This window comes from Lonchura striata, chromosome 4 (assembly GCF_050655825.1).
Source record: "Lonchura striata isolate lonStrDom1 chromosome 4, ASM5065582v1, whole genome shotgun sequence".
NCBI lineage: Eukaryota > Metazoa > Chordata > Aves > Passeriformes > Estrildidae > Lonchura > Lonchura striata.
Window position 1 is genome coordinate 5721261 of NC_140706.1, and position 70870 is coordinate 5792130.

At 48.7% G+C, this 70870-nt stretch overlaps 2 protein-coding genes across 2 annotated transcripts; one reads left to right on the top strand and one right to left on the bottom strand.

Annotated features, from left to right (window-relative positions):
• Positions 1–432: 432 nt before the first annotated feature.
• LOC116183541 (uncharacterized) lies at positions 433–19102 on the bottom strand. The gene is made up of 7 exons (XM_085577485.1): positions 8315–19102; positions 7107–7199; positions 4927–5098; positions 3533–3670; positions 2346–2475; positions 1056–1217; positions 433–588 (listed from the first exon to the last, which is right to left on the bottom strand). Exons 1-6 carry the CDS (start codon positions 8342–8344, stop codon positions 1076–1078), a joined length of 705 nt encoding a protein of 234 aa, XP_085433611.1. The 5' UTR covers positions 8345–19102; the 3' UTR covers positions 433–588; positions 1056–1075.
• A 6147-nt stretch (positions 19103–25249) lies between these two features.
• Positions 25250–29848, top strand: FOXI3 (forkhead box I3). The gene is made up of 2 exons (XM_021535637.4): positions 25250–26327; positions 27496–29848. Exons 1-2 carry the CDS (start codon positions 25628–25630, stop codon positions 28083–28085), a joined length of 1290 nt encoding a protein of 429 aa, XP_021391312.4. The 5' UTR covers positions 25250–25627; the 3' UTR covers positions 28086–29848.
• The last annotated feature ends 41022 nt before the right edge of the window (positions 29849–70870 follow it).

The window sequence follows — 70870 nt, forward strand, 5'->3', positions numbered from 1 at the left end:
GTCTGGGTTCGGCGGCTCTCCATTGCCATCTTCAGGCTGGGAGCAGCCTTGAGCCTTCCAGAAACCCAAAAATCCCGAACGGACGCGGCAAACTCAATTCCCGTTTGCCCAGCATCAGCTGAAATTGATGGTCAAAACCTGGAATAAGCTGTTGAATGTAAAGGAGGGGAAGGAGCTCGGCAAGGCTGGTACTCAGCTGCCGTGGATAACACAGGTATTTCCCTCCCTGTAAGTGGACAGGGTTTTACAGAGTAAATCAACACCAACAATGCTGTTTAACACACACTACCTCTTGCTGAGAGTCAAAGTTTTCGCATCAAGTTTTCTTTAAAGTACATAAATTAAAACTGCCCTAGAGATTTTAGCTCTGTAACCTCCATTTCCACCCTCAAAAAAAAAAAAAAAAAAACATTTTCTGACAATGATAAAAGCTGAGGTTCTTGGGAGATTTTAATCATAATTTGCACTTAAAGATGTCTTTGCCGAACGTTTCACATCTGACAGACATGGTGGTGGGTTTGGAGGTTTCCAAGGCTTTCGGGGTTTCTGATGAGCAATATCACACAGGCAGCTTGGAGGGCCAAAGAGCTGTAATCACAGAATCACATTAACACATCCCAAAAGAAATCAGAAAAATGTGGAATAATGTAGGTGCCCTGGCCCAACAGGGCCAGCCTAGAAGAGGCTCCTCAGACCCAGTGTTGTCACCCAGTGGACATCATGGCACTCCCTCACCTCTCCAATCTCCAGACAGTGTCTGACCACCCTCACAGTGAAAAATATTCTCCAAATTAGATCTGGTTGGAAAATCACTTTCTAGGAGCCCAGAAAATCATAGAATGGTTTTGGTTGGAAAGGACATTTGAAGGTCATCTCACCCAACCCTCCTGCACCGAGCTGGGACAAATGCTGCTACTCTGCAGAACATTCCAGCAGCCGAACTCTCAGGTCTCATGGTAGTTTGGGCCAGGTCTCACGACTGTTCATACTTCTTCCCACTGCCTCAGTCCCTGAAATCCCAGCCCAGGGCCAAAATGGGTGATCCTGGTGCTTACCTCAGCCCCCTCGGTACCGCTCAGTTACCGACCAGTTTCCATCGCGGCGTCCATCGCGCGTCCTTCCCAAAGGGCAGCCACTGTGCAGAGATGGGGGAGGACCAGTCCAGCTGCTTCAGGAAGATGCTGTAGCTGTCTGCATACTCAGAAACCCAGCGGCTCCTGCAGAGAACGTGGGGAAGGGCATTAGGAGAGGGACTCCACCCTGTGCTTCGTGCACCGGGACAAGGGACCTGCCTCCCCTTCTGCGGTGCTCAACCAGCCAGCCAGGAACCTGTGAGGAGCAATCACAAACAGCTCAGTGGGGTGATGATGCCACTGAGGCAGGACGGTATGAAATTACTCCAGATCAGAAGGCAAGAGAGAACTCTTATTTATTTCAAGTACATCTCTCTTTTATAGAGACTATAGTGCAGACCAATTCTATTGGTCCTGAAATAAAAACATCTCAACCCATTGGTGTGCAATGAATGACACACAGTGGCAGAACTTATCTATAAACAATGTGAACAAGAGAGATAAAGAATTATTTACATTCTTTTCCAACAGTTTCCCAGGCTTCTGCCTGGTTAGAAACCTTCGTTTTTCTCCCTGACTGAACTGAGAATACCCACAGGATGGGGAGAGGGGGAACAGCCCATGTCCACCAGGAATGGGGCAGATGCTGTGGCATACACAGCTGCCATCGGGGCCATCTCCCACCTGGACCAACCATTACACAGGCACAGTCTCCACCCCACATATAAGTCCAGGATCACAGATTAAAATCTGCAATGCAGAGCTGAAATACATCTGTGTGTTCAGGGAAGGTCGGGGGCATGAGGCAGCAGGGAGGAATTGCCTTTCCGGTGAGAAATGAGAGCTCAGGAGCAGTTTATGCCTGTTTGGTTCACAGTGTGCAGATGAGTCACGTTGCAAACAGCTCCTGCCCTGTTTGATTTGAGAGAGCCCTTTCCCAGGGGAAGCCTGGGCATGGAAATGATGAGACATGCCTCCTGCCCCAGCCCCATGGGGATCTTCTTTCTGCAGGGATGAGGCTGTCCCAGGAGTTGTCCCCACACTCCTATAAGCCCCACTGCAAAACTTTTCAATTAAAGGCTGATAAGTCTTTAGGAGTGGATTTGTCCTCGAGGGAATTTCCTTGGGCTCGTTGCATAACATGGACAAGGAGAAATATGCCTGAGAAACACCTTCCAATTCCAAGAAGCTCCAAAACCTCTCTGGCTTACTCCTAGCCTGTTCCCCACTCCCAGCAGCCACCCTCTCCTCCCCATCCCGCTGCTCCCTTACTCATTGTAGCGGTTGTCTTCAGGGAAAACGGGAGAAGGCCTTATCTCCTCTGTGTACAGCCCAGCACGGATTCCTCTCTGCGGCTCGAAATCTTGCTGGTAGATACTTTTCCACTCAAGGTCAGAGTCGTCTAGTGAAAGAGAGTCCAAATAATTTAAAGACTTTCTTTGTACCTCTGTCTCCTCTATTGCACAGTCTGAGTGTTCCCCCTTCCCCTGAGCTCCACTGGCTGTTTGTGCTTCCAGCTCTCCTGTTGGAGTTACCACGATGAAGGGATTAACCAAGGGGAAATGGAGGAATTGATTACTTGGTGTAGACAAGGTTGTTTAGATGAGATTATTCAGCCCTTATTTTCTATAGCCTGTGTGAGGGAAGCCACAAAAGGCAGACCTGGAAATGACATCTTGTGATCTTCCTGTCTGGATATTGACTTGTCACCTGGTATAAATTTTCCCATACTGTCTATTTTCTTTACCATCCTGCCACCCATCAGGGACCAAACCAAGGAAGAGATTCATGGCTCACTAATTGAGGACCATCACATCTGCTGTAATATCTTCCCCAAAAATCCCTGTGGGAGCTGGTTTGAAGAGGTACCATCCCCCATCTGACTCTCCAGAGATGTCTTATCTGTGTGTGAAGAGCTCGGTGTGTGTCCTTCTGATCAAGCAGACCTAACTGGGGATAAACATGCAGGGAGGACACACAAAGAAGAGCTGCCCATTGCAGACATATTTTCTGGGCATTTTTAAAATAACAGATTGCTACAGTGAGCAATTAGTAGAGTATTTTTGTTGTTTTCACTGAGGCTGAGGTTACAAGTGTCTCACACATGCATTAACAGCATGCCAGGCTGTTCATGCAACCCAGCAGCAGCTCCTGTCTCCTGACATTATTTCCAGGGAGACCACATCGAGCAGGGCTGTGGTCCATGGGATGGCCAGTCTGGAAATCGGGGTGAAAGAAACACCATTTACAACACCTCAACCTCTTCTAGAAGATAACTTTTTCTCTGCCCTGCTTTCTCCCCACTGATGGTTACAGCAGATCTGTCAACCCTTCCTGTGTCACTCATTTTCCCTTCACCCTCCTCAGTCTCTTCTGCAATTATATTAAAAGACATAAAACCAGGCTGAAGGCCACCAGTTATTCTCATGGGGCAGCTTCCACAGCCTCCATCCACTGACCTTGCAATAAAACAGAAGAGTTCCGGTTCTTGGTTTTGTATTTATCAGCATTGAGCAGCACTTCATTGTACAGATCCTGGGCAAACTGCTGGTAGGTGACCAAGTTAGGAGATGGCAGTTCCCTTGGCACCAATGCCTCTGAGACATGGGAGGAAGGTGAATTAGTCAGGAATCACCATCAATTGTCACCCAAATCCTACCCTTTGGATAGGGTGAGCTGGAGTCCCAGCTGGCAAAAATCACGGCAGCCCCAGTCACTTCAGCAGAGCTTTGCAATTAAGGTGCATCAGCTTTGCTGATTTGCATTAATTTTAATGGTCCATGGCTCAAGTAAGGGAAGGATTTATGATGGTGCAAAGCAAGGGGAAGGAGCCCACTGTCTCCACATTGCCCTGGAGTGCTAAAAGGAGACCCTCTGCAGCAGGTCTGTGTGTGAGTGCACTGCTGGGATACACTGGGGAGAGCAGGAAGGGAAAAGCCCACAGGAGTTTCAGCACAAGACAGCTTCAGATGGGCTTGGCAAGGTGGTCTTTGCAGCCCTCAGAGGTAAGTGGAGTCCATATGGAGACACATCTGTCTGAGCTGCTTGTCCAGACTCTCCTTCTATTGAGTGGAAGGGAAATCCCACCAGGGCTTCCTGCACCTCATTGTCAGGGTGGCATTTAAGCTACAGGAGATGGCTGTGTCTTTGCTCCCCTCCGATCACTAAAGGATCCAGACACGGCATCCCACACTCAGGGAACAGAGAGGACATCCCTGGCCATGTCTCCTGCTTGCTTATGGAGCACTGCTGAGCAATGACACCCTCTTCCCTCTCAAGCAGAAAAAAATCTTTGCTCTTTTCTTTGGGATGGCTGGGCATGTCAGAATGATGCTTGGTGACCACTCCTTTTGTTTTCCTGACTTCCACAAGTATTTTAATCCATGCAAGCAAGCTGTTAAATGGTGTGGCTGTGGGCTGGCTGCCAGCACATTTGCTGTCAGACAGGCACTCTTAGCAGAAGGATTTTTTGAACCACCCAAACCCTTCACACCCAACCAGAGCCCTTTTTCCTCCCTGTGCTTCTGCAATGTGGGGTTGACTGCCTCTCTGTCTATCCCAGCAGAGCTGTAAAAGATAAAACCCTTAGAGACCCTTGCTAGGAGTGGTTCTTCATGCACCAAGATGTTTCTAAAACCCCAGCTCCCTCCACCCATGCTTTGGGCTGGCCTGGGAGCTGCATATTCATGGTGACAGGGCTGTGTCAGGCTCAGCCCAGCACCGAGGCACCATCAGGATGCTGCCATCCATCCCCGTGGGTCCAGCCAGCACGGGCCAGGGGCTGGGGGGCTGGCAGAGGCCCTCGGGCAGCTGGCCACAGCCTGTTCAGCAGCAGTCAAGCTTCAGGGGTTACCCTCAGTTCCACATGTCAGGGCAGGAGCTGGAAGGGGCGAGCAGCAGCACAGGTCGTGCATCGGCTCCGCGAGAATCTCCAGTTTCCCTGCCCGCCCCGGGGTCAGGTCAGAGGGCTGGAACTCTGGCAGGTAGCACTTGGGAAGGTCTTCCAGAGGAGGGTACGAAGGTGTCTGCAGGAAAAAGTCCCGTTGAATGGAGAGGCAGCAGCTGGGGAGGGCAGCTGCTAAAGCATCATCAAATAGCCATGCCCAGCAAAGCCTGGGCTCGGGTGGGGTCAGCATCCCTGGGGACACAGGGGCCACAGAGCAGCTCTGTGCTCTCACTGAGCTACAGGAACCACCACAGCTTCCTCTGTCTGCCCATCTTACAGCTTGGGACCCTGCTGGGCCCTGCCTGGGCAGTGGGAGGGAGGGAGGGAGGCAGCCCTGGCAAAAGCAGTGGGAGAGGGAATAGCCCCAGGGCTCATGTCAGGGAAAGGCTAAAGAGAATCCTGGTGTGGCTGCTGCCTCCAGCCTCTCCAGCTGCACACTGCAGCTCCAGAAGGTTTTTAGGGGCTCTGAAAGAGATTCTCCTGCTGTGAGCAAATCCAGGCTGCTGGGCCAGCAAGAACCATCCTCACAGGGTTTGTCTATTGTTGTTTAGGATCTCTGTTTGTCCCTCATACTACAGGGTTCCCAGAGCAATCCCCTAATGTTTTTCCTTTGCCAGGCTGTGTCTGGGGGCTTCCCCCACTGAGGATGGCCAGAGCTTCTCCTGAGGTATCTCCAGAGGGACAAGAGCATCCAGGAGACCCTGGCAGGGATGGCTCACCAGCCAGTGCTTTCTTCCTTAACACAAGGGGTTCCCCTTCCCCCTGGGAGTAGGTTAGTGCCCAAAATTTCACAGATAAAAACATCACAGTTGTTTTACTCTCTTCAAAAAGAACAAATCTTATCAGGGCCAAGAGGGAGACCTGGGCCTCCCGAGTACCTCATCATCACACTGCCCAGTGGGACAGCTTCCTTTGGCAGGTCTTGGGAATTAATAAGGAGCCAAAGGGAGCTGCAACCCAAGAGAATCAGACACAGCTTCCTTCCTTCCTATCTCCCAAGCTACACCAGCACCTCCACAGGAAGTGTGCAGCCTTCCAAAAACAAAATTTAAATGAAATAAATATTAAAAAAAAGGGAAAAAAAAAAAAAAAAAAAAAAAAAAAAAAAAAAAAAGAAACACCGATGCACGGCTTGGGAACTGCAGGGGTTAAACCCTGCCCTGCCAGCCGGGCTCATGGAAGTGGAGCAGCCACCAAGGCTGGGGCTGCCCGGGAAACCCCAGGGAACAGCGGGAGCCCCGAGCAGCAGCGCTAATGAAGGATGGAGAGGAGAGGGACAGGGACAGGGAGAGGGATAGACACAGGGAGAGGGACAGGGACAGGGACAGGGAGCGCTCCCCAGGCTGCTGCCGGGCGGGGATGGCAGCGCTGTCCGCAGCCAGCCCCTCCGCCTCTCTGGGCAAACTCACACAATGATTTCTCTATCGTTGTCGCCCACTTTTTCCTCCCCAGCCTCAACTTTTTTCCCACTGTGCCGTGAGCGTAGGAGCCCTCAGCGCCGCAGCAGCCGGGCGTGCCCCCGCCACCCTCCGCAGTGTCCCCACCGCGCTGCCACAAGCAATTAAAGCCGGGCAGGCGGAGCGAGGCAAATCAGATTAAATAGCTCAGGGGGTCGCTCGCACTGCAAGGAGATTAGGGAAAAAATAAAAAGAAAAAGAAGCAGCTTCCCCAGAGAAGCCTTCTGAAGGCCGTGTCAGGGCAAGGAGCCATCTCCATCCCAAATTCCCCTCCGCAAGGCGCTCCCGGGATGGGGCTGCTGCCGACGCTCCCCGCCTGCCCCACGGGGAGCGGGCTCAGCCCAAGGCTCGGGCACCGGCTCCGCAAGCAGTCATTAGTGCCCTGCTTAATGAGCGTGATTAGCATCGCATCCCCAACAGCTTTACCCGAGGGTGCGAGGGGGATTTCCCGCAGGGGGGACGGGACACGAGCCGAGGGCATTTGGGGGTGGTGGGAGGTGCTGGGGGGTCGCAGCCGTGGGCACCGCGGTGGGAGACAGCCGCCAGCCCTGCCACCCCTCTGTCCCCAGCCTGTCCCCACTGAGCCGGGCAGCCTGGCTGGGCATCCCCGGCAGGACAAGAGCCCGGTACCGGTACGTGTGCCTGGATGGGTGAGCGATAATCGTCGTGCCAGCAGAAGTCCTTCCGATAGATGCTCTTGTACTTGTCCAGCGCGGCGGGCAGCTGGCAGGGAGGGAAGCAAACGCAAGTCACCACTAAGACTCGGGGGAAGCCTTCAAACGCGGGGCTACAAACCCAAAATGCTCCCTCAGAGCTCAGGAGAGGATGAGCTGCTCTTCTGAGCCACCTGGGGCCAGCCCAGCAGGGCGATTCCTTGCTCAGTTAAGCCCCAAGCAGGGTGGCTGGGAAGGTCCTGCGCTCTTTTGGCAATGGTTTCTGGGGCTCTTCTTGTCCCAGGACTTCCCTTGCAACAAGCTCCTTCCTCCTGCCTTCCCCAAACCTCTTCTGAGAGCCCAAATGGCCCCAGGCACAGCGCTAATACAGAGCTGCCGAAATACTTTGATCAGCTGCTGAGGTCCAGCGTCACTCAGGTTAGATCAGCAGATGCTTCCATCTTCCATTTCAGGAACATTTGCTGTGTGCTTATCACATATTTAAAGAGCTGGCTAATGTCAATACTCATTCTGCAAAACCATTGAAGGAACTATGGAGGAAAACTCTGTCAGGAGATATAAAGGCAGTGGCACCTGCACTAACACCAGAAATCCTTGCAGTGCAAATTTCGGGAGATGGGGTTGGATTTTAGGGAGAGAGCACTGTCTGTGTGCTCTGTGCCTCAGCATGCACTGCTGGAGCCAGGAAAGCTGCTGAGATGAGACTTCAGGCTGGCTCCAGAGCTGTTCCTATGCTGGAGCATTAAATGTGATAAGTCATCAATGCAAAGCAAGGGCTGGGGGAGGTGAGCTGATTGCAGGGGTCACTGTGATCTCCCCTGTGACACAAACACATCCACCACACAGGGGTGGCTTGGCTGGCCCAGGCAGGTGCTGCACTGCCATGTCCCTGTGATTTGGGACACTGCAGCAGCACCTTAGGGAGGGTTTTGTGTGCCTTGCCAATAGCCACCACCTTGGGCAAGGATATATTTTATATTCTCAGTCTTTTTTTTTCTAACATTTCACTCTTTTCCCCCTCTGGGCTTCCCAGACCAGTGTTTGCCTTTGGGCAGGATGCAGAATCCCACAGTCACCAGTTCCCATTATCTTCCCAGAGCAGCAGACCCAGCCAAACCCCTTACTGAAACACCCAAGGATGAGAGTCCTGTGTTTGTGCTTCACCTTCCATGGTTTTGTATCCATTATCTCCATGGTGAACCAAGAACCTGGAGCAGAAAAATCACTCCGTTAAAAGCCAGCAGACTGGGTCTTCTCCATCCCACCTCAAGGGATAAAGGAACTGGAGAGCTGAAGCTGGCTACTGGCAGGAGGAAGGGGATTCAGATGAAGCTGAAATGCTCAAATTGGCAGAGTATGACTGATTTCAGCCAGCCTCAGCAAAGTAAAATATACCCAACCAGGACGTAAGGAGATGGACACCTCAGGGGATGCAGTCTGATGGAACTCAGAAGGGATGAGATGGAGGCATCCCAGCACCAGCAACCCCAAAATCACCCAGAGGGTGAACAGGAGTGACCCCTCCTGCAGCATGGAACATCACTGATGGGATCCAACAATGCCTGTGGGGTCACTGTGTTTCCAGGGTCAAGGGAAAACTCCATTGTGACACCCCTGAACTTCAGAACCCTGGAGGCCTCAGTGGAGGAAGGGGAGCCTGAGGGGATTGGTGTTGTTTCTTGGAGGTAAAGGCACCCAACAATCATGCTGGGGAGCTGTTATCCCTTTTTCAGCTGCAGCCAGCCATGCTGGGCACAAGTGGCCAGGAGAGGGACAAAGCTTTTGTGAGCTCTTGAAACCTCCCCCCCAAATCCTGCTAAAGAGTTGAGCAAAAAGTGGGGAAACTGAGGAGAAAATGACATTACTTTGTGAGTGTGCTGAGCAGAAGGAAACAGCATCCTTACCTCCCTGCAAGGAAGGATGGGGAACACTCAGAATTAGGGTGGGCAGGGATCTCCATTTGGGCTCAGAGGGTGGCTGAGGACACCTGAACTGTCCCCTTCATGCTGCCATTCTCTTCCTCTGATCAAGCAGCAGGGGATGCTCCAATGGAGTTCTCTGTCCCATGAATAGAGAGGAACCCCACTGGACACACAGAGCAGTATTTAGCCTTTAAAAAACACCAAGCCTTGGATGCATTTCACCAAAAGGCTGATCTTGCCTAATTTTGTGTGTACACAAGGAGAACATCTGCCTGTGAACTGATCCTTCCTGACCTCCTGGCTCATTTAGGGCAATTCATGTGACCAGTCCAGGTGCATAGCAGGGGCTGAAATAAATCCAGAAATCCAGGTTTTGTGAGGTGAATCTCACCCAAGAGTCCAATTTCTGTAGATGCACATGAGCCTAATGCAGCCATTGGTTCAGAAACAAGATTCTCTGCCCCTACAGTAATGCAAATAGTAGTGACTGCTGGTGATGGGGCAGGGAGATGAGATCTCAGCTCCAGGAAGAGAGCCAGTCACAGAGCTGTGTTCACAGGCACCATTGGAATGAGCTGAATTCCACGGGTTTTTCTCTCTGCACACTGTTACACTGTGCAACTGGAGCCCAGGGATGCTCTGGCAAAGGTTGTGTGCTGCTGACAGCTCTGCACTGGTGTCAGGAAAGAGGAGAAGCCCTTTATCCTCACTGCATTTTATGCAAATTAATATTAGAATAAATAACACAACAAGGAAAGAAACTATTTCCAGAAATGTGAGACTCTCATGTTCTCCTGTGCTTATATTAAAGGGATTACACTCCATTTCCTTCTTAATACAGCTAATGCTCTATGGGAAGCCCTCAGGCCAGGGATTAAAGCACTTACAATTAATTAGGAACAAACTTCTGCCTTAAAGTCAAACACACAAATATCAGTAAGCTCTTGAGAGTGTCTTCCTTCCAGGGCAGAGAAAATGGATCCTATTTCTGATGTAAATGAAACCAAGCCTGCAATCTAGAATTACCAGAAATAATAAAAATTAAGAAGAATCACTTTTAAAATATCACTATTCTGTAATACAGCAGAGTAAAAAAAGGACTGTCCCATCATCTTGAATTCAGCATTGGAACCCCCATAATGGGGAGCAAAATCAGGTCCTACAAGCACAATATAAATGAGATACAATTTTAGGATGTAACATTGGTAACCAGCTCCAAGCCCAGGCACAGCAGTGTTTGGGATTATTTGAAGTTAGGGATGAAATCCTGGCCCTGATAAACACAAAAAAAGAAAATGCTTATTCAGTAGGATCCGAATTTAACCTAAGGTGTCTGATTCATTACTGAGATAGGAGACAATTTCCAAAACTTGGCTCCAAATCCTAATCTTTCTTGATGATAGCTTGATCCTTCCGTCTTCTCGCAGGCACAGCTCACATGAAATGAAAAGGCATTTTGCCAGAATACTTTATGCAGGAGCAGCCCACTGTTGCTCTTCAGTTTCCCATTTCTTCCTCCAAAATATCAAAAGATGGGGCTGATAGTTGCCAGCATAATCCCAATTAGAAGTGGATAGGAACCAAACTCGCAGCTCTCACTTTTCTCTGCCTCCAAGAGAATTTATTTGCCTCCTCTTTGCTAATGCAGATATGGAGAAAGCTGTGCCCTGCATGGCTGCTCTCTGTGTAGCTGCACATCCCTGAGACAGAAGATAGTGTTGAAGACCAAACAAACACCTGCAGGAGGAAATGACTCTTAAATAATTGGTTTATTTTCACAATACTCCAGGGAGACGATGGCTCAGATTCCCAGAGTCAGGAGCTTAAACCATTCACCTGAATGGCAGTGCCCCTCTTTCTCAAGGCAACGAGAACTCCAAACATCCAGGAAGGTATTCAGAGGGTGCTGGTGCTTTTGGCCCCTCCACATTGTGCTACACACATGCACAAAAGCAAAGTACAAATCAGCCAGGACCAGAAAATCAAAGGCAGACATTCATGTGTTTGAGTAGCACCTTGGAAGAATTTGCCAGTGAGCCCAAATGTGTGAAAGCTGAGCTCAAATCTTTTAAAATCACATAAGAGGAGTTTAGGTCAGAGTCAAGGATCTCAACTGTGATGTAAAACAATGAGATTTGTGTACCTGGCCTGTGCAGACCCCTCCTGGCATCCTGCTGGTCATTGCCCCTGTACCCAGAGGTACCTATGTCACTCTGGAAAGTCAATCTTGTAGTCTCAGTAAGACTGCAGTTGCATATAGGACATGATGCAGAGATAAATTTCACCTCAGTTTGGCCATAAATTACCATTTTCTCTGTCTTTTTCCACCTGTGAAACACAAGAGCTCTCTTTAGGTCTGTAGTGCCATGGTGCAAGGCACTGCTCTGGGCACTGCCAGGACCTGGGGGAGCCACCTCAGCTATTAACAATTCCATGCACAAAAACATGGCCAAGGAGGACATACCTCCCTGTCAACCCAGCCCCTGACAAGTGTTCCTTGGGCCAGGAATAAGATTCATTGCCCCCATGAGGATGTTGAAAGAGGGAAGTGATGGGTAAGCAGGACCCTCAGCCCCTGGAAGAGGCAGGGTTTAATCTGGGAATCTCCATTCAGGCTATCACCACCAGGAGACAAAGTGCAAAGAGGGAACTCTTCTTCAAGGGAGGAGTGTTGACAGCCCATTCTGTCAGCAGGAGGTCAGCCACCCATTTGGGTGTAAAAACATGAACTTTTGTGGCAATGCATCTGTCCAGCATGAGCACATTTCCCATGGAGTTATTTATTTCATCCTTCTCTCCTGCTTTCTTGATAAATTGGTGGGGCATTTATGACTTCTTGTGAGCAGAAACAAACAGCATTCTTCAGCCTAAATCTGAGGCCCCTGATGCTCTCTTCCAGACACCTAAAGCACTTAGAGGACTCAAAGCCAAACTCCTTGTTGCACAGACACTCCTCTGTGCAGAAGACAAGGACAGCTGGTGAATTCAGTCATGGTGTTCCAAATCTTTGGGCAATTCTGCTGTAACCTGCTAAAACAATCAATTGTTTGTCCCTGATAATCCCCCGAAAATCATCCATCAGCAGAGGATGGCTGAAATCTCATCACTGCCTATGGCATGTGCCCTGTGATATAAATCATGGCATATTTATGCACCTGTGTAAGGCAAATACATATGGGCATTGTCAGAGAGCCTAAATCTGCTCCCTAATGCCGTTGTTTAAACAGCCCTTTAACCACATCACTTTTCTCCTCGTTAGGTTAAGTTGCTGGAGGTGAAAAAGTCCTTCCAAAATGGTTTTCACTCACTCACTCAGTCCAAAGTAAACATGCCTCTGGGACCATTATGTGTATCAGGTGTCCGAGGCTTTGTTAAGAGTTTGCCTGTTAGGTAAATTCTGCTTCTCTTTCTCCTTGGGAGAAGCAGAATTAGAGACAGGCTCACAGGAGTGAAGCAGCTTTACAGAGAAATAGGAAAAAGAGAAAAAATGCAGAGCAGAGCATACAAGTGACCCAAGTCTGGGGAGTCTCTTGATCTAATGTAACTCTGGTCACAATATGGCATTGACTTGACTTATGCTTGTCACTTGTGATCATATCCATCTCATGTGATTTTCTCTGTGCTGGACATTTTCACCAGCAGCCAGCAGAGCCACACTATGGAGCTAAGAGCCTCTGCTAACAAGACATAAAGAGGAAATATGCATCTTTAGCACATCATGAAAATCTTTTATGATCTTTAGCAGATCATGGAAATCTTCCAGCTGTATGCCCACAGGCCTGGAGGAGCTCCTGGGCTTTCCCCGAGTGTCACCTCGCATTACAGCCACATCTGCTGCTTAAAGGCAAGTCTGGCAGGACAATGACAGCTCCAGATCTGCTCACCCAGACCCCATCCACAGCCAGCTGCAGTGAAGAGGAGCTTTTCCATTGACTGCTCCAAGGTTTGGGCTGGCTGTGCCACTGGGACATTCCCACCGCAGCCATCAGAGCTGTTTAGCTGATCTAAACTTGTCGGGGAGAATAAAGAACCCACCTGCTTCCAGTGACAGGAAAAGCAAAGTGAGATCAAACAGAAGCAGGAGGAGAGAATTTAAGCAATGCAAGAGGTGGCTGCATGTCATTTCAGAAGTCACCTTTGGTCTTTGATCTGTGCTGAGGAAGCGGGCACCTCCTGGATCAGATGGCCAGGGCAGAAGTCTGCCACCAAAACCATCCCACCTTGAAGTCTCAAGTGTTTGCTTTCCCCAGGGATCCTCCTTCTGCTTCCGTGTAAATCATCTGCCCTAAGATTTCCTTTAGAAAAGCCAAATAATACAGCAGGGAGCAGGACTTGTGTCCTCCCCTAACACAAGGATCATTCACTGTGATGAAGCTCAGCCTTCTCTTTTAACTCTGAATTGCACAGGAATGTTCCCTAGAGATCAGGGATTTAATATAAAAGCTGCTGTGCAAATAAAAAAGCCCTGTCCCTGAAAAGCTTACAGTCTAAACACGTGAGACACATCAAAACTTTGACTGGAAGGATTTTAAAGACGAAGCACTTTGAGACAAAATCTCAAGAGATTTTGAAGAGAAAATCTGTGGCAGAACTGTGGATAAATCCCACTTTGCTGAATCCTCACTTCTGCTCTTAACAGCTCCTTGGAGCACTGCCTGGATTTGCTAACAAAGCATTTGTTTTAGCAGCACGCTTTGGGGAAAAAAAAAACCTGTGCCATTTTCATGTGGCAAGAACATGCAGCATCTTTCTGAAGGCCAAGATTCATATCAGGTGCGAATGCAGATATTCACCAATCCTGGGCATGCAACAAAAGAAACCCTCTGCATTTAGTTTGTTGATGCCTTCAGTGAGTATTAACAAGTGGAAAAGTCACGGGGAAGAGAGAGGCTGGTCTCAGGTTACCCCATAAATTGGTTAAGGCTGCAGAGGGGATTACAGTCCCAGAGCCACCCTAAGCATGGAGATGTCATTACGGCAAAATCAAAGGTAACCATGGGGCTTGGCAGGGAACTGTCAACAGCCACGGGAAAGAGCCAGCCTGGGAAGGAGCTCCACGTCAGGATGAAATTCAGTCACCTTTATTTTCATTTCAGGTGAGGGGTCAAGCAGAAAAGCTATCCCCAGCGGCCTTTATTTACAGTTTTCAGGGGAGCGGCTGATGGAGCATTTAGAAGAAGAAGGATGAACCTGCTCTCCCTCACTCAGGGAGACCAGCCTGATGACAGACAGGGGATGCTGTAATGGCCCAGGAGCTGGGAAGGAGCCTTTTATGAATGAAATGCCCGTGCTGCTAATGAAGTTGGTCACAAAACTCCCAGTGACTCAAATGGGGATGGGACTTCATCTGTAATATTTGCAGGGAGCCCAAGGAAATTTCTGTCCCACCAGGAGCTCACTCCCAACATTGATAACAACACAGAGCCCCAGAAATAGATTTCAAGGCATTTTTTCAACGTTTTTCTTTTACATTTTTATCTCCATCATCCCTAGGCAGCCAACCTGAATTGCTAGAAAACCACTGTGTTATTTTTTTTTTCTCCTTCTAGACAGGTTTAAAATTTGCTATAAAATCCTTGCAAGGTTTTTGTATTTGTCTGGATCTCTTGCTGTTGAATGAATAGAGAAGCTAGAAATGGTTTTGTGTTGTCAAGTCAGAGTAGCTACATCCATGCTGGAAAAAATAGCAGGGACTGTTCTGAGCTCACATCCACACAGCCCAGCCAGCACTCCCAGTAACAGACTGGTCCCATGGAAACTGCCCACTGGAGAAGTTTATAGCCACTGAGCCATGCCTGGGGATGGGAGAGTTCTGTAAATCCCAAAACAAAATGCCTGGTTCCTACTTATAACTGGACAGCAGGGACTGCTGCAGGTCTCTGCCTGAGCCCATGGCATGGTCCTGCTCAATGCAGCAGGGAAATCCAGCCACTGGGTCTGTTCTGGGCATCCAGAGCTCTCCTGTGCTGCTCTCAGGGAAATGGAAGATCACTTGCAAGGGAGTTCTAAGTCCCCACAGCTTCCAGCTGATCAGCATGGGGAGGAGGGGGTGATGGCATCACACAAACACCCCACAAGGCACAGCTCCAGCTCCTCCATGGACTGTGGGCTGCAGCCAGGCCTCCTGCCATTCCCAGAAATCCCCACCCAGACAACGAAACAGACAACAAAGGGCAAAATTCCTCCTTTTCCACTCAGGCACTGGAAACCTTCCTTCACCCTCCCTCCTCTTTAAAGACCTAAACCCAGCCAGCAGCCAGTTTTGCAAGGGTTAACCAGCATGAAATGAATGTGGAGAGACAGTCCAGGACTGTAATCACTTATTATTTTCAGGTAATATGCTTTATCTCCAACTAATCTCCTCATCTGGAGAAACACTGACTGCAGACAAGAGTCACTGAGGTTATCTCTGATGATGGGGCTCCACGGGCTGCTGGCTGCCATGGACCGAGGAGAGGCCAAGGAGAGGACTTCAATTATGGCCTGAACTATGCTCTGGTAGCTGAAAGGCCATTGTTTAATCTACTAGAAATCATCTATTTTAGCAGATAAAGGGATTACTTGGGTTTTCTTTCCCCCAAGAACAGCATGTTATTCCAACTACTAATGGAACATTTGGTATTTAATTAAAGAAAAAGCACGGGGAGAAGCAGCACAGGCATCAACATCACTTCTGGGGAAATTCAAATTGATTGTCACCCTTTGATGCTGCTCAATCACCTCTATCTCACTCACCCTTCCTACAACCCAGATTAAATCATCTGGTTCTCTCCATCCTGAACATTTTTTTTTTTCCCTAAGGGAGCCCATGCAAAACTTTGGGACGATGTGATGTGAATTCACCACTCTGCAGGAATCTCCTGACTTGTAAAGAGCCAGATTACACTCTCCTTGTCAAGAGGACACTGTGGAAATTTGATTTTGCCTCTTCCACACACTTGGTGCTGGTTGCTGCCTGTCAGGGCTGTGTCTGCCTGGCCCATTAGAGTGACCTGGGGACACAGTTTGGAACTCAAAGTCACTTCACTGCTCATGGATGAACTGGAACTGCTGCGTGCAAAAATCTGATCTTTGTCCCTTCCCCCCCTCTCCAGTTCCCCTGTCTTTGCCATCTCCATTTTCAGAGATGTTTGCTCTTTATTTTTTGTCCCACAGACTAATAAAGGGCAGTTACAAGTCATTCCCAAGTGCTCAGCAAGTACAGGTTCCTTTTTTTTATGTCCTCCACCCCTTCCATCCACAGGCTGTGGGCCCAAAGGGTCTGTGGGGGAATGTTAAGAGGCAGGTGCAAATGCAGGGCATAAGGGTATATTTCTCACCTCTGTTGAGAAAATTGTAAACTAACATCAAAAAATCCAAATTAAAAGCAATGAACTCATTTCTTTTAACATCTGAATCTTAATCCTCTTCCCTTTACCAGAATAAAGAACAGGGTACGTTCAAGGAAATTATCCCTCCATGCAGCAATCAGAGCTTCCTCACAGAGAGGACTTTTTGCACATCCTCCTGCTGACTGCCCCTGTCCTGGCACACTCCTAAAATTGGTAATAATTCATTGTAAACATTATCTGTTTCTCTTCTTCACCTTCCTGACCGTTCATTCAAAGCACACAAAGCAAGGACAGGGACCAACTGAGTAGCCTGATTTTTTTCCTTCCATAATTTTTCTGTGTCTTTTCATGGCTGTTTCAGTTGATCTACGCCCACATGTGCCAGCTACATCCTCCTCCAGATCTCTGGGAGGGATCTGCTGCTGGCCTGTGTGGCAGAATGTCCCACACAAGCAGGGCTGTCCCTCTTGTCCCCCCGGCTGTTGCCTGTCTGTGCTGCTCTCATCCTTCCTCCCTTTCCTCCTTTCCTGGCCTTTGCCTGGCACATGCCAACGTTGGATCTGCCTCACCCATCACAGGAACACAGCAACCTGGCTCTGCACGTCTGAGGAACCAGCACCACCACTGGAGATGTGATGATCTTCAGCTTTTTTGATCTTCTGCCTTTGCCCAAAGTCTTTGGTGACTGTAACTCCATCCTTCTCTTTCTACAGGCAGCTCCAGAAGTTACTGTGAATTATCAAGTCACCCTGTCTGCTACCAGCCATGGTTTTGAACCAGTTGTTCAGCTTGTTCTTGACCAGCACTGCTGACCTCACCTCTTCATAATGTTCTTCAGCAGCTTCTTACACATATCATGTAGCCCTAGGACACTCCACACACCTATTGCAACACACCGGGTCAAATGACTTTTTGGAATTGTGCAACTGAAGAGATGAAGTGCTCCTTGATATCTCTGAGCTTGCCAGGCATCAGCCTCTTGCACTGGTTTTGCTGCACTGTCCCTCTTGCTTTGTGGAATGATTCCACCTTCTGACTCCTCCAGCAAGGAGCACAGTGAGGAATTTCCTTGGGTGTCAGAAAACACACAGTGTTTGGAAGGTCCCTTGTGGAAACTCACCTGCTAGGAACCCTTTTCCTCGTTTAAGGGATCTTTTCTCTCCTGGTAACATGCAGGTGCCTGGCTGGGCCAGTGGCCCATGCCACAGCCAAATCAATCCATTCTCAGCCCCTCAGAATCCTTCAGTCTCCTGACCTTTAATAGAATTACAGAATGGTTTGGGTTGGAAGAAACCTTAAAGATCATCCAATTTCAACACCCCTAGCATGGGCAAGGACATTTTCTACTAGACCTGATTGTTCTCAGTCCTGTCCAACCTGGACTTGAACACTTCCAGGGATGAAGAAGGTTCTCCAGTCAACCTGTGCCAGAGCCTCACCACCCTCACAAAGGATTTCTTCCTAATATCCAACCCAAACCTGCCTTCTGTCAGCTGAAAGCCATTCCCCCTTGTCCTGTCATGACATGCCCTTGTAAAAAGTCCCTCTCCAGCTTTCCTGTAGGCTCCTTTCAGGTACTGAAAGGCTGCAATTAGGTCACCTCAGAGCCTTCTTTTCTCCAGGCTAAACAATTCCAATTCTCTCAGTCATCTTTGCACCTCTGCTAGCAAGATCTTCTTGTCAGCCTGCTTCTGAAGCATTATAATCTCCCAAACACTGAGAGTCTCTAAATCTGGGATGGGTCATCTTTAAAAACCCTGGTAATATTTCCCCCATCTCTTCAGCCTGTCCTTCTCTCAAAGGAGGAAGATCTCTTCAACATTAATGCAGAAGACCCCAAGAGAAACCCAGATTCTGCTCTTCCTCTCCTTGCTAATTTTGGTCTTCCTAAATGCCAATCAGAGTTTTTCAGCTCTGTTGACTGTTTGGGTTTTGCACTTGCACTTCTTTTAGCTTATGTAGAGTCTCATGAGAGCCTCCAGGCCCTTGCCATACCAGTCATGGTTAGTATTGCCTTAGCTGGTTTTTGGCATGTGCCAGTCAGTGACAAATGTCAGGAACTGGGCACGTGAGTGGTTCACTCCTAAGGTCAGGCTTAGGCACGCCTTGACTGGCAGCAAAACCACCTTTTTCAAAGAAATCAAGGCAGCTCTTCCTCAGCATCAGTCGTAGGAGCCCATGGAGCTGTGAGCATCAGGGAGCCTGGTCCACAGCCCTGAACAGAAAGGCTGATTTCTGTAAGGTGACAAAGCTTGAGTTTACCAGATTTTGGGGTTTTTTTTTGTGTGATTCCTGCTGATGCCTCTCTGGTGTTTTGCATTGCTGCTTTAAAACAAGGTTTCTCCATGTGGTGTCACTCCCTTTTCTGCACACCTGATTTTCAAAGGCACACAGGATTATGCTGGAACATCTTTAACTGGCTCGTTAGCAGTGAGATTTTACCCAAGCTGATCTCAGACTCCTATTTCTGCAGGCTAAAGCTTCTATTAGCAGCAATCCTTCTGCTGGACATTTCCCCTCATCAGACACCTACCAAGTTGGAGACTCCAGATAGCCAAAACGAGTGAACAGACTTCAAAAGGTTTCTTTACAGTAGCATTTACAGTGTCACTGTGGTCAGCTACCTCTGTGTGACCAGCTGAATTGAGCCCCTTCTCTCTGTCCTGCTTCAGTTCTTGCCCCGATTCCTGCTCTGACTTTAACCTCAAGCTCCAGGTCTTACTGAGATATTTACAGACTACAAACCAGTCACCCCTAATATTCCCTACCTGTAAGTAATTAAAGAGAGTTCCCTGAGAAGCTTCAAGGCACAGCTGCACATTGTGGGGTGGTATCTGCTCACAAGCATGGTCCCAGTGTTAGTTTAAATCCCACAGCATATTTGTATTGTATTTAACTGGATAATAAACAACATTATCCCTCTTATTTTACTTTGCTACTCATGATTTTATAGGTGACATGACAATTTCATACAGCATCAATATGGAGTTACTATAATTTCTTATTCTTGTGCCTCATTCACCCCAAAAGCACAAGGAACAGCTGATTGTTCTCAAGAACCACTAAAACATTTTTAAATATAAAAAATTATTAATTTTTGATACAGACTCCATCACCTCTTCAATATCATCTTTTTTTTCCTAAATGTATCTTTTTGCTTTTCCATATCAAAAGACACCCTGCCCATTTGCCCCCATTCCAAGGCAGTGGTAGATTTGTGTCAGTGAGCTGTTCTCTTCCTTATTTTACATTCCATGCCCTCAATTTTATAGTCCTTCACAACTGGTAGATGATGATCCTTTATTTTCCCCCTAAATTGATGACAGAAACAGAATAATGAACAAATTCCCACCAAATTTCCCTGAGCAGAGACTCAGGGATTCATTTTTCACAGGGAAATTCTGAGATCTTGGTTTAACCAGCTGGATCCACTTGATTTGCACCATGGTGATTTTATTCCAGTTTGTAAAACCCACCTCCAGGACAGAACTAATCAAACACTTTCAGAAATCACTTACATCAAGAGTTGCTCCCACTTGCTGGAGAACAACAACAAATTAATTTGACAAGGTCTATTTTCTATCTACACACACTCGTTGGCATCAGTTTCATTTCCTTCTTTTAAGAAGGAAATTAATCATTAATTAAGAGATGCACCCATACATTTCTTGCCTTTAACAGTGAAGGGCTGAAAGTCTGAGCATCACTAAATCATTAGCCCAAAGCTTTTAAATAATGAGCCAATATCAGCTTTCTAAGTGCTCTAAAACCCTGCCAGTGTCCCAAAATGAAAAGCCAGCATCAACAGCCCCCACAATATATTCCTGGTTCAGAGAGTTCTGAAACCCTTGGCTGTGAATTACTGGGACTGTCCGATCATAAAATATCTCATTTATGTGGCTGCTATTTAACATAATCCCTAGTTATTAATGGAGCCCAAAATGCTCTTACATCAGCGCCTGAAACTAACACACTATCTGATTTTTTCTGCCCCAGACAAACGTGGAAAAGAAATACTAATTTACTACTCCTCCATTTTCCTGGTGGTGGTGATGGCAGCCACTGCCTTTATCTGCTAATAGTTTCGATTATTTTTACCTTAGCTGACCATAAATTTATGTTTTTCTGTTTCTATTACTCATTCCAGAGTGGAGGTGGCTTATTCAGATGAATTAGGAGCAAAAGATTTTGGCCTTTACCTTACCCTATAGGAGAGATCACTACACAATAACCAGCCCAGAGCGCCAAGCTCTATTTCAAATATCCCATTACACACACCAAAAAAAAAAAAAAAAAAAACATTTAAAAAGCACAGAGATGCTTTATTTCAGCCCAGGTCAATTTCTTGCTCTAGGCAGGAGGGAAGAAGCCCCTTGCTTAACATTCCTCCCAGAAAAGATACAACCCAATAGCACCGAGTCAGGCACGCATCATTGCCAAGTCGACTTTTTTACTGTTGCAAAAATAAAATGAGGAAGTATTAAATTCATGTGATCAGACTGAGGATTTTAAAATACTTTTTATGAATCTTAAGCCCGAGGAGAGTCTGGAGGAAAGCAGGGTGCTGAGAACTTCTGCAAACGTGTTTCCAAACTCCGTGAGCGTGTGCTTGACCCAGCCCCAAACAGGTGATTTCCTTCTGCCTCCCCACCAGGTTCCTTTTCCCCCCAAAACACAAAAGTCAGGCTTCTTTCCCACTTTTGGCAAAATCACTTCTGGTGCACAGAGTTACTGAAGCCTGGCCACATCCCTCAGTCCCTCAAAACTCTGAAATTCCCACTTGCAACTGTCTCGCTCCGGAGGTGTCTATTTAATCCCACTTTTATTGGGAGCACAGCTCCGGGTAGTTTACAGGGGTCACAAACAATGAGGCTTTTATCAAAACTTCAGCTAATCAGTCGCTAACAAGCTCTCAGGAAGGGGCTAGGCAGGCCCAGGCTAAAACTAACCTGAGGGGATAAGAAAAAGGGGGAAAGAAAAGGATTGGGAAGAGGGTGTCCTTCTCAAACCGGATTAGTGCCCCAGTCAGCCACAGAAACACTTGTGAGAGCACAGCAGCCAGAAAAACCAGCGAGAAGAGGACACAGAGCAGGCACTGCTCCTTTCTACCAGGATTTGCTCCCAGCAGCTCAAAGTGCTGCAGCATCTACAGCTTGTGATGAGCTATGATTTATTCCTTGCTTTGTGGCTCTATGGCACTGAGAAAATATTAATATAAATAATCCAGAATGTAAACCCTCAGTTTTCAGCCTGCAGAGTTCAACAGAGACTGTGAACTCAAAACCAAACCAGGCCTGCTGTTGGTAGACTGAACATGGAGGGATCCCCAGGAAACATGGTAGAGTCTGAAAAATCAAGAAAAGGTTTGAAAATCTCTCCCCTTATCATAAGGAGAGCTGGCAAAATCAGATTGCCAGAACTTCAGTCCAGTGCATGACTAGATACAGAGAGGGAGGAATGTACATCATTCTCCTTAGGTAAGGGATAAAAATTAATTTAACCTGTGTACACGTACACAGAATACCCCTCCCAAATTCACAGCAGTGAAACATCTATTGCACACCATCAGATATTCTCTGTTAGCCATTTGCAGGAAAAGTCAGGGGTTGAGTGAAAAAAAAACAGATGTTGTTATAGCATATTAATAGGGAGGAATAGGGAGAAAAATGCTTGGCTCTAAGGAAGGGAAGGATACTAGATCTTTAATTTAATTTGAGCTACTCTTAGTCAATTCCTCATTCTTCTTGAGGGTAGAGACACTGGAGTACTTCAAGAGAAAAGATAATTTTTCCATCTTGCCTCTGAGGATGAAGAACTCATTCCCAATTTCACTGATTGCTCTGGAGAAAGATAGAAAAGAATTTTTACTGAGCAGATTTTATGTGGACCTCGGAGTCACCACCTTGCTCCTCACCAGCCATGGGGGAAAAGCGAGACTCAGATTGCAAATACAGCCAAAACAAAACCTGCAGAGATCTGGAGCCATTGAAGGGATCCTGGTTTCTCTATCCTCCTGGTAAAGGCAGGAGAAGCCAATATGGGTTATTATGTTCTGTTCCCCCAACACACACCCTGTGCCCAGAGCTCAGCATCCTTGGGAAGCAGAGAGAGGCCCAGGTGGGTGCAAGTATCTGTTCCCACTGCTGGGCTGGGCGCTCAGCTCTGAAGCATTTTCAGGTTTCTGTGTTCAGCTGCACACACAGCTGAGATCCACAGCAGGAAAGTGGAGCCTGTACCTACACGTTCAGAGGAGCAGAGCCCCGGAGGCACAGCCAGTGTCTTCCTGCAGGGGGAAAAGTGTGTGCTGCGTGCACGACAAGGACAGGCACAGCACCTGCGCCAACGGTGGGGACAGCACCAGGCAAAGATGGGGAGGATCTTGCTCTCCTGCAGCACTTGGGAAGCTTTGAAACACTTTCCAAGGCAGCTGGCTGGAGAGGTTTGCACTCAACCCCAGCTGGCTGGGGATACAGCTCAGCCCAGCTCGAGGTGCCACAGGCTCCTCTACCTCACTGCCCACTCACAGAGCCAACAAAGCTGCTGAAACCCAGCCCCAGATCTGCTCCCAGTGATGGACAGTAGCCTCAGACTCCTACCTCGAAAGTGATTTCAATTTTGTGTTTCGTCATCTCTTGCCAGATCCCCAGTGCATTTCTGTAAGGCAAACGTCTCCCCGAGCTCTCCAGAAAAAAAAACAGAATTTAGAGAGCAGAGAGGCAGAGTGCTGGATCTTTTCATGCTCTCCTCATGCCTTGGCAGAAGGGAGCAGCAACAGGTCTGTACTGAGAGCTGATGATGTTTCGAGGCAACACTGCACACCACTTGCAGGATAAATACATTAAGAAAATTAAATGTTTTTACAGCCATCACAGCATCAAAGCTTTATTCTCTCCACTCTTTAAATTAAGTGTTGGTTTGCATATCCATGCCATCCCAACTGTGTAATAACCTCTCTAAAGCTATTTTTGTTTCACATTCCTTACTATTTGGTAAAGCAAGCTGGAGTTTTCTGAGGACATGCATTTTTATTAGAGCTAATTCAGCATTATTTTCGCACTCGTTTCCTTTGTTGAAGGCAGAGAAATCAGCAAAGGGAAGCTCGAAGGCAGCACCCCATGCCTGTGAGGGAAACTGCATTCCCAGCCTCGCCATAGCCGGGCTGTTCCTCTAGATGGCTCTTGCCTTTGCCCAAAAACATCAAATCCCTGGAGCAAAACCCTCAATTTCGAGCGATACGGCGAAATTGACTCTTGACTGGCTGCTCCTCTCCCTCCTGCAACGATCGCGGGGGTTTTGGCCAAACGGATAAACACAGATTTGTTGTCATTTTAGAGAATAATATTTTCGGCTTAGCTCTTCAGACTCGGAGGGAAATTGCTTTTAAAAAGTCTACCTGTTTCTTGTCCTTTAAATGTCCTTTCTAGCTGTGATTTCCACGTAAACTGCTTGGTTTGGATGCCTGTTGTCCAGCCAGACTTCAAACCGGCATTTTCCAGCGCGACCCTGCTCTAAAAAAGATGAGGAGCTGTTATAAATCTTAAAGAGAAGGAAGCTGAGAAGGGAAAAGGCACCTTATGAAACGTAGTGTAAACTTTTCTCCTGCTGTTCTGGGTATATAAATACACACGGGAAGCTCTTTTCCCAAGGGATACAAAATAAAATCAGCAAAAGCATCAGTGACGGCAACAAAATAACAACAGAAAAAGAAAAACACACGCGCACACACACAAAAAAGAAAAGGAAAAAAAAAAAAAAAAGCCCCCGAACACCTCTCTTTATGATTAAAGGAAAAAACCCCAAATCCTAATTCTTTAACCCAGACATTTTTCAGTTATTTTCTGTCTCAAAAAACCCCATTTGTTCACTGTTTTAAAACGAAATACACAGTTGAAAATCCTTCGGCTATTATATTCCTGCTCAAATCACGCAGGGGACGAAAATTTGAGATTGGAGTCAGCTCGGGAAAGCTTCACTGGTTTACACGTGCTTTTATAACTATTTTATGGAACACATAAAACGCAGAAATTTTTCCCAAACGCTGCTCTCTGCCCCAAATCCTGTTGTCAGACCAAGACACCCGGCACTTGCAGACAGCGCTTCGTGTTCACACCAGGAAAGGGCTTTTTTTTTTTTTTTCTTTTTTTTGCATTTTTACCAACAGAAAACTGAATAACAACTCCATTTAAGAACGGGGAATGAAATGTACATCTCATCTACCTGGTGTTTAGACAAAGCCTCTAAATCGTCCCGCACCATCGACCGTATTTTTGTTGTCACACGTGTGCTTTGCCCCCCGGACCAGAAGATTTGCCGGAGCTGGCCCCTGTAGATGCCGGGTGTCGGGATTGTTATGAGCACCGAGAGCTTTTTCTCTGCAAAAGGATGCGCTTTCCGTTCAGGCTGCCCCGGAGCACTAAGGCAAAAATCACTTTTATTCACTAAATCTCGCCCCGCGCCCTCCAGCCCGTTCCGCCCGCGGTACGAGCGAAGAAGCCGGTGGGGTTTGTTTGTTTGTTTGTTTAATTTCGGGAAATTTCTCATCCAAAGTTAGTGAACGGCGATCTCAGCCCCGGCTGTTGGGAGACGGGCGGCAAAACTACACTTCAAGAACAGAGTTGAAGCGAATTCCTCCCTCGGCGTTCCCGTCGGGGGAACCGCAGCGATGCTCATCGCGCATCCCCCTCCGAGCTCAGCGCGGGGCCGAAGGGATCGGGGCCGATCGCATCCGTGGGAAAGCAGGATGGCATCCCAGAGCGCCGGGACAGCTCCGGGGAGGGGGCGGCCGCTGCGGGGGCGACCGGGCAGCGCCGGGAGAGACCCGCAGGTCGGGAAGGGGAGGGACGGGCACAGCACGGGGGGTGGGTCCGGCTCGGGGATGCTGCCCCCGCGCTGCCGGCAGCCAAATCCCTGGCGCCTCCCGCAGCTCCCCCGCCGGTCCCTCCCCCATCGCCGCTCTCGGGGCCCGGCCTCGCCCCCCTCCCTCCGCCTCCCGCCCGCCACCGAGCCGCGCTACTGGCTGCTCCCGGCGCGCCGCCGCCGCCCGCCCAGCCCCGGCCCCGGCCGCGGGCGGGGAGTCGGGGCGCACGGCAGCGCCTATAAGGGCGCCGCTCCGCAGCCCCCCGGGAGTTTTTGGTCTAGGGCCACCGGGGCCGCGGGGCGGGGGGTATCGCCGGGAGAGCACGGGAGCGGGGGGGAGCGCCGGCCGCCCTGCATGGCCAGGGATTATGAGCGCCGGTGAGTTGCAGCAGGCGCAGCCCAGAGCCTCGGCGCCGGCGGCCGCCCCCGCGCCCCCGCAGCCCCGCAGCGCCCAGGAAGCCCCCGACATGGCCGTGTACTGCAGCGAGAACTTCAGCGTCTACCCCCAGCCCAGCCTTCACCCGCCCGGCGCCGCCGCCGCCGCCGCCGCGGCCGCCGCCGCCGCCGCCGCCGCCGCCGCCTCGTCGGGGCAGCGGGCGGGCGGGTACGCGCTGGGGGACTACGGGGCGCCCGCCAACGCCGGGTACCTGTGGGGCATGAACAGCCCCGCGCCCTACCTGCAGGGCCCGCCCGGCGCCGCCGCCGCCGCCGCCGCGCCCTTCCTGCCGCCCGCCTCGTACGGCTGCTCGCGGGGCGGGCAGCTCGTGGGCTCGCCCCCGGCGCCCGGCTCGCCGTCGGCGGGCGGCGCGGAGCTGAGCTGGCTCAGCCTGGCCAGCCAGGAGGAGCTGCTGAAGCTGGTGCGGCCGCCCTACTCGTACTCGGCGCTGATCGCCATGGCCATCCAGAGCGCGCCCGAGAGGAAGCTCACCCTCAGCCACATCTACCAGTACGTGGCCGAGAACTTCCCCTTCTACAAGCGCAGCAAGGCCGGGTGGCAGAACAGCATCCGCCACAACCTCAGCCTCAACGACTGCTTCCGCAAGGTGCCCCGCGACGAGGACGACCCCGGTGAGGTGCCGCGCCGGGCGGGAGGGATGGCTGGGCAGCGGGGAACGGCGGCTGCGGGCACCGGCACCGCCGTGAGAGAGGGGAGGCAGCGTCCGCGGCCGGGCGGGTCCCCCGTCCCCTTCTCGTCGGGCGCTGTCCCGACACCGCGCTCTCCGTGCCCCCAGCGCCAGCGCTATGATGAGCCCGCGTTTCTCCATCCCTTCCAGTCGGATGCTGTGATGGGACCGCGCTGCCCGTCCCCTCGGGGGCCAGCGCAGCGAGGAGACCGCGTTCCCCGTCCCCTGACCCGGGCGCTGCGGTGTGACCATCCCCATTCCCCCCGGCCCGGCCCGGCCCGGCGCTGCCCCGCGGGAGGTGTAGGCGGGGGCCGGCCGCCCCAGCCTCTCCCCCTCCCCGAGCAGCCCGGGAGCGCCGGTTGTGCAAGGCCCGGCTCCTTCGGCCCGTGATTCACGGCTCCCCTCCCTGCCCGCCGCTGCCCGGGCCGGCCCGGGGCGCAGCCGGTGCCCGGAGTGGGCGGAGGCGCGCCCGGACAGCGCTGGCCCGGCCCGGCGGTGCCGGGACCTGCCGGGCTGGAGCCGCTCGGGACCTCGTGGGGTCACTGCGCCCGTCCCGGCCGTGGGCAGGAGCTGAGAGGGGACAGCTGCTGCCACCACAGTGCCCCGCACCAAGGCTTGTGCCAGGGGCAGCTTGTCTGCAGCCCCCGCAGCTCAGTGCTGCTGGCCTGCCGTCCCTCGGAGTGCCTGAGTGTGCCAGCCCGCCTCTCCATCAGCTTTTGTATGAGCCATAGCCTGGGCACTGCCTTGCCACCACTGCTGAGATGGCTGTAAGTGGCCCAGCTTCTGTGAGGCAGCCAAAGCAAGGGGAACCCCTCTTCACATTCTCTTTAGCCAGGCTGGAGGTACAGATCTGTCTGTGCTTTAGGATGGGGAGATTCTCCTCTTCTATGTGGCCTTAAGGTTCACGTGGGCATTGGAGGGATAGAGGTGGAAATGTCTTGGAGACAAGTTTTGGATCCATGGACTGGACAACAGAGGGAGAAGGAGCAGGTGCAGGAGAGATGTGGGTTCTGTGCCAGTTGGACAAGACATGGATGCTACTTATCTGTCAGCAGCGGGGCTCGCTGTCGCAGAAGTTGACTTTCTCTCTTGTGTCTCCTGTTTTCCACCAGGGAAGGGAAACTACTGGACCTTAGATCCCAACTGCGAGAAGATGTTTGACAATGGGAACTTCCGTCGCAAACGCAAGCGGCGCTCTGAGCCCAACGCCCCCGCGGCCGCCTCTGCGGCCTCCTCTCTGGGGGGCCTGAAGGCCGAGGAAGAGCGACCCATCCCAGCCACGGGCAAACCGTGTGGAAACAGCCCACCCCCAGAGCTGGACCCCTCACCCTCTGCCAGGGACCATCCCAAAAGCTCCTCTCCCTCCAGTATCATTTCATCCACGCCCAGCTGTCTCAGCACCTTCTTCAGCGGCATGAGCTCCCTGAGCGGCGGGGGCAGCCGGCTGACGGGGGGTCTCAGCAGTGACCTGCACCACAGGAACTTCTCTGCTGGACAGCTGAGCAGTGGCACTTTCACCCCTTCCAGCAGCTCTTCTCAGGAAGTGCCTTCCCCAGACCAGCTGCAGCGGGTCGCGGGACCTTCCCCTGCCTACTACAGCTCCTTCCACCCCAGCAGCGGCAGCCAGGGAGCCCAGTACAACCACTACTACAACTTCACAGTCAACAGCCTCATCTACACACGGGATGGGACAGAGGTGTAGGGTGCTGGGGCAGCCAGCCGGCCAGCGCTGCAAAGGGAAAGGGTGTTGGACCATGCGCTTTTGCAAACAGCATTTCAACGTGGACACTTCCCAGGAGTTCTTCCAGGAAGACTGATCTTCTCACCTTTCAACATAAGAACACCCCTTAAGCACCAGCAGAATGCATTGTTTTTTTCCCCATCCAGGAAAACGTTAGGTGGTGTAGGTGGTTTGCCATCTAAATTCTGCAGGCGTGAACTGAATTAATGTTTTCAGAGGTTGCTAATCCTGAATGTAGAACAAGAAGTTTAAAAACCATAGCCATAAAGTGGTCTTGGTAAGAGCCAAGCGTAGACATCCAGTGAGTCGTAGAAGAGAGCAGGAAAAAAAATGAAGAGATTTCTTATGAAGTGCCTTGTACAATGTATTAAAAAACCTCTTCTGCCAGCAATTGCCTCTGTAAGCCCTTGCTTGTGCCCTGATCCTGCAATATGCGATGCACGGGGGGAATACCCTGTATAAACACCCACCCAAAACCTCCTCAAACTCACGGAGGCTCTTCCTGTGTCTGGCATATTGCACAGCAGGGCTGTGTCTTGTAAAACAATCTTCTTTCCCTGAGCTTAGTACCAAAGATAACTCTAGCCACGCAGCTTTAGCACAAGAATAAACACTGGGGTATTTTTATACATATTTGTACGTAATGTAACTCTTCTGTACATACGTTTCTATGTGGTTTTATATTTGTAAATTATGCTCTGGAGGTGTACTTATTTATAATGTGTTTTAAACTTTGTTAAAGTTTATTTTACTTTGTTTCCCCTCCTTTTTGTTGTTTTATTTGTTTTGAATTTTTTGTTGGTTTTGTTTTTGTTTTTAGTGTATTACTGAAACTTTTCAGGCTGAACAGCTGTCGGGAATAAAATATTAACAATTGTTAGATAGTGGCCTGGTTGATCATCAATATGTTTGAAGTATTTTAAAACTCTGTGGGAGACAGGTTTTTCTTTCACATTATTTGGGATAAAAGGTGTAAAAGCTTACAAACAATTTCATCTGCGCAGTAGGGTGGAAAAAAACCTGCTTTGCTCCCAAAGGAGACACATTTCTTGGAGTCTCACTGTGCAGCGTGGGCTCTGTGTCGGTTTTGTTTGTTTGTTTTTCTCAACGCTCTGAATCGCAACTGTCCTTTTTCAGCCCGGTTTGGAAAAAAAAAAAAATAAAAGCTTGCAACAGTAAAAGAGGCGGGACTGGTTCCAGCGCGGTGCCAGCTAGCAGGAGGCTCAGTCCGTTTTGCAAATCAGTTTTTCTAATGGGATTGCACCTGCCTACACTGTCCCAGTGAAGAGGTGGCACCAGTCAGCCAGAGGGCCAGGCAGCGCTTCTGGGAATCCTTCCTAAATTCCTGATGTTGGGAAAGGAGAATCCATCATCCAGTAGCCATTATGCTGCATCCCCTCGTTCCTGCGTGTTCATGAGCTGTTTGCTGGGGGCTGTGTGCAGTTAGAGCACAAATGTAGGTGTCTTCATGAGGAATGTAGCATCCACCATGAAGTTAAGCGTGAAATTGCAGCTGTTTAAGACCCAGGCATCTGCCGTGATTTAAGGCCATCCCTGCAGGCTATTCACAGAACAAAACAGTTGGCAGTGCCTGTGCACTGGCTACCTGCAGAACATACAGGGCAGTGATGCAAGACAAACCGCTGGCCTGATCCAAAATATAATGAAGCCATGACGAAACATCAGATGACTTCCATGTGCTCGGGGCCGGGACCAAGTGCTTGCCCCGGCACTGGCCCTTTGTGCAATCGCTGGGACCAGTGGGAGGGTGGCAACTCCTGCCTCTCCCCCTCCCCCTCGCCCCTTCCCAAAACAGATACCATCTTCCTGGCTTTAGGGGTAATTCCTCCTGGTTTTAATTCCATAATGGGAGGGAAAGGGCAGACCGACACTAGGAAAAGGACAAGGTGGTCAGTCTTGTCCTGCTTCAATCCCACCAGGTGTGGAATACCTTTATTTGGAGTTTGGGCTGCTGAGTTTGATCTAAGAGCAGTGGAGGGATTCCCAACACCTCTGAAAGATAAAGACCCAGTCCCTAAGTGAGCCAGTTACTGCATACTTACGTTTCTCAGCGACCATTGCACCCATTCTACACTCTGCCAGCCAGCTCTCAGACCTCAGCAAGCGTTGAGCCAAAGCAGCACACTCATGGGCATCCAGCTCTTGTTCTTCCACTCACATTTTTTTAAATTTACCCTCTTCCATCAGCTCTGTCTCTGCAGGCATTACCCATAAATGTTTGAGGATGCAGAACCAATGGCAAATTCACGTTGCCACTTCCATCAGCTGCGTGTTTCTGCACAGCACATAAACTTTTGCTCCTGAGGATCCCAAATCTGACAAATTTGCATTGCAGGGTGGTCTGCACCTGGCAGCATGTCCTCAGCAATATCGCATGGCTCAACAGGCTTTGTGCCACTTCAGTTGGCCGGGGCATAGCCAGAACCTGCCAGAGCAGAATCAGATAAGGATTCACCCACCACATTGCTCCAGCTCCGGTCCCCAGGGATGGTGGTGGGCTCAGGGGAGCTTTGGCAGGTCTGACTGTCCCCATGCACCTGCCCAGCCATAAGCACCAAAGCCTGCTTCTTCCAGGCAAGGTATATCCTTAGCTGGAACCGGGGATTGCTCCAGAGGAGCTGCCCCCGGTGTGCTCGAAGGACACTTGGGAGCAGATTCCAGCAAATAGGCACCCGGCCTGCAGAGGAGACAGCGAACTAGCTAATGGCAGCCTTTTAGGTTTCCTTTTGCCATTGAAAGGGACTTTTTTCAGCAAATCTTGGGAATGGGAGGGCAAGACGATTGAGTTTAATGAAAAGCACTTAAAAGCAGCAGGGCTTTTGTCATGGGTTTAGGGATTTACTGAGACTCCCCGACTGAGGTAGGGGGAAGACAAAGGCAATTAGCCTGCTGTCCCACCCTGAGAGTCCCCAGTCCCCTATAAATGCCAAGGCCATGCCTGGATCGGGCAGTTCTCCATGACAATGAGCCTCTCCCCAGCCCGGGTCAGATGATGGCCCAGAAGCCCGGAGCATGGCCCACTCCCAGGGAAATCAGCCGGGAATTGTCCTTCCTTAGGAGAAAGGCTCAAACTTCAGGCCTTCATCCTCTCTGCTCCAGCAGCTGTGGGGATCACCCCGCAATCAGCCCTTCACGGAAGGTCTGGCTTTAGGGGAGCAGTGATTTCATGCAGATTAGCTGGTAGCCCACGGATCCCAGCTGCTGGCCACTAAAGCATCACAAGAAGCCTCATCTTTGCTTCTTTTCTCCACTCTTTTTAGGCATCCGGAGAGCTGGGTACCACCCAGCTGTGGTACCCGCTGAGAAACCGTGGTTGTGCTGATGACTGCCCGCTCCCTCTGCCACACTCCCAGCACACACAGCTCCTAAAAAAGCCATTCCCCGCTGGAAAAGCAGCACAGGGCAGAGGCATTTCGAGTAACACAGATGCTTGCTGGCTCCTACGTGTGGCATTTCTCCAGCACGGGGTCGTTTAACTCTGCTCAGCGCTGGTCTTATCGGCCTGGCAGAAAGGCTGGGGCAGGCACCCAGTGCAGGTCTGCACTTGAGCTGCTCCGCTGTGCAAAGACTCTGCCAGTACAGCTGGATCAGCCCCGTCCCCTAGAGGAGACCCAGCTCCCATCAACAAAGGGAACTGCTGTGCCAGTGAAGTGAAACCCCCCACCCCCAGCAGCAGCAGCAGCAGCGTTGGGAGGGGATTCCAGAGGCAGAACAGAGCCATCCGCGTTGGGTTTCATCGCCAGCCAACTCCTTCAGAAGTGGGGCTTCAATTACTGCCACTGGCCATGGATTGTGGTTTGCTGCTCCTCTGAAGGTGGAGGCTTTGATTCGCCCTGTCGCTCACCAAGTCCGTGGAATTTGGCCGTGTACAGAAGGTTTTATTGCCTTTTTTTTTTTTTTAAATGCTGATTTGCCCAAAACTTTTTTGGAATAGTTCAAATGATACAATGCTGTTCTAGGAAACTACAAGTATCCCTGCCCTTGCCATCTCTGTATTTCTAGAGATAAAAAATATCTTCATCAGACTTCTTGAGATAAGGCCCTGCAAACCCTGCAGATGTCACCTGACTCTGAGTGTGATGTACCTAATTCTGCACAGCTCAAAAATGGAAGCTGGTCCTCTCAGTCTTGTTCTGATAGCACCACAAAACAAGAGGGACAAAGACACATTTTGTAGCTTGACCAAAGAGAGTCAAAATGAGAATCAGGCCTGGCTGATAGTCCATGGATGGCTGACACCTCAGCTAGAAAAAGCTGTGCCAGATGGAGACTGCAACAATTGGGAAATTGATATTTCTCCTTAGCTTTTGGAAAGTAAAAAAGACTAGTTTTATTGCCCTGTTAAAAAATCCCTTCAAAACTAATTTTTGTTTCAAATTTTTTTTTTCTGATTGATGAAAGAAGGAAAACATGGATTTGCCTTTTCTTTTTTGTCCTGTTTGGCAGAAATCTCCATCAATTTCCGCCCGTGTTCCCCCCACCCGCCCCTTTTTTTCTATTAAAAAGAAGGTTGATGGAACGTTTTTGACCAAATTACTGAGTGCAATATTCACCTGGGTAAGGTGACGAGAATTTGCCCCTCAAGGAATAACTGAAGTGTGATGTAAAACATCAAAGGTGTTATTTTTTTTTTTACCTTATACCTGAGCTATCTCTGAATCATATCAAATAATCTTCTGGTTTCATAACACCATACAATGCAGGCTAAAAGTGTATGTGATCTGCTTTGTGTACTGCTGAATGGATGATTAAACTGTCTAACCTGAGGGATAGTCATCCAGTGCCTGCCCCAAACACAGTGAAGTCAGGGAAAAGACTCCTACTGACTTCAGAGGGCTTTGGAGCAGACCCATAATCAGCCAGGCTCTCACACACCTCAGCTGGTGTCTATGAGACTGCCTGGGGACACGAAAAAGCAGCTAAAGGCTGCACATTTGTGAGATGGAAGTTGCAGGCCTGATCCAGGCTTTGGCTGCCCTAGGAGAGGCAAAGCTGTCTCTCTCTGCCCCAGCTCCTCGGATCATTTCCCCTTCCCTGCAGTCCTTCATGGCTGGGATTTATGGACAAAGCAAAGCTGTCGCCGTGCAGCCCATCCACGTTTGCCATAGCAGTGACAAATCAGGTCAGGACTGATGGTTAACCTGCCTTCAGACCCTTGAAGGGGTGCTGATTAATTTCTATCTAATTTATATCTAATTAAAGAGCAGAGCTGAGCTGGGTCATTTCCCTCCCAGGCCAGTCCAGAGAAGCCACACCTCACCCCACCACCCCACAGAGTGGTCCTGGAAGACACAGGGGTAGAACCTCAACTCTGAAACAGTGGAGGGAGTCAAAGTGAACACAGAGCAGAACCAAGCTTGGGCTTCCTTCAGCAGAGTGAATGATACTCAAACAGGGATGAATTCCATTCCCCATGGGTGGAAATGACATTTTCACTCATGTAGGTGTTCTTCTAGTCTAGACAATGAATATCTAATGAAGCTGTCAGGCAGCAGGTTCAAAGCAGACCAGAGGAGGAGGAGGCGCCTTACAGGTGATGGAGACACCCTGGGATCTCCTTCAGGAGACTGGGTATTGCCCTAAAAACCTGGCTAAGTAAGGGCAGATAAGTTGCTCTCTGCACCTGCCTGAAGAGGTAATTTAGGCCAAGGTTTTAGACTCCCCCAGGGCAGTAATTCATGGATATCTGCAGATATGGGACATCTGACATGTGGGGTCATGCATCTGGTTACAAATAGTAGCATGACCACCAGAGATGGAGGTTTCAAAGCGAGACACAGCCCTTATCCATGGGTGAGCATCCTTTGTCATGGGAGAAGAAAGCTCCTGCTGGGGAATTTCTTTGAGGTAGAATATGAAGTTTTGATGAGCTTTTTTACTCTACTTATTTTATTCCTGTTCATGCACTTCTGTAGTCTGTGCAAGCACCTTCCAGCAATGCAACATGATCAGTGTATTCTCTCTTGCCCACTTCTTGCCTGCTGCCACTGCTGAAGCTTCATTAGGGCCCTCATTTGGACCAGAGACCATCTTCAAGCTCAGGGAAACACATTTACATCCCAATTAAGACAATGTGAGTTTTGGAGCTTTCACAAGCAAAGTGAAAATAAACCACAATCTCTTCAGACAGATCTCTCAGCTGATGAGAAAGGTAGGGGGGACTCCTCCTGCTTGCACATAAACCCCTGTAGGATGATGGGGAGCAGCTGGGCTCTGTAGCTGACGCAGTGTGTGACTACATGTGGGCAGAGATTGTCGAAAGATAGTAAGAGCTGTCATACTTCAGTAGAGAAAAAAATATTTTTCTTCCTCCTCTCCAACATTTGTCCCTTATCCTTGGCAGCACAGTGGGGCAGCAGGCCTGACAAGAAACCAAGGAGACCCTTCAAGGAATCAGGGAATGTGTTTATTAGAATGGAACAAGGGATGGTATTTATTTTCACTGTCCCAGGCAGGGAATAAGTGAGCAGCGGCAATGAGCATGTCATGAATGTTAAGGTCATTTAGCATAACTCTGAGTGCTGTTCTATTCCAGACAGCAGCTGCCTGTCACATTGAAACCTCATTCCCTACCCTGAAAAGGTGACAATCCAAAGAGACAAGTATGACTGAGGAAGTGTTACAGGCCCTGTTTCACTGCAAGGGGTCAAGGAACACCATGGGACAGTGATTTGTGGAAGGTCACTCAGTGCTGTGGCAGAGTTAGGTGTCAAATCCACACTTTGCAATGCCTCCACCACAGATCTGTCCCTGCTGAGCCAGCCTGAAACCCTCTGGCATGGCTCCAAACTCACCCTTCCTCATGCTGTTACAGGAAAGCACAACAAATCCCAGCATTTCTTACCTAAATCTTGTCTGTAGTGGCTTTACACAGAGACATGGGTGCTGCTGGGGAAACATTGGCTCTGCCCAGGAAATCCTGCAGCATTTCATCTTCCTCCCTCCAAACCCCACAAGTGGTCTACACATTCTTCACTGGCTCTCTCCCAGGGGATTCTCATAGGATGTAAGACCTGGTCTTAACCACAGGACAACTGGAAATGTGCTAAACCTGCCATAAATAATACCAGCAGCTGAGAGCTGCAGTGAGCAGAAACTTGTGTTCCCTTTCCACACATTACAAATCTGCCCAGGATTTACAGATTTGTAAAACATTTAGTTTGAACATTTAGTAGAACATCTAGTTTGCACACCACAATATTAGAAGAAAGAGTTAAAATGCTTTATGAGCTGAATCCTGCTCTGGAGATCTGATAATCTAATTGCAACAGTTCAGGTCCCTTCTCTACCCCCAGTGCAAATCTCTTGGCATCCAGGAGAGATACCAATCTGATTCCACCCAGTTTGAGCTCTCTCCAAGCAGCAGCCTTGCTTGCACTTGTGCAGCTCCATGAAGACACTGCAGTGCTCTAGGAGCATTCATTTTTCCTGTTCCTGAGGGTGGAGGGATATTTTTCCTGCAGTTTTTGGTAGACAGATGAGGTCCTGGACTGGTGAAGTGCTTTGGGTGCAGGAATGCTGCATTCCTCCTTGCCACTAGCAATCTATTCCCACTTTATGTCAAAGGATGCCCAGAGTTTGTGTGAGGAGGGTGCTGGAAGAAGGAGGGAGAATGACTCCTGAACTGATCTCTTTTCCTGGCTAAGTCACTGTGACTGGATCCTCAGCTGCTAGGAGGTGTTTGCTTAATAAATCTAGGAAAATATTTCAATTTGCAGCAAAGGAATTGCCCCAGCTCCCTTCATTCAGGTGTGACTCAGTCCCTGAGCTCCCCTGACTGTGTAACAGCCCATTTCCCTGCTGCTGACAGGACCTGGGCACCCTGCTCACCTCCAGACACGTGTGATCCAGCATCTCACCTGCAAGCTGCAGCCTGCCCTCCCTGCCCACCTACATGCCTGGCTCTCAGATCCCCACCAAAACTCCCCAGCTCTTTCTAAAAGTGGGATTGGTTTCACCAGCTTCAGGTGTTTCCAGCACAGAATGTCAGATGTCTACATCTGAGCTAATCACCCTTTGAAGTGATAGAGAAATTGGAGAGATGCACCTGCTTGTATTGTTGATGGGTTTTTTGTTTTTTGGGTTTTTTTTTAGGTTTTTTTTCAGGAATGGATTAATTTGTCCTTGTATCTCTGCTGCCAATAGAGATTTTGCTGTAGGTGGCCCAGTCCCCTCTCCACAGTAAAATAAGCGTGATTAAAGTAATGAAGGGCATGAAGGGTAGGGAAAGAGTTGTACTTCACCAGGCCTGGCCTTCAGACTTCAGCCAGTGCTGCTGCAAGGTGGGAGGTGGGGAGGGAAGGAGGGCTTAAACAGGATCAGACAAACTCATCAGGAACCATTCATTCATTTCACTGCCCATGGAAGAGGTCTTTTCTTTCCTTTGCCCCAACACCTACAGGAGCCACTGTGTTTCTCGAATTGCTGAAGGAATGAGGCCAAGTCCCTCTTCTGATGCAAATCCCCTTGGATGCATCCTGCCATTCACAGTATGGACAACTTCATTTTCTCTGAAAGCAGCACAGGGAGCCACGCTGGGCCCGGGGTGGCTGAGTGACACTGAGAAATGGAATTCAATGGCCCCGATTGTGAAATGCTGCTCAAGCAGTGAGGAGGAACAGCCGCATGGACCCTCCTAACCAGTGGGATGCTCCAGTTGTCTTTCACTGGAAGGATGCAGGCAAATTTGCCCAGTGCAGGTTTTCCACTGGCATTGCTGCTTGGAGTCTGTCAACACCAGCCCAAAGTGAAGGGAAAATCTCCTTTCTTCCTTGCCAGGGGAACTCTGTGTTTTCCTCCACTCTCCTCAAGGTTTTCAATCAAGGGGAAGAAGACCCTCCCAAACTATCCTTTCACATTATGTTTTCAAAACCTGCCTGGGTGGAAAAATCAGGACTGGGCATACCAGATCACATTTGGACTTAAAACCCTTCTGGGTTTACAAAATTTTCCCAAATCTTAACTGCATTTCTAGTCCTGACACCTGTATTTAAATGTACTGTATGTGATAATTTCAAATTATTTTCTTTTTCCACAATATTTTTCAAGTCTTCCAAGTCTTCTTGCACACAGACAATAAATCCAAATAGGTCCATGGTTATTAGTAGAGAGCCAAATTTAATTTTCAGCTCCAGACATTATTTTCCTTATTTTTCTTTCCTTTATTTTTATATTTTATGTTTTTCTCCTTTCTGTTTTTTTATCTTTTTTTTTTTCATCTTCTTTCTTCTTCATATTCCTTTCCTTCCCTTCCCTCTCTACTCCTTCATAGAAGTTACACCAGTACCTGGACTCTGCTCCTCTGCACGTTCCCCTTTCTTGTGTAGGCTGAAACTGCTGGAGGTAGAGGTGTGGCAGTGATGTTTGATCTTATTTCACATTAAAAACTCTTCCATCCAGGGCTGATCCCCCCACGCACACCTTCACCTTGAAGAGCATCCTCCTCTGTCAGTGCTCTGCGGGACCCAACAGGCAGGGTAAGGTAATTCCTGTTGTAAGCAGGGCTGGCAGGATCAGTCCTGGAGCAGGCTGCCATCCCCACAGGGCATGGAATCTGCAGCCTCCTCCAAAATAAAGGTGAACGTGATGGCACTGCCTGCAGACAGTTCATGCCTCAAAGCATTTTCTGGTTCCAGCTGAGGATGAAACCTCACCAGAGCCAGGATTTTGCCTGTGAAAAAATACACAGCATGCTCCCTCTGAGGAGCACCTTGGAACTGCCTGTGCTGTCTCTATTCCTATGAGGGCAGAATTAGGCACTAAAGAGCACCTCAATCTGCAGCCTCTTGTCTTCCCGAATGCAAATGGATGGGAGTTATGCAGTGACTGATTCTATAAAGCAGAGAGGCACTTGTTGTTTGTTAGGGACTAGTGAAGATGACTCAGGTGTGAGGAGCATGGCAGGCAGGCTGCAGGATTGTCGCTGATGCAAATTGTCAGGATTGTCACTAAGCAAATCCTTCCTCTGTGTCACTGCAGCATTACAAACACTGAATAGTTTCTTCACAAGATGTTTTGAATGCCACTAGATGGAAATAGCACTTCAGACCTCTTTTCCACTGCCCATCTCTGTGCCTGCTCATTTTGATCTCGGTTCTCATCTGCAGGACTCACAGGGACACCTAGCCCAGCCAGGCAAGCTGCTCTGCTGCAGACATCTCCAGGGAAAGCACAGCCCTCTCTCAGCCAGGTCTCCCACAGGACCTCTGGGCATTTGTCCTGTCAGGAGCCAGCAGCTCAGAGGAGGAAAGGCTGGGAGCAGCAAACCTTGGAATTCTCTTTACATGGCATGTCTGTGCTGGGGACAGATCATGGAAACACAGAATGGTTTGGGTTGGAAGAGACCTTAAAAAAAATCGTCCAGTTCCAGCCCCTGCCATAGACAGGGACACCCTCTGTGGAGATTCTCAGTTCAGTCAGAGAGAAAAAGAGAAAGATTTTTCCAGGCTTAGCCTGGCAGAAATCTTTTTCTCTCTGACTGAACTCAGAATATCCACACACCTTCCACTAGCCCAGGTTGCTCAGAGCCCCATCCACCCTGGCCTTGAACACTCCCAGGGATGGGGCAGCCACAGCTTCTCTGGACAACCCATTCCCTGTGTGTCTCACACAGTCACAGTAAAGAATTTCAAATGTTAAATGAAGAGACGTGAAAGTCCCTGCCTGTGCAGGGTCACTTTATGGGCAGTATCCATAGCAAGGAAAGCAGGAAAGGTCTTGTCTGTTCCCAGGGCATGAAGAAGTCACCCAGCCCCATTTGACCACAGGTGTGGCAGCTGAAGCAGCCAGTCCTAGGTCTGGTCCCTGTAGTGCCTTCAAGGTTTCCTTTGAATAGGTTCCCAGTGGAGGCCTCCTCCGTGGTGTTTCATGGGCTTTCATTGGCCAGTGGAGGAGCCAAATTTTGGCTCCTGTGGGCACAGGTACCACCACCACCACTGGTGAATACCAGAGATCAGTGCTTCTTCAGTTCCTCCTTCACCAGCAGGTTGGATGGGGGTACTTGAACGAGGAAAAGACATGGACAGTTGTGAGAAAAAAAATCATCAAACACCATTAGAAAAGATCAGGGAGTGAGTGATACACACAGAGAGTGATTCAGTGTGCATAGATAAGCCAGAATCATGACCAATAGCTAGAGGTGTGAAGAGACAGGTATGAAATACAGAGGATTTTTTTAGTGGCTGTAAAACTAAATACAATCAGCTGAAGTCGAATGGTTGCTCCCCAGCTCCTCCATCTCCACTATTTGTGATAATTTTAAAAGCAATGCTTGTGAGAGATACAAAATGGCCCACTGGAGAACACTGAAGGTTTCTGAGGGAGAGTGGTTTCTGTACCTGCTCCTACATCTCCGAATCATTCAGCATTTGACATCGCCTCAGTCACAAACAGCCTGCCATGTTTTCTGAGGGTCTGTGGCTGTTTCATTCTCCTCTGCTGCACCCACCCTGAGCACAGGAATCCTTTCCCCAGCAAATTTTATGTCTGGTGAAGCCTGGTAATGTGCTTCATGATTATTGATCCATTTGTCTCAGCAAGTGCTTTTCTGGCCTCATCAGGGCTCTTCAGACTATGGGGAAGGACAGTATTTTCCCTCTGCATTAAAGGGGTAAATTCTCATGGAAGCAAGGACTTGCACTGAAATTACTGGTGGGGACCATGTAGGGTGGTGCCTTCATCTCCTGGAGTGGCTCCAGCCCCTCAAGGTCCTTCCTGAACTGAGGGGCCCAGGGCTGGACACAGCACTCTGAGTTTGGCCTCACCAGTGCCCAGCACAGGGGACAATCACTGCTCTGGTCCTGCCACACCACTGCTGGTCCAGGCCAGGAGCCATTGTCCCTCTTGGGACAGACTGGCCACTGCTGACCAGCACCCCTGGGTCACTTTGTGGCCAAAGTGCAGACCCAGCACCTGGCTTTGTTGAACCTCTACCCTTGGCCTTGGTCCATCCACCCAGCCTGTTCAGATTCCCTGCAGAACCTTCCTGCCCTCCTGCAGATCAACACTCCCACCCAGCTTAGTGCCATCTCCAAACTGACTGAGGGCACCTCCCTCCCCTCATCCAGGTCATCAATAAAGAGATTAAACAGAACTGGCCCCAGAAATGTTCTCCTGGAGGACAGGAGTTGTGACACTCCACCAGCTGGATGTGGCTCCATTCCTGCTCCCTGGGCCTGGCCATCCACCCAGTTTTTCACCCAGCAAACTGTGAACCCAAGTCCAGGTAGACAACATCCACAGCCTTTCCCTCATCTACTTAGAGAGATGTTCTTGTCACCTTGTCAGAGAAGGACATCAGGTTATTCAAGCAGGACCTGCCTTTCACAAGACTGACAGAGGAGTCACTGCTACCCTTAGACTCTATCTCAATTTAACTGAAATTCATTTGGACGTTTCTTTTTGGTGGGTTACCTCAGCAGTGACTCTGTCCTATCCACATTAGGCATAATCCCAACTGTGGAATATCCCAGTTAGCTGTGGCTCCGAGGTCATGGCAAGGTGGCAGTGCAGTGTCATCAGCATCCCAAATGTCCCGTGGCTGGATAACATCTGGCCACTGTCAGTTCCCACCAGGACATGTGACATAACCTGGACGTAACCTGAACGTGCCATGGTGGCTGGGTACCCACATCTTCCCCTGCTCCCGTGTCCTGCCACCACAAGCACAGATAATCCCCAGCTCATGCTCAATCAGTCCTTCTGAAACCACTTCATGAGCTTGAATTTAAGCTCTGCTTTATGACCAAGGGAGCACAATCCTTGCAAAGCCCCAGTAATCATAATACGTGGAGGCAGAATTGATACATGTGGGCTTTTTCTATCACTCAATTAAATGGTTAGTTTATGCAACATGCCGTCTTTTTGAATCAAAGCTGGGTCACTGTTAGGCTGAGGTAACATTAATTATTTTTCCGCTTGTCGGATCCCATGAAAAGGATGTGAAAATGGCCTGTTTATGAAAGAGTGCGGGCAAAGGCTGTGAGCTGATTATGTCAAACATATTCAAAGCTTCCTCTGCAAAAGGGATTGTGATCAACAAAGCATAGCCCACACCTGCACCCATTTCACAATGAAAGTTGTTAGGACCATGAAGCTATTGGGGGAAAAGAGAGGTTGCATTAACCCTTTTGGGGAATGGGGTCCTCCACTGTAGGATTTACACACATGCACAAAGTTGCTTTTCTTAATCCCTCAAGGAGGTCCCAAGAACATTACTCTGGGAGCAAAACCAGTCTTCCTCACCTAAGTTTTTCTATGCATTGGTTTTCTAAGCTGGATGGAACCATCAGATTGATGAATTTCCTCCCACTCTTTGCTGAGCTCCAAGGGAAATTGCAGAGAAGAGCTGTTTGTGCTGAAAGAACAGGAAAGCAGTGCAAGCTAAGCCCCCAGTCCCAAAAGTTCTGTTCAGGGCAACCCTGGCACCCTCAGGGTAAGTGTCTATCACAGGGACCACGCTGCTGGAGTCAGGCCAACTCCTAAATAAGAAATGTATCTGCCTGGAAGGCAGGCAGAGAGAGAGGTGTGCGCTCAGGGAAAGCTGAACTGCATCCCAATGGCAGGGGAGTTACCAGACCCCATTTTTTTTTACTTACACCATTTTCTTGCAGCCCTTTTGGTTATATTACTGCTGGATAAGATGGTCTGAATTCAGCACTGAGCCTGGCTGGAGCAGGAGGTTGGACCAGAGCTGTCCTGTGGTCCCCACCAACCCAGGAGATGCTGTGATGGGCAGGGCTGTGTCCTCATCAATGCTCATGAGTGTCACAAGACTCAGGGCAACCTTGCTGCTCTGTGGGGGAAGATGGGGCAGAGCAGTGTGCCAGCATCTCTCTATGTGCTTAGTATCTGCTCTCCCTTTTCTCATTTGGGTGGCAATACTCAAAAAAAAGAGATTTACAGCAAGTGTGACCTCCGTGACAGCCTGTGGTGAACCCTGGACAGGTCACAGTGCAAGCTCAAAAGGCAAAGTGGGTGCATTCACCTGGCATTTTCTTGCAGCACCCCAGGAATTGTCCAGGAAAGAGCTCAACATTCAGAGTCCTGATTTCTGGCCAGAAATGCCTTTTTTTTTTTTTTTTTTTTTTTTGGTCACAGTCCCACCTGTGTTGGAATTTTCAGCTCATTCTGTGTCTGGTACAGATGAGCCCTCCATGAGCAGATGAGCTCCATGACAAACTCCTCTGAAGCCATCTGAAATCAACCATGGCACACAAAATCCACCCCAGGATAAAGATGGTGCTAAAAATTCAAGTTTCTGTTCGTGCCTCCTGTGGTTCAGCAGATTTTCCTGGCTTTGTCCTCTAAATCCTTTCTGGCTCCTGTGCCAGCTCAGTATTATCTTATGGCAAGACCTGGGACAATCCTTTAATTCAGCAAAACTTCTACTGATTAATGTAAGAATTCTGCCTTAATAAGGATGCCATAGACTAATTGCATTTGTTCTAATTAATGCTCCTGAGGGGAGATCTAGAAATGTCCTGCTAAGCATCACATAATATAAAACCAGATTAAGGAAAATCTCCACCTGACTTATCAAGTTTGAAGTTTTCCCTGATTCATTGCATGATGGTAAAGAAAATATTCCTCTTGTAGATATTAAGATTTACAGAATTATTTTCCCACGTATGCTCATGTAAAATAATGCTGAAATAACTTTACCCTGATTACAGAGCAAAAGTAATTGCACAATAAACCTATAAAACTCTCATGTTTTCACATCTTCAGGCTGGGTTTTGGAATTTTTAAAGATAAAATGCTATAGAAAAAAATATGCTAAATGCTGTTTTGTTGGGCTCTAGTCTTATGTCTGGGCCATGGTAAGTGGAAATGAGTAACAAAGCAAAGCATGTTGCAAAGAGGTGTCAGTGACTTAGGTAAGAAGGTGAGGAGGTAATTTTTCATTATCAAGTGCTCTCAAAGGTTCCAACCCTTGTTTGGAAACAAACAATCAAACAAAACCTCCAAATACATAATCTAACAATCCTCATAATTAGCATGGAGCAAGGAAAAGTGAGTTTGGTAAACAAAAACTCAGCTAAGAAACTATTCTTGATTAATATGAACAGCAGTCGTTGGAATAATTGTTTTATTTTAAAATCCTTCTTTTTTTTTTTTTTTTCTTTTGACAATTTAAATCCCTTCCCTCAGGAGTTTAAAATAGGTTCAAATATTTAAAAGGAGCAGAGGGTGAGAGCAATTTAGTTTAACAAATGCTACAAGCTCTTTTGAGAGCATGATGAAAAACGTTATAAATGATGGAGAATAGTCACTATTTGATTTCAATTATGTAGAAATACACTAGATCTCTCAATAGTATTTGTGAGGGTCATTACACAAATCAGACTATGGCTTTCTGCACAATAGTTGGTTCAATTATGAACACACCTCTTTAGAAACCAGAATTTCCCACTTGCAGGATACTCACTTGTTTCAATTACTTATTGCTAAAACTAATGAAAAGCTAAAATAACATAATTTTCCTGGAAATTATGCCCTGAAAAATGTTCATTAATTGAAGTGTCAGCATGTGGACATATTTTCAATACATTTTTTTTCCAAAATCTTAGTGTTTTAATGCATTAAATGGTACTTTAAGCCAAAATGTTTGATTTTGATTTTAAAATTTTTCCCCTTAGGGGAAAAAGAAAAAATGCTTTTTAAGCTAACAGTTACTCATGAAAATTTTGTGGTGAGAAAACAGCAAGGTAGGACCAAACCAGCTTTTAAAGGAACTTAAATATTTGTGGAAAAATGCAACCATGAACCCTGTCTGAAGGAAAGTTTCTGTTTCCAGGATGTGGCATTTACAAGCAATCCTCCTCTGGCTGAGAGCAGCTGCTGATGCCAATGGCCCTTGGCAGCCCCTGCAGCCTCTGTCCCTGCAGTCTCCCCTGCAGGTGGGACTCCAGGCACTGTGAAATTGTGCTGGTGCTTTGGGCTGGCCTGGACACCAGGGCACCATGGCCAGTGAGGCTTCTTGAGCAGTCCCTGCTGCACCTGGAGTCTCATTTTGTTCCCTGCAAATTATTTCTGCTCCTGGAGCACCGACCAAATAGGTGACACTCACCTGATCACAGGCAGGTGTCTGCCCAGCCCCTTGCTCCATCTGAGCCAGCCTCGGGCTCCTCTCCTCATCAGGGATTTCTCAGGGCCTCTTTAAGTCAATATCTGCATCTGAGTGATGAAACGAGCCCTGCTTGGCAGCTCAGGAGCAGACATCTTCCACACAGACATCTGCAATTAGGCGAGGTGAGTCCTGCCTATCTATCCACAACTGATTTGGCTATTCCTCTTCCTTTCCCTTGGAAAACCACTGGAACACCTGACAACCAGTCCAGGAGCAGGAGACCTCCTCAGGCACTGCCCATAACATTTTCCCAGTGGGACATCTGGGACATCAGCACCGTGAGCTGCCACCCCTCAGTCTTTTTCTCTTTCAGCATGGAACCAAAAGGAGGACTCAAACCCTGTAATAGCACAGATATAGGAATTACAGTATGTGTATAACTCCCCTAATACAGCTTTTTATGGCTTTGGCATATGTGCTCTGAATTATTCATCCCCACGTTTGCATCACACACCCTTGTGGAACAGCAGGGAGCCCTCACAGCTGGGCCCAGGAGATCCAGTATCACTCCACAGATGATGTCCACAAACCCTGTCCTTAGTCTGGGAATGGGAATCTGGCATTCTGGCACAAGTGCAAAGCAGAAATGAGGTGTTATTGTCATCTCAGATTGTTTGGCAGCCAAGATAACACCAACATGTCAGAGGGAAGGAGACGATGGACCATTATCTGTAACCTCTCTCTTCCTCACTGATGGTGGTTTTTCATGTCATGTGGTTTGTTTTGTTTGTTTGTTTGCCATTGGAGCTGAGTTCCAAACAGGTTGTGAATGGAATCAAAAGCTGCTTGCTTACCTTTGGATTTTAACCTGGAGGTGTAGCTTCTCTACCTCTTTTTATTTCTCCTTTTCCCACATCTTTCTCCAGCATCTCCAGTGGCAGATGCAGTTTCTTCTCAAAGGAAATGCCAGCAGGACATTTAATAACTTTCCCTCTCCTCCAAAGGCTTGACTCATAATTATACATGGAAAGATACACAAGAGATTATAAGAGGAGTAGCAGGCAGCCAAAACCAAACTGATTTATGTATAGTGTGTGACACAGGGCAACATGAGACAAGATCTCTGGCTTATGGGCACTCTGGCAAGACACAAGGTGCATCCTGTGGCAATGCCTTGTGTTCGCAGAGCTTCCATTTCTGCTGCTCTGACCTGTTTTTTTTCACTTCAGACCTTCAATGAGGGGACTCCAATCTTCCTTGGGCAGTTCTGACTCAGGTATTGCCTAGACACGTGCACAGGTGAGAACCACACAGCTTCAAGGGATAAAGCATCTCATGGAAGAATTTTATCCCATTTTCACACACCATAAATGCAGGTAGTGATATCCCATTTATCTGCCACTGAAGGGAGTGTGAGGGCAAGTTAGTGATTTAAAGCACCATGTAGCTGTTGATTATTTCTTCTGTTGTCATGAAAAGTCAGAACATAAGAGCAGGCAGTCAAGTTGCCTGGCCCAGTCATGTCTCCAAGGGACCACAGGTCCAAGAGCAGGAGTTTGGGTATGGGTCATCAGGTCAAATCAAGTATTTACCTTTATGTAGCCTTCACTTGTTTCCCACTGAACTGAAATAATAGCAAAGGATTGAGTATTGCCTTACTTGCCTTTCCTTTCCTTATCCCTCTTTCCCTGGAAATGAGTCTCCATATGAGACAGGGAAGTGAGGAGGTGTCTGCTGTCAATGGGAAGAGCAGCTCTCAGTCAAAGGCAGTGGGGCAAACCTGCTTCCTACAACCAGGAAGGGAGTGGAAATTTCCATCTGGCTGGTGCTTATGGGTCCCACCAGTCTTGCCTCCAAACCCTCTCCCTTTGATTCCAAGGTCTCCTCACAATGGACTTTTTAATGCATCATTTTGCCTTTGATGACTACTGCCAGAGTATTTTTCTTATCTGACTTAGGAAAGATCTGACAGGATCAGTTAGTTAGCTGCAGGGTAGGTTCTTTGAAAAGCAATGATTTAACAGGGCTTTCTTTTACCTCCTCTTGGGGTTCTCCAAACTTTCTGGTTTATCCAGCTCTCTGATACAGAGCTCTGCCCTCAGCAATGCCTGGACAGGCTTGGTTGAGGTGCTGGCACAGCCTGACCCATGGCTGTAATTCCTCCCTCAGTGGGGCCATGAGGATGTGGAGAGCATCTCCAAATACAGCCCCAGGACAAGGGGAAGCCTCTTGGGGCAGCACAGAGGTCCAAGCTGCTTGGAGTTAGCAAGGGGGCAAGCACTGAGTTAATCTGCACTAAAAGTGGCTGCCAGAAAGCTCTGGCTGTGCATTCCTCTCCCCTTTTGGCCTCTGCACAGCCCTCGGTGAGGGTGGAGGGAGAAATGATCCCGGCTCAGCTGGAGCTGGATGCCAATAAACCCTCAGTGCTCAGCTGGCCTCGGTTGGTCTCTGTTGGATTTACTTTTCTGACCCAGAGATGAGGCAACTGAGATGAGTTTTAAAATCCTTTTATTCCATTTTCAGTCTAACATGAAGGGTGAGACAATACAGATGTTACAATCCATGCCATCACAACCAGAAGTCAACTATTCCCTGATTACAAAGCACTATGAATGTTTTGTACCTTTTGTACCACTCCTGCGAGGCTCCCAGGGCTTGCTGGGCTGGAGGGGAGCTCAGAGCCTGCCCAGGCTGTGGGAGCCTCGCAGGAGAAGCAGAGGGACACAGGGACTCAGCTAAGAGCAGGAGCTGGGACTCCATGGAAGGGCAGCCCAGGGAGGCTCCGTGCGGGAGCTGTGGCTGCAGGGGCTGTGGATGCAGGAGCTGTGGCTGCAGGAGCTGTGGATGCAGGAGCTGTGGCTGCAGGGGCTGTGGCTGCAGGGGCTGTGGCTGCAGGAGCTGCAGGGGCTGTGGCTGCAGGGGCTGTGGATGCAGGAGCTGTGGATGCAGGAGCTGTGGATGCAGGAGATGTGGCTGCAGGAGGTGTGGATGCAGGAGCTGTGGCTGCAGGGGCTGTGGATGCAGGGGCTGTGGATGCAGGAGCTGTGGATGCAGGAGATGTGGATGCAGGAGATGTGGATGCAGGAGATGTGGCTGCAGGAGGTGTGGATGCAGGAGCTGTGGATGCAGGAGCTGTGGATGCAGGAGATGTGGCTGCAGGAGCTGTGGATGCAGGAGCTGTGGCTGCAGGAGCTGCAGGGGCTGTGGCTGCAGGGGCTGTGGATGCAGGAGATGTGGATGCAGGAGATGTGGATGCAGGAGATGTGGCTGCAGGAGGTGTGGATGCAGGAGCTGTGGATGCAGGAGATGTGGCTGCAGGAGCTGTGGATGCAGGAGCTGTGGCTGCAGGGGCTGTGGATGCAGGGGCTGTGGATGCAGGGGCTGTGGCTGCAGGGGCTGTGGATGCAGGGGCTGTGGATGCAGGGGCTGTGGCTGCAGGAGCTGTGGCTGCAGGGGCTGTGGATGCAGGGGCTGTGGATGCAGGAGCTGTGGCTGCAGGAGCTGTGGATGCAGGGGCTGTGCCGTGGGACCCGTGGCACTGTCAAGCACAGAGTGGCTCACGGAGGGGTCGCATGCTTGAGCAGACCCGAGCAATTCACAGTCAGAGCTATCAAAGCAATGAGCCAGCTCCTTTAACACGCTGTCTGAAATCGCGTTCAGAAATTATAACACAACATTTTAATGCTCTGCTGTGCCATTATAGACAGGCCAACAATGATGTTTTACATCGACACGTCACCTTCCACACCAGAGAATCCCATTGGGAAGGTCTGCAGCGAGTTCAGGGAGCTCTGGGGGCTAATGGCATGATGTAAAATGTCCATACAGGCACACAGCAGCTCAGTGAAGTATAATCCTGGTCTCCTTCCAAAGCTGGAAAACTTTTAATGGGGGAAGATAATAATTTCACATGCTGCAGACACAGAGGATTTTGGATTTACCAAATTTGCTATCTGTTCCTAAGCCAATGCTCTCACTGTAACCCTGCTGGGTAAAGGGCAGGCAGAGACATCCCATCACCCAGACCAGTGGAAGGAGAAGACAAGACCAGTGTTCATCTGCAAGAAGGTGGACAGACACTCCAGGGTTAGGATGACTGGAAAGCCCTTAATGGAAAAAAGGGAGCTCAGGCAGGAGAGAGGAAAAGAAGCTCTGGGGAGAGGGAGGGGGCTGTGGGAACAGCACAGGTCTTGCAGCAATGGGGCTGCCTGTCTGCTGGGCCGTTTGCCATTTGTCCAGATTGGAGCTGGTGATACAGCAAAGCTCTTTCTCTCTTCATTTTTTGTTATTCAGACAGATAGAGCGTTTCTTTGGTTGCCCTACAGAATGAGTTTCAGATCTGATGCCAGAGGATATTCGATATGAGATCTAAACAGAGCTGTGTGTAAGTTCATAATGCTGTCTGTGCTGGAACATGTTGCAAGACTTTGAATCTTGCTCTATGTTAGTGCCATCAGATACACCTTAATGCAATCAAGTGTAACACGCCCAGCTAAAGAAAAGATGTGACATCCTTGCTGTAAAGCTAACAGAAAAATCTCCAAAAGGGAACAAAATCCCATTTGGCAAAGCCTCAATCAGCTCAGGGGAAATTCAGCACTGAGAGTGTGTAAGTGCTCACAGTGCCCAGTGCAGGGGTGTGGAGGGAATTCTCAGAGCAGAGAGGGAAAGGAGGCACTGGCAGCAAGGTACTTTAGATAACATTGCTCCTGATCTTGCCTGAGATTCACCCTCTGCTCCAAGGCTGGGAACAGCTCTCCTGGATTCACCTGTCTGGATAAAGAGTCTGCTGCCTTCAACTCTGCACTGCCTCCCTTTCTGCCCAGGGAATTGCACTGTAATCCCCATTTTTAAAATGTTTCCTTCATACAATATATTTGGGAAGGCTTGCAGATGGTGAACTCGTAATTAGGCAATATGGGCCACAAGCAGTCCTCACACCCAGTGCAAATGTATTTGGGCTGGAGTCCACATCTATGGCAATCACCACATTCTCTGCCATTCAGCCAGTGAAACCCTGAGGTGTTCCAAAATGTGTGTACCCATCTAAGTTTCTTCTCATGCAGGTGCCTGTCCCCCTCTGTGTGTTTGGCTGTTGCTGGAGGGAAAATCTTCTGTAGATTAAATAAATAAAATACTCGTTATTACTCAATAATACTCAATAAATAAATACTCATTAATACTCATAAATACTCATTAGGGTTCTCAGAACTCCCTAGATCCAGATCACTTCAGTTTTCTTCCCCTCCTTTTCCAAGCACACTATGATTTGGTTGTCCATCCCAGAATGGGAATGTAGCACATGCCCAGCAAAATCCTTGTGCTGTGCAGATGGAGCAGGATGCCTTTAGCAGATTCTTCATCAGCAAGATGGGAATAGTGTATTAAAAGGTAATTGCTTTTGCATGGTTTCCTGTAATTTTAATTTTAAAGTGTGCGAAAAATAGACTAGATACCTTTGGTATATTTTTTGTTCATACTCATCATCTTCCGAGTGATAATTCAGTATGCAAAATATGAAAAACTGGGGAACAGACTCTGAAACCTGCCCAGAGAATGTGAGCCCACAGCCAACGTTCTGCAGAGTGTGGTGATCTTCATGCAGGTCCAGCACTCTCTCAGAAGCCCATGGTCACTTTTCACAACTTACCCTATAAAATTAATTCAGGTGGTTGTGATGGTGTCAGATTTAAATAGTTTGCTTCATCCAACATTTTTTAAGTGAACCACAGAATCATTTAATCCATTATGGTGGAGAACAGGATTTCTGATCTCTGTTTTCACTTTTAGGATACTTGTCTTGCCATCAGCATGGACTCCTCCATTCAGGCTGAGCATCCTTCCTGTCACTTTTTCCCTTAGCTTTTTATGGGATTGATCCTGCAAAATGACAGCTGGCACTGAGAGGGATGGGGGACAGGAAAATGGGGGGTGTGATGAAGGATATGAGTGTCACTCTGAGTGACCAGACTGTTTGACACTTTTTACTGCAAAAGCAGCTCTCCAAGCCCCGCAGCTGCCTTCCCAACCTGCAGCCACTTCTTTTATCAGGCAAATGAGGGTTTGACCCTGTTTTTCTGATGGTTCACCATTATGGGAACTTTCACACCCAGAGCAATTTTGTGGTCGGAGCACTGGGCTAATAAGCAGAAAATTAAGTTAAGTTGTGGCTTTGCTGATGAGCCAGCTCCCCATCTAGAAAATGAACATGCTAATTCTTCCTTACTCTATTGATTGTCTTCTGTGCTTACCCCACAAGATCTCTGTCAGGATGGTGTTTGGTTGTAGAGTAATTGAGGGGAGGACTCTGAATTTGGTCAGCTCCCATGCTACAGTGCCTCTTCCCTCCCTCTGCACCAGCCCTCACAGCCCAGCAGGTAAGCTCCTCTACAATATGATTACAAAAATGAAATATTCCCTAAGACAAGGTCTGAAGGCTGGTCAGCATTTTGGTTTTGGGAGGTGACTGCCTACAGATGCTGCTTCTGCTGTGACACAGAACCTCTGACCAGCCCAGAAGTATACTTCTGTTTCATTTGTTGATTATTAAAGTATTGCTCAAAATGAAAAGACAAGTTCAGTGCAGGCATAAGGAAGGGACAAGAGGTCAGCCATGGTGGTGATCTAGAGTGTGAAAGCCCCTACATATAAAAGAGGAACTTTTTTTCTGTACAAGACAGGATCTCAGGCATACTCAATGCACACAAAAGACAATGTCAATGAGTTGAGTCAATGGCTCACCTCGAGAAATAAAAACTTCCTTTCCTCAAACTTTTCTGTGACAGTAAATGGACTCTGCCTATAATTTTATTAAACACTCTAGATACTATTTCATATGCAACTCGGCATATGTTGAGTTACTCTGCCCGTCCTGTTCCTCACAATATTATTAATGATTCAGTACAAAATGTACATGCATAGTACAATGAAAATGAACAGGAGGGTAAAGGTGAATCTAAACATAGGTAGCAATTAACTGTGGATGAAGAGCCATTATGATCACTGTTCAATGACCTGCAGACACCACACTCCATTCAATAACTGAATATTCCCCTCTTCAGCTGATCCCACTTCAGGTCCTCTGCTGTTTTTTGTAGCTTTTACAAGTAACAGAGTAAATCTCAACTCTGAGAGGTGCAATCTGAAGACACTCATGTCTTTCCTGTCTGCTGGTGGAAGCTCTAATTACAACTCTGAGTCCAAGCACAGAGGAATGAGCAGCTGATAGTAAAAAAAAAAAAAATATCAATATCAATCATAACCTACAAGGAAAGACAGAACAAACTGAGATTGCTTAGCATAAGGAGGAGAGGACAGAGTGGAAATGGGCTGTTGGCCTTTGAATATATAAAAAGCTGCAGTGGAAAAGAAGGGAATGGTCTGTTCTCCATGGAGCAGCACACACAGCAATGGTGTCTGGATTTGTTGTAACCAGGAGGAAACATTTCCAGCAGCAAGGTCAGGATGCAGTGACGTGCTTTTGCTGAGCAGATTGGGATGCTTGCAGTGCTGGACACCTTCAGAAAGTCTACCCAGTTTGCAGAACAGACTTGACATGTGGAGATAGAGTTTTTTAAGTCCTTAGCAGATGCCAAAAATTCATGCATTGGTAGATAAATGGATTTCTAATATCTCTGCACCTTTTTTCCCTGTAATTTTAAAATTGAAGGAGGCAGAATTCATATCCCTGGATTGACAACTGTAATCAGACAAGGAAATAAAAAGAGCTGTAATAGGATTACCTGATCATCACAGTTTGCCAGACCAGGATATAAAAGACAAAATTCATAAATCATGATAGAAACTCAAAAGTTACTGAATTGGAAGAGGAGCCAAAGCTTTCCATTTAGTTCTTGTTTATCAAACTGGTGAGCAAGAATGTAATCATGCAGTTCAGCAAGCCTTCAGCATGTGTGTGCTCTTGGTATGTACTCAAATATGAATATATGTGTGTGTATACACTCTAATTTTCAGACTTATTTTACTGATGGTAATTGTGTAACAGTGAATGCAGAGTGCAATCCCTGTTTTCCAAAAAAATATTTGCTTTAATTCAAAAACAAAACTTTATTTAGCCATCTTTATAATAATGGAGATTCAATTCAGAACAGATATGTAAACACACTTTAGTAGCAAAACTCATCCCTGAATTTTTAACTATACATATTTTGAGTTGTGACCATGTTAAGATTAGAGACAAAATGCTATTTCTTCTGATTTTTGAGATTCTGGCAAACGTAATCAATCATTTTCTACATTCTCTACATTTCTGATTACACGAAGTTAAAACTGCATGACCTATTCAGTTATGATAGCATTTATGGTGAACTTCATATTTTTAAAATCTTGCATAGACAGGAAGCATGGAGATCAATGATCACTAGCTACAAAAAAAAACCTCACAAATGTTTTTAAGCTGTGAGCATTAGCATGTCACGGGCTGCTGAGTGACAGTAGATGAACATTTACAGCCCCAATACACTCTTGATGAAAAATTTTAATTTAAAACATGGTAATATGGTACTGCTGTCTGTGAGTTACTTATTTTTCATGTGCACAGGTAGATTTTAGAAGTCCAGATATAACTGTAATTAGGAAGATGACATTGTTGTGTGGCTAGTACATTTATTATCACTAAAGCTACTTGAGGACATGTGGGCCAAGCAATAATGGGTTTCTGCGGTCCCCTAATAAAAGACATTTCCTGAGCAATAGGCAGAATTTGCTCCATGTCAGGAATTGTTATATATTAGATGGCAGTGGCAGCAGTAACTGCTTGTGATCATATCCCCTGAGTAGGTAACACTACACTGAGCTTTGTACAGTTAACTTGTAAACATTCCTGGGGAGGGGGATTCCTCTTGGGAGTTGGCTTTGTGATGGAGAACATTGCTAACCTTGGCTCCGTTGGGAATTTATACTATTTCCAATTCCTTCTTCCTGCACTTCCCATGCTAAAGTACGAGTTCTGCTAAAATAATTTATTATTAGTATTATTATTCTGCTAAAATAATTAAATCTATGGATTGCATTTGCTTGTAGCTACACCAGAAATTCCTCAGCATCCTTCAGATGCCAGCTGAGAGCATTCCTTGCTTCCTCTCATGGACTTGGTCAGCACCTGGTAAGGTGGACACACCTTTCCTCATCTTTCCCCCTAACACAGCCTTTGAAAGGACTTTCATGCACAGACTGTCCTTAGCACTGCATTCCCTGAAGCCTCCCAGTCCCTGGGAGCTGCTCCATGCAAGTTAAATTGATTTTGGCACACATCAGAATTAGCTCTGCTATGTAAGACCTTAAACACCAACTCCAGACTTCTTAACTTGACATCTGTGCCTTGGCTGCTCCTCTCTCCTCTGTCCCCAGGTGTGGGGCAGGCACAGCTCAGTGGATTTACACAGGTGCCATTTGCAGAGCAAAGGGGAAGCACCAGGACAGGATAATGCCCTTGGATGTGACTTTTGCAGGCTGATGGCATTCCGTGTGCCTGGGCTGTCCTGTTATCCTGGGAAGCAGAGCCTGGATGCCACATGCTGGCCCAAGTTCAGGTACACACAGGCCTGTGAGCCCTGGTCACTACCAGCACTGCCACCACAGCCCTGGGAGGGCTGTCAGAGGTCTGTGCTCTCCAGGGAAACACAGATCTCAGGGGCAATGCAGCTCCCCAGAGACCTGAAGTGAAGAACAAGTGTAAGGACTGTCTGAGTCCTGCTATTACTGTTCTTTTGGTAATGTGCTTCGCACTGTTCTCTTTATAAATTACTGAATTATCCTTAGGAACAAAAGGTATTAGGGTCCTGCAAGCTTCTCTCAGTTTGTGGTAGGACTAATTCATTAATGTGGCTCCAACAGGAATGTGTGCAATGTTCTTTCTAATTGGACATGACTGGTCAAGAATGACTTGGCCTCCATCCAGATCACACTGTCACTTATGCTGTATAATAAGCTACTACTACTGGCCCATGAATCAATTTTTAAACAATCTCCAGTAATGAACTTGGACGGCCCATTGTTGTTGACAAAGAAATGCACAGTCCTGCTATTGTCAAGGGCTCAATTATGGGTTCTTGCTGATAAAATAGAGGAGGGGGGAAAAGGGGGGGCGGTGTACGGACAGTAGTGACAGACTGAAAGAAGTGTTTCATCTCTGGGGTCCTTACAGAGGATGACAAGCCAAAAGGTCAGTTTCATAGAGGTTTAACTTGAAATGTCTGAGGACAAAAAAGGCATCTAGAATCATTAGGAAATGTGAAGTTTGACTTGCACCATTGGAAATCCTTAATATATTATTTTAACTGTAGAACTGACAAACTCTTTGCCCGCTGGGTGGGAAAGAGAGGTTAAAGAAAGTAAGAGCTTTATATTTCTCCAGTGGGGGGGAATAAAAAGGTTAATTTTAGTAACTCTGGGAAGAGTCTGTGAGGAAACTGTCAATGTTTCAGCCCATTTGCCATTGTCCTGAGCCAGCGGAGTCAACGCGGTTAGCGGGAGAGGCTGCTGCCGGCGCTGGCTGCTGGGCGCCGGGCTCCCGGTGCTTTCCCCTCAGATAACCCCACCAGTCACCGAAATGTCAGGGCTCTGCCCAGCTCCCCCTGCCTGAACCAGCCTCAGCAGACTTTGTTCAGGATTACTCGCACGTTACCGGGATTCCCGGCGGCGTGAAGGGAAGGAATATCTCTGCAGCGCTTCTTAGCAGCTGGGTTTGGCATGGAAGAAGATGTGCTTGAAATTCTCTTCCTATCTGAACAACACCTTACAAAGTAAGTTCCTTCTCATGCCCATGTGGGGCCACAGCTGCCAATTCTATTTTTTTTTAAAGTTTTAAAAGCACCATGCGAAGTCAGGGAGTTGATACCAGGTTTCTTCCAGCAGCAGAGGACACTGCTGTGATCCCGTGGAAGAGTGTCCACCCAAGTTAATAAGAAACAACAGGGTGAAGATTTCCAAGTGAATATGTCCACTGGGCCCATGAGTAGAAACTTTCTCTCTTTCCTGGTGATTTCATCACAAAAATGGAGGAGAAGGGCACAAGGGGGCCTGCACTAGGCAATTCCACTGTGTATTTCCCAGGAGCATAAGTCACTTCAGGATAAGACGCCTTGTCTCCATTCCCCAGCCATAAAGCAGGACAACTTGAGTGCTTTTGAAAGGCCAGCCTCGAGCAAGACCAGTGGGTGGGATGGGATGAGGAGGGGTCCAGCAGGGAAGGGCAGAATTAAACACATGTGGAAACTTTACTGGAGCAGGAGTGAATCTGTACGTGCAAGGCTGATGCCTGCTCAGAGGTGGAGTCTGAGCCACACCTGCTGCTGGGAAGGCTGCTGGGGCTTGTCCAGCAGACGGGCTCCTCACAGGATAGTCCTTCCAAAGCCCTTCAGCAGAAAGGGGAGGGAAGGTGCTGAGGACACCATGCTCGGCACACCCCAACTCCAGCTTGAGTCGGGGACAGATGCTCCAGGACCACACATGGCAGCACACAGGGACCTGGTGGAGCACGTTGTGCAGAGACTTCATGAAGCAGCAGGGGACAATCCCACGTGGAAACATGTAGCTTGGCATTGCTGGCGTTTTGTTATTGCTCAGACCCCCAGCACACAGGAAAAATTCATCTGGGGAGGCTGTCAGCAGAGGAAGGTGCTGGGGGTGGGCAGTAGGGCAAAGACAAGCTGCCATTGTTGGAATATGTCCTTAGGACAAGATCCTGTGTGGTGGCACTCTTTCTCTGAACTGCTGAAATAGCCAGCTTGCAGGTGACTCCCAAATTCCTCAAGGAAAGAAAGGAAAGCTTCCCATCCCCATTCTCCCAGCTGGCAAGAAACTCTCTAGAACGTGCCCTCCTGTGAATGTACCCAGACCTGTCCTGCTAATGGTTTCTGATTCACCAGGCAGGAATGCATCTCTGCATCCAAAAACTGGGCTCTGGTTTTCACATTGCTCACTGGGATAGAGAAACAAGCAAAAGGAAGGGACTTGAGCCCAAGAAGAGAGAAAAGGGCTGTGGGATGAACAGTCACAGGCACTGGGGGGATGAAGACTGGCTTTCCACCCAGCACGTTGACCCAAAGCTCATTTCAGTCAGCAGAGAGCTGAAGACAGCCCTTGTGCCTACTGATAGAATTTTGAGACACCATCATGCCCTGAGCAAGCCATGCTGCAGCAAGCCTGGTCCATGGGACAGAGCCAGATGTCCCAGCAGAGGTAATTCCCACATCAGCCAAGGTCTCTGTAGGGGCTGAGTGGAGGAGAAAGGTCTTGGGAGCTGGAGCTATTTGGGCACTGGCTGAAAACCCTCTCCTTACAGAGCCAGAGACTGCAGGGGCCGTATTCGGTGCCTGTCTCAAGTCTGGGCGACCCCGTCTGTTCCCATTAGGAGGCCCAGGCAGTAAATTGGGCCCTGAATATATAATTAAGCAAAGGGCACCATCCTGAAGCCAAGGTTCACACTGATTTGTTGTGGCTGGGGTGGGAACAGCCCTTTGCAAATCGGTCGCAGGATGTTGCTCCTAGTCAGCTGGAAACTTGGTAGCTCAGCTCCATAAAAGCTGGATCTAACGCTTCAGCTCCCCAGCTGGTTTCAGCATCCTGACCAGCACGCAATCCTGTGGCTTGCTTTTCTGCACGACAGTCTGGAAACCTTCCTTGAGAGCCTCTTGTTTGCTGGCTGCCAGGATTTGCCATGCAGATTCTTGCCAAAGGGATAATATAAACAAAGCATAATGTCAAGTTTCCCACACAAGTAAGATGATCTATTAGCACTGCACTTTGTACTAATTATTGCACAGTGGGTGGGGGCTTGTGAAAGGAGATTTATGCATTCAGCTAGCCTCACTTTTATTATTTGTAAGTACTTTTTGGCAAGGAATGAGCTAGATATGTATTTTATTGTTACGCTGTTGCAAACATCCTAATCTTCCGCACTCATTAAAACCTCATAACAAATAGTAAGAATGATATATTGCAGCCACAACGAGCATCTCATTCATCCCCAGGTTCGGGGTGGGGGGAGAGACACGGGAGAGAGAGGACAGTGCAAATGGGAATTTGGTTTTTTGGGCCATGGTCATATTTGCATCACTTGGAGAGCCCAGGTACCTGAAGGGAGGAAATAAGGGGATGGATGAGGAAAGGCTGCTGGGATACCAGATGGATGGGGAGCTCTGAGCTATCAGTGTGGAAGAACGATGCTCCTGCCTCAAAGTGTGAGTCAACACTCCCAGAAAGCAAAAGCCCATTTGTGCCCCTCCTGGCATGAAGCAGTTAAGCTGTATATCTGCTCTGAGAAGTCACATCACTATGCAGGAGCAGCCAGGCTTGCAAGACTTGTGCCCATGTGCCAGGTCCTGGCATAAGGAAGAGTCTAGGGCATCTTGGGAAGGCATCTCAGAGTATTTTTGCACTGCCTGGACCAGCAAAAAGGGCCCCAGAATTTGCACAGTGCCCCAGGTTGTCCTTGGGAAATTCACTGCTACATTACGTACCCATGGGGTTGGTGTTGGTTGAAAGCCAAATTTTGTTGTTTTAGGGGAAAAAAGTTTAGTGGAAATTGTTGTCCCAGGTTAAAGGGTTCTAATAGCACTTCCAGAGCCTCACAATGGTTTGTAGAGCATTTTTTTTTACTGCAAACCCCGAGGTAAAGATCAGAAAAGATGACCCAGACTTGTACATGCACTCTTGGCACCTTGGAAAAGATTGTGGGAAGAGATGAATGGAAAGGTGGCAGGAAATCCAGTGAGACACAGTCCCAGCTGCTCCTGCCCAGATCTGCACACCACAGCTGCCAGAGCCAGCCCCAGCCTGGCTCATGCTTACCTGGGTGAGATGAGAGCTGAGGAGCTCTGCTCAGAGCTGGTGGGGTTTCTCAGCATTTCCTACCCAATCAGAGCCATTCTTGCTCCACTGTTGAGTCATCTCTAGGGGTTGAGTTAAGAGAAGGACTTCCAGCCACTTCATCCATCATTTCTCCCACCCAGAATATTATATTTTAAATAATGGCCATGAGTCCAAGGCTGCTGCCAGCCCAGGACCTTCATCCTGGTCAAAGCCTGTTCAGGGGTCCTTTCTCTCTTCACCTGCTTCTTCCAAAAATACCACTCTTGTTCCATCTCTTTTTAGCCTCCCATAAGTTCCACCACTGAACTGACTCCTGGTGACAAGGGAGGAGACTGTGACCCAGGGGCCACCTCTGACTGTCAGCACCAGCCTGTGCAGGGTCAGTGTGGAGGACAGCCAAGCAGAAATTCTCTGACACTGTTTTCTGCACAGCTTTGGAGTGACCACATGTGCCAGGCAGACTGCTTGACCCTTCTCTAGGTACCTCCAGAAAGGGACTGAAAATAATATTCACTTTTTATCCCCCCAGTCTCAAAATGCTTGGTGTCATCTTTCTTCTTCAGTTTCAGGTAACTAAAGTTTTGGGAATGGTCAAAAACTACAACATATTTGGGGATGGCTCCTGCATTGTCCTCTTCCCCAGATTTGAGTTTTCCAGCTCTTCTTGGGCTTATCCCCAGGATGTTGCTGGGGAAAAAAAAAAAAAAAAGACAGGTAAGATGGAAAGGGAAAGAAATTGTTGAATTTAGGACATCATAGATACTAGCTGGACCTTCAGCCTATAGAAAATATTGAAGTATAGAACACAGATATCCTTTTCAGGGTTTTTGTTTGATCTTTATTTTTTTAAGATGTCTGTTCTAATCCTAATGGTTTCATCCTCCCTTCCCCTGGCTGAGCTCTGTTACTGCAATGGCACCATGCTCCCGGGGGACCAGGAGGGTGTGTCCCCATGTGGGAACAGAATAATCACACCTCCTTGGCCTTTGCCGTCACTTGGATACAGGAGGTGGAAGAGTGTCCTGCTCTGCTGCCCCATCTGGAAGCATGGGCAGATTGTTCATTACACCAGAGTCATGACATGGCTAACAAAAATGCAGGGGACTAGGTCCATATCTGTGTTGGATGCTCAACTGGAAGAGCAGCCCTGGGTGGAGAGGCTGGTTTCCAATCTTGCCATCAGCATGTCCAGTAAAGGACGTTCTGGAGACAGTTCCTGGAGAAAGCCTGGCTCCTCTCTGGGGTAGGAAGAGGAAGTAAGAGGGAGAAACCTTGTGCCTGAGACAGGAAAAATGAGGATTAAGGAAGTTGTCAGCATTAAGTGACTCATCCCTCAGGCTTAAGTTGCCAAAACAGAGATGCACCCAGCAAAGAAGGGTTTGATATTGTCTTGGAAGCCACTGGTGTGAACCCAAATTGTTCCATTAAGGATCAATTGCTCCCAAATGCAAGCACACACTACTGAACGAGGGATTGCTGAGGCTGCTGCTGCTGCTGATAGCAGGGGACCATCCACAGGTCTGCATCACCACCCCACCATGGTGTGAAACCCCAGCTGAGCAATCTCATTTCACTTCCCCCCATCACCAGCAGCCCCTCCAGCAGCTAAACCCTGCCTCATGCCTGCCCAGCCACACTTGTCCTTCCTTATTTGACTTTTTCATCTTTTCAGACCTTATTCTGATAATAAATTTGAGCCAGAACTGGGAAACTCCCTCCTTCAGCTGGTGTCTGCTGTCATCTGGTATTATTTTTGTTCTCACCTTCCTCCCCATTCATCTCCATCGCAAGGCAGACTCTTATCCCACCCCTTCTCTGTCTCCCCCAGCATCCTGTGCTCAATCTCCCTCTGCACAGGCTCACCCTGAACAAACCTCTTTTGTCGGGCCACCCCACACAACAGGAAAATTAGCATAATTTGGGCATGTTGAGGCCACCACAGCAGCTACAGGCCATGATTACAGTGCATGTGGTTAGCACAGCCTGCAACATCAAACAGCATGTTTACAACAGATGTAATCCCTAATGATACAACAGGTGTATAACAGTCAATACCAGCACTGTAGCGATCAAATAACTCCGTGGCACGTTCACATTGATCCCATATTAATCCAGCCCCCTCGAGGGTTTGGATTGTGATTTACATGACTCACTGGGAGGTTTCAGCACCTCTTTGGCACAGCACCAAACTGCAAGCAGGGATCAGTGTACAATTTACCTTTTCAGTGAGAGGTTTTTGGATCCAGGCTCTTAGCAAGCCGGGTTTGACAATGGCACTTTGAAAAGGAGGGCCTGTCGCAGCACGCTGGGGCACGTTTCTCTCAAAGGGTGATTCATGCATTGCAGCTCCAGAGACTGTCCTGGTTTTACATGCTCCACTGATGATGAATTAAAGCAGCAACAGGAGCACAGCCCACATCAGCTCTCACAGGCTCCTGCCCGCACTGTGAATTTCCTCTGCATCCCTTTATACATCAGCCCAATCCGTTTACCTTAGTGAGGAGGAATACAGGAGAGCATGGGATGAAAGCATTCCAAGGGAAGGGAGCTTCTGAACGGGAGTCAAAGGAAAATCCCAAGGCAGCACATCCAAAATCAATGGAAATACTTTTCCACCCAGTCCTGGTTAAATTATTGCATTTGAGACAAGAAAAAATTGGTGAAATTCAAGAGAATGAGGACTGTTCAGAGGGATAAAAATAACAACTGGAGCCACCTAAGATACAGGATGTTCACCTGGGGCAGGAGTAGGAGCCTGGCTCATGGCTCTGCTCCTACCTAACAGGAGTCAATACACCTTTGACTGCTAAAGCTCCTCATTTAGAAACTCATCATACACCTAATTTTAGTTTGCACCTCTACAGGCAATTTTCAAGCAAAACACCAGCAATCAAATATGCACAGATATTAAATTAGGAGCTGTCTTTTAATAACAAGGGCAAAATGCGCTGCTGAAGGAGTGTGGAAAGGAAGCTGGTGTTGTGTGTGCTGCAATCCAACAAACGAGCTTCGCTGCAGTGGTGGCAAGCTGGTAACTTTCATGAGTATTAAATGCAATTAAAGAAACAAACACTCTCCATCATTCCCCAGAGTGAGAGATATTATCAGTTGTGGCTTTGTATTTTTACATAATCACTGTTTAAAGGAACATTTTTCCATGTGTGGAAATTCCCTGTTTTCTCCTCCAAACTTGAACAAAATCCTTGCCTCTGGCTGGCCCCACTCTCTTCGTGGCTCTCTGTTATGGCACTCCTGCTTGCCCCAAGGCCCCAGGGAGAAGAGCTGGGCCCAAAACAAACGCCAGAGGTGAACGTGCTGGAGATCCAGTCCTACACCCAAACAGCACACGTTCCCTCCGCTCGGGGTGCTTTTGAAAATTCCCCTCTTCCCAGTGTTGGAAAGGCTTTTGTGATCCCACAGACCTCCTCTCTCAGGCTTCCCACTCCAGCGACGTGATCCAGCAGCACGTCCCACCATCACCACGTGCCCATCACCCAGAAACCTCCCGGGATGAGCAGCACCAAGGGCACAGCCAACCCGGGAAGCTCCACCTGAGCCTCCTTGGGACCTGGATGATGACAACAGCTTCCTCCTCTGATCCCGTTATGGCATTGAGCCCAGCCTCACTCCAATGGGTCACACACGGAGCTTTGGCTCCATGAGCTCAGCTGCTCTGCAGTAGTTTCATCCTCTTCACTCTTCAACCCAATGGCCAAATTCTTTGCTCCTTTGCTGGGAAGCATGGCCAGGTACAGCAGGCATAAGGGAGGCTCGTGCCAAGGGTGAGCTTCTCAGGATGTCCATGTCTTGCATGAAATGTTTGCATGCCCAAGCTGTCTCACACACCCAACTAGGAGCATCCACACATGGTTGTCCATGTGTCCATCTGTACCCATTTCTGTCCAGCCACTGTCACTGTTCTCCACAGGCAAGGCAGATGTGCTCCTCCCACATCTTCAAACCCCTGGCCCCAGCACCCTTTGCAGCGGGCGGTGATTTCTGGCTGGCTCACACTGCCTTTGCTGGATTTATTTGTTTGTTTGTTTGCCGTGCATGCTGTTTGTGTGCTGTTTGCCTGCTGAGCTTTTCTCTGCCTGCATTCAGGCCATGGGCTGGCCTGCTCCACTCTTGGATGGCATCTCACTCACTTGCAAGCCTGCAGAGGCTGCCTGGCTCTCCTGGCAAATCCCCAGCACAACCAGGACCATTCCTAGGTGCTGAGGTGAGAGTCTTGGGGCATCCTGAGCTCCCCCACGACCTCACTGAAGCTCCAGTAGAGTTCCTCTAAAAGCTGCAAATTTGATGACCAAACCTTGAAGCAACAAAAGTCTGCTTTTCCAGGGGCAGCAGGAAAAACTCTAAGAGCATCAGTACACTGAGTGAGTTATGGTTATGTACTTTTGGATGTGGTCTAAAGAGTCAAAGAATGGTTTGGGTTGTGAGGCACCAAAAATATCATATAATTCCAAGCCCCCTGCCATAGGCAGGGATGCACCCGCTAGACCAGGTTGCTCAGGGCCCCATCCAGCCTGGCCTTGAACACTTCCAGGGATGGGGCATCCACAGTTTCTCTGAGCAGGAGACCTAAAACCATATGGAAATCATCCAGGAAAGTCTATCAATGCTGAGTCCATCTCAGGAGACACCTGGGACCAGACTTTGGAACCTGTATCCATTGGATGATCCAAAAGGCTCATCTCGGGACATGAGACACCAGCCATGTGCACAGGATCACTTAATAAAACAGGGCAAGAGTGAGGAACAGTCCCACCATCTCTCTTCCAAGCCATGCTCTGCTGCACATGAAATTCCTTGGGGAGGGGCTAAGCTCTGTGGTTATACTGACCAGACCCACGCTGTGCTTTCACACTCTCCTGCATGCACATTCCAAATTTTGTGTGAGACAGACAAGAAGACACCAAGGCTTTGAAGTTTGTCTAAGACCAAGGCAGTTATTGCTGTTATTTTCCATCTGGCAAGACTTTGAGGATCTATGGATCTTTCCAAATATGTTTTCTGGGAATGTTATCATGTTAGAAACCATTTAGATATAAAACATCACCGCCGATGGGAAAATCTTGTTAACACAGAGCCACCAGCAGAAGCTCTTCTTAAAAATTCCTTTCTGCTTGATAAAGGCTTTCCTTATCTAAACAGTGGTTTGGTGTCCTCCCCCTGTAGGCTGGTGTTGTGTCACAGAGTCGGGGAAGCCTCTTCCTCGAAGGCAGAAGAGGAAAGTCTAGATGAGCTGCCTTTCATGCCATTGTTTTGGTGGCTGGAGCCCGTAGGGCTCATGTTCACTATCACTGCCAGGGGAGCTGCCTGGGCTGCTCTGTCTAAGCCAAGCTGCTGCTCTGGTACTGGACCCCACGGCCATGCACCCACCCATGGCCTGGAGGCAGCATCAGCCCCTCTGTGGGTATCCAAATTCTTCCCCTCCCTCCTTCCTCTTTCACTCCTCTTCTTCCTCTACCGGAATGAAACCAATCTGGATATCGATCATTTCTGGTACTCACGCTTATCCAGCCACACAGGGCTGCTCATAACAGCTGCTGTTTGATTTTATTTCTAATCTCTTGTCGTTTTTTTGCCCAAATCCCTTTAAGCCTCTTTTAAATAGCTCAGGGACTATGAAGGGTTATTCCGCTGCTTTGTTTCTCCTTGTGCTGTGCCTTTTTCAAGCACCTTTAAATCCTTGATATTTTTACCATTTCTGCTCCTGTGAAGTACTGCCTACAGCAAAAGGTTGTCTCTTCTCAACTCTTATGGACACCTTTGAAGAGCAAGGATCTCGCTGGTCACCTACATGAACCTGATGCTGCATTACCTTTAGCTGCAGGACCTCTAGCAAGGATTTTCCTGACCAGCTCCCAGCTTTGCATGTAGGATGGAAATTTCAGGCTGTGAGGTGAGCTGGTTCCTTCCTGGGAAGGGAAATGCCACTGAGGCCAGGAAGAATCACCAGAACCCGGTGGCCAAGGTTGCCTAACCCAGGTTATTCAGGATTCTAAGGGCCCATACCAGGATATCTGGATCTCAAGTCAAGCCTGGAGCTGGAGGCCTGGTGGCTTCCAAGGGAAGTGACTTTACAGGGTAGGAGAGGGAGAGTCCTATGGCTTTTAGGCTCCTGGCTTGCAGCAGAGAGGCTGAAAGCCCAGAGGTAGGTTTACCTCTCCACCCTCAGCCTACATGCCTAGGCCTCTGCTCCTGGTCCTTGACAGCTTGCTGAAGGCCAGCCCTTCCTCTCAGAGGGAGCACCTCGGGATAAGCAATTCTGCATGTTCCTGCAGTGCTCCACTTGCAGTGTCCTGTGCCTGCGGCCGCTGTGATCCTGAGCTGAGGGCTGGAGGCACCAAATTATCCTGAATTCCCAGTGCACACCCACAGTGTCCAGCCTGGCAGGGACCTGCAGGAGCTGAGTCCAAGACCCTCAGCCAACCTGCCCCGTATGAACCACTGCTGCTGGAGCCTCAGAGCCTGGACAAGGCAACTCCAGCTTGCCCATGCCTTGGGAATTCCTGCTGTATTTTCTAAGCCCTTCCCAGTCCTCATCTTCCTCGGTCTTGCCGAGCTGCAAGGTGAGTCCTTGCAAAACCTGAAGGATTCACTGCAGAGCATTGCTTGCATTTTTGATTCTGCAGTTCAGTGCCCTCAAAAGAGCCCTGCAGCCACTTAGTTCATGATGACGACTGATACCAAACACTGTTTCCTCTTACTGCAAGCAAGTAAAAATAAACAACATCCTACTGTACCCATCTCTATCCAAGAAAGCACCGTAACCAGTATTTATAGATAAACAGAGATACATTGCCTGCTGGGGTCTCCTGCAATGAATTTAGACCTGAAGATTGAAAATCCAATTGTGTTTATAAATCAGCTGTGACATGCCAGTGTCATGTCATCAGCAGAAGGCAAAGGGCATGTTTACTACAAGCAAAGGCACACGCTACAGTCATATGCATAAGCAAGTTTCTGTGCAGACAGGTTATTTTTTGCATAGTGGTTTTTTGATTTTTACATGACTTAAGGATAATGCTCTAGGAGCCTTCTTTTTTTCCTTAGTGCAATTTTTTTTTTAATGGCAAGATTGTTTTTTCCCCTTTTGTGATTGACTGGAGGTTTTGTTAGGTTTTGGTTTTTTTAATGTTCTAAAGAATGTTTGTGCTTTTTTTGGCACCTTATTACAGACCTCAAAAAACCTGACTAAAACCCTGGCTGCTTCTAAAGCTCCTGCCAAAGGAATTCATGCTTCTCTAAATTCGCTGTTCACATTTCTCGTTCCAACTGATACTTTTAATAATAAATATGGTTACTAAGAATAACTGTTTACCACCTCTGTCAGCTCCAGTCTTTTATTTGGACTCAGATCTCACCCTTGGGTTACCTGCTTGTCTTGAGCAAAAATCAGCACTATGCATAGACTCTGTGGGAACTCTCCTCACAAGTTTTCTGGTGTCCTTAGGACGTGCAGCAATTGGCCAGCCTGAAAGGTGGCATGTCACAGCCTGAGATCTTGTAGGTGCCATGATTTACATGGCCAAATCCAGGGTTTTTCAATCCCCAATCCCTCTCTGTGTATCACTTTATTTTCCCTGATGCCTCTTGTCTCCAGCTCCACAGCCAGGCTTCCGCATCCATCCTCTTCTGTCACGCTAGCCAAGGGTTTTTAGCTGCCTTTTTTTTCCTTTTTTCCTTTTTTTTATCCTCTAGACCAGGTCCTCTTATTAGATATGCCCTTTTCACTGACCCTGAATTATTGCTACCCATGGTCTTAGAAGAACAGTGCTGTTTGTTAGTCTAAGAGCACATGTGACTACCCTCTTCCTGGCCAACACCAGAGGTTGCACCAGAGATTTTTCAGGCCAAAAACCCGGCATTTCAGCAAAAGCTACAGGCTCTGAATGTGATCCGTGAGGTCAGAAGAGGACAGAGGAATCATCGTCTATTTGGGGACCTGCCGGAAGACACTAATCAGAAGGACGTGCACGAATTTATTCCAGAGCGTGCAAGAGTTTCCCCGGGCAGAATCTAACCTCTGTCAGTGGCAAACATCCCATTCCCGCTGCCAGCAGGAGCTGGGATTTTAATGCCCGGGATTTTTGCTCCAGGGAGGGAGCGGTGCCTGGCCGAGCCGGCCTGGCGGCAGCGGGAACAGGACATTAATGGGGAAGGGCATCCCGGTCCATAGGGGTCTGGGCTGGAGGAAGGTTCCCAGCTCAGCGGCTCTTTAGGGTTTGCAACAATTTGCAGATTAGTGTTGGCACTTCCAAGGCTGGGCTGGCAGCGAGACCTTTAACCAAGACAGACAGATTCCCTGCTGTGGCACTGTTCGGCGGGCTTAAATGGAATAACGACGTCTCTCCAGCTTGGGTGATATTGGGTCAATCTTTTTCTGTTTCACTGTGTTTTCACCCCCCTCCCCATCCCCGTCCCCATCCTCCCCCCGCCGCAGGTCAGGGCTGTCGGGAGGGCTGCACGCTGCCGTTCCTCTGCCTTTGTGCTTCGGGAGCTCGGGGAGGAGGGGGATCATTTTTATAACTCTTTGTACCAACGCAAGCAGAGCTAATGGTAAAAGGCAATCAAATCTTCTGCTCCAAGGCATAAGCTGGTTGCCTGCGGGGTCAAGGAGGAATTTCGCCCTCCCTTCTCTCCTGGGTTTGGAGGCTGCTTGGCATCAACACAGATTGTGCTTCACCCCCCCCCCAAAAAAAAAAACTCTTTTGTTCTCGTAATTCTTCCTTGTTTTTGCTGAGAAAAATGGCAGAGGGAATGATCAGTGTTTATGGAGTCCCCAGGGAAGCTTCCCATCAGCACCTACAGCAAGTAGGGTTGGGGGAGCTGCTCGTGACTTTGCTGAACCTTAGGGCAAAGCATCAGGTTGCCTTTCCTCAAGGAGTTTTTGACTGCCTCCCTCTGCTCTGTTCTCCCTCCACACAGTGGGAGTTTTCTGCCTTTAAGTCCTTTCTTTTCAACTCCAAATGCCTATAGGTGCTGGCTCTACTCAGACTAACATTTATGCGTGCCTGCCGGGTGGAAGCCTTGGGGTGGGAGATACCCCACCAGCAGCAGCCTGGCATGCCAGCCTGACCCCCTTCCCTGCGGAACAGCTCGCCTCAGCTTGGGTCAAGGCAATCCAGCAAGACACACGGCAAAAATGCAAGCAGGCACAAGCAGAGAAAGAACGGTTGGGAAGGCAGGAGTTCAGAGGTAAAGCCGGCTGTCCTCAGGTAACAAACTCTGGGCCACCCACATCAGAGCGCCAACCTCAGCTCCCTCCCAGCACAAATGACCAGGGGCAAATCTCAAAGGCAAAGCCAACGCAAAAGACACACACGAGCACACACACACACACACACACACACACACACAAACACAGACAGACATACACTCTCTCACACACACGCTTTCACACACCCCTATCAGCACGGCCTCGCAGGGGAAGACCAGCACCAAAGGCACCACGGCCTCTTCTCCCAAATCCCCAGGATGCCAGGCTGGGGGGATAAATGTGCAGAGTGGCTTCCTTCAGGCTCCCTCCTGCCTCTCAGCACCCCCTTTTACCCCCCAGATTCACAGAGGAGTGAGCCCACTGCAGCCACCTCCCACGAGAAAGAAAACACGCGCTCACAAAAAAAAAAAAAAAAAAAAAAAAAAGGGCTGGAAAATTTCTCGGGCTTTTTTTTTTTTTTTCCTTCTGTTGCGTTCCGAAACCAATAATTAAATTTAAAAAATAACCCAACAACAATTAACGCAAATTAAGTGTGAGGTCTAAGCTACCGGCAGAAGTTTGATTTGAAAAGAGCAAAGCAAGCAGTTCTGCTTGGGAGCTCTGATAGTTTGTGTGGTATAGATGGTCAGGGAGAAAGAACGAGGGAAGAAAGGAGGAAAAGTGAATGAGAAGACATGGCTATTGTGGGGTATGAGGCCCAGACTGCATGAGACCCTCTGGAGTGGCATGTGGGTTACAGCAGAACTTTTATCCTCTCAGATTGCACCAAAGGAGCATTTGGGTGGCTGTGGCTGAGCAGCACTGGCTCCACTCCACTGTCTGCAGCATGTTCAAAATCTTGCTCAAAATAAGGCAACTTTGCCCCACAATCAGAGAGCTCTCAGACCAAGAGCAGCATGGAGAAATGCTCACGAGTGTGCTTGCACTATCCATCCCTGCTAAGCATCTTTTTGAGCTATCATCTTCTCCTGGGTGAAAATCCCACTCTCCCTTCCCAATCCTGCCCATCTCCCCTCTTACACTCCTCGGGAAAGTTCGGTGCCTTTTAGGTCCCAGCTATTAACAAGGGTCCTACCAACACACAGCCGTGTCCCCCCCCCCAACCCCATGCTACAGCCCCCAGCTCATCCCTCTGGCATGGGGGGACTCCTGTGTCACTACAGGGACATCTGTGCCTCCCTCAAGAGACAATCAGAGGGGCTTGAGCTACCAGCCCCCAAAATTCATCATTCATTCTAGGTCTGGACACCAGACCATATCCCAGGGGATAAACCCCCACAGTCTGTCCCTGAGGCCAGCCTTTTAAAAGAATCCCTAAATGGCTCTTATTTCTCATTGAACTGGGTCTCTTTGTCCACCCCAAATCCTGTGGGGAGATGGAGGATTGAAAAGTTCCCTTTTCCCTCCTGGCTGACCGACCCGAGTGCTTTTCGCTGGGCATCCACAGAACCGCAGCGTCCAGCACCGCGTTTTCTCGGGATTTGAGATCTTCAGGGTGACCCTAAGGAAGTGAACGGGTATTTTGGCAGCAGGCTGGCTCAGAGCTGCCAGCTGCTCCCCCCCAGGGCCCCCCTGCCCTCCGCAGCCCCCTCCCCGTGTCCCCCACCCACGGCCCTTCGCCGGGGGAGCCGCGGCGCGGCGCAGCCTGCCCGGGGCTGGCAGGGCTGAGCCGGGAGAGACACATCAAAGTCTGCCCTGGAATGTGTGTGGCTCTACCGCGCTGCGAGAGAGATACGGAGCCAGGGATCATGAAAGAGATACTGCGATGGTTATCGCCCCATCAAATCAAGGGGAAGCTGAGCGTCAGGCTTGCCAACAATACCTGTTATTGTTCCTCCCCTGTGCGGCGCTTTATTAAGCGCTATAATCATTTTAATATTCATGCATCTCCGCAGCCATTCCACCCCCCCCCCCCCCCCCCCTTCTCCTCCTCTGTGCTTTTCAACATATTCCACATTGGAAAGTGCCTTTCTTGCATTTCCTGGGAGCTGGCTTTCCCTCCGGGCAGCAGGTGTTTCAGTCCGCAGCGCCCAGGAACGTCCCTCTCCGCACCGGGAAAAGGGGATTTTCTCGTGGTCTTCTGCCGCGCTCTCCCTGAACCTCCTTCCATCCACCACCGCCCCCTTTTCCTTCAAGTGAAAGCTAATTAAGCACCACCCTGCTCAAATGATGGCATTGTTTCACTCTCAGTGGGAGAGAGAATCTTGCAGTCCTTGTCCAGGCAGTGCTCCCCTCGGGTGGGGTGTGTGCTCCCAGGAAATCCCCTCCGTCTCCGGGTGTCCCTGCAGGGATGCTGGGAGGCAGATGTGTTACACTGCCTCTGCACGGGCTGCTTTGTACCAGCTTTGGGATGAGCAACCCAGGCACAACAGGAAGGTCCCTTTGCCCTTCCTTCACAGGCTCTCCCGGCTTCATTCCTCAGCACAAACAATAAAACTGACTGTGGGGTGTGTCGAAGTGTGGGTACCCCAGAAACCATAAAATCACAGAATGCTTTCAGTTGAAAGGGACCTTAAAGATCATTCAGTTCCAATCCCTGGCCATGAGCAGGGACACCTTCCACTAGACCAGGTCACTCAAATCCACATCCAACCTAACTTTGGACACTTCCAGCAATGGGACAGCCAAAATTTCCCTGGGCAACCTGTGCCAGAGCCTCACTATGACACAATAAAGAATTTTTTCCTAATATTCAATCTAAACCTGCCCTCTGTCCATTTGAAGCCATTTCTTCTTGCCCTATCACTACATGCTCTGGTAAAACACCCCTCCCCAGCTCTCTTGTAGCTGCTTTTAGACACTGGAAGATGCTAGAAAGTCTCCCTGAAGCTTCTCCAGGCTGAACAATCACAGGTCTCTTATCCTGTTTCCATAGCAGAGGTGCTCCAGCCCTCTGAGCATCTTTGTGGAGTTGCTGCAACATGTCCACATCCTTCTGACACTGGGGACCAGAGCTTACCTGATCCCACTGCTCCTCAGCACCAGGATAAGCCAAACCATCATCCCAAACCAGCCCAAAATCTATGCTCATCACCTCCACCCTCCTGCCTCATCCCTGGACCAGCAGCAGCTTGTGGATGGTGACCATTGTGCTCCTCACAACAGGTTCAAGTGGCAGGATGTTTATTTGGGGATTACAGTCCCAAGAAGTACCTACAACATGGAGATTTATTTGGTGGCATCCCATCCGTTCTGGGCTGGGCAGTGGGTGGAGGTGCCTGTCACTGGATCCCTGGGAACAGCACCATGATCCACTGCTCTAAGTCCTTGAGAAAACAGCAAATCTTGGGTAAATACTGCAAAAACTCCTTCAAATGGCTGTTTAAGGGATTAGCTGCAGATAAGGGAGGAGAAGTGTTGCAGCTGGCAGGCAAAGGCTGCTGCTGGGGATATTAGGGGTAATTTGGAGAAGAGGCTCCAAGCCTGATGCTGTTCTGTTTCACCCCTCTCCTGAAGACTCATGGTGTTCTTTTCCTCCTGCCTGGCCCAGCTGTGATCCAAGACAAAAAATGGGGCCACATACTGATGCACTTTCCCCAGAGACCCCACCCCACCAGGACTGGTGACAAGGTGAGGGACACTTCAGCAAAAACC

Coding starts and splice junctions, on each gene's coding strand:
- LOC116183541 (XM_085577485.1), bottom strand. CDS start 8,344: ATGGAGATAATGGATACAAAACCATGGAAG. Junction 3,671..4,926: donor CCTGACATGTGGAACTGAGG/GTAACCCCTGAA, acceptor CCCATGTCTCAG/AGGCATTGGTGCCAAGGGAA. Junction 2,476..3,532: donor CTCTTCTGTTTTATTGCAAG/GTCAGTGGATGG, acceptor CTCTTTCACTAG/ACGACTCTGACCTTGAGTGG.
- FOXI3 (XM_021535637.4), top strand. CDS start 25,628: ATGAGCGCCGGTGAGTTGCAGCAGGCGCAGCCCAGAGCCTCGGCGCCG. Junction 26,328..27,495: donor CCGCGACGAGGACGACCCCG/GTGAGGTGCCGC, acceptor GTTTTCCACCAG/GGAAGGGAAACTACTGGACC.